The sequence below is a fragment of the Ricinus communis genome, chromosome 5, assembly GCF_019578655.1.
Source record: "Ricinus communis isolate WT05 ecotype wild-type chromosome 5, ASM1957865v1, whole genome shotgun sequence".
In the NCBI taxonomy this organism is placed as follows: domain Eukaryota; kingdom Viridiplantae; phylum Streptophyta; class Magnoliopsida; order Malpighiales; family Euphorbiaceae; genus Ricinus; species Ricinus communis.
This window is the reverse complement of record NC_063260.1, coordinates 4,971,683-5,043,771: the sequence shown is the minus strand read 5'-3', so window position 1 is coordinate 5,043,771 and position 72,089 is coordinate 4,971,683. Positions and strand designations below refer to the sequence as shown.

Below are 72,089 nucleotides of genomic sequence, written 5' to 3'. Positions count from 1 at the left end.
AGATATGATAACATTAAATGAATCCGTTATATCAAACCTTCAGATGCAGTTTGAAAAAGTTGCTGCGGAGGTTGGCTTGGATAAGAATGTTGAAAGTGCTTGTGATATTATAAATGTCACCGGAAATGGTGTTGTCACCAAGAAAAGGAAGAGATCAAAAAGTAAGGAGAGCCAGCAACCTGAAAATACAGAATTGACTGATGAGGTAAATGCTGATGGTGGTGCAACTGGAAAGAGTACTGAAAAGAGTGCAAAGAAAGTGAGGTTCTCCATGAAAAACAACTTGGTGTGGAAACCTCACAGTCCATTACCTCCACAAAGTTTGAGAATACCACCATCTGTGACTCCCCGAGGAAGTGCCCTAAAGAAAGGGATACCTCCAGGTCCCATTAGGGAGATGCCTGTTGCAACTAAAAAGGCAAAACATAAGACTAAATCTTTGAAGAAGGGTCGGAAAGTACTAAGTGGTTTGGTCCCTGTTATCAGACGGCCAAAGAAGTTAAAGACTGTTTCCACCTAGATTATTCTTGATCATCAAATCTGTTGCTTCTATTCTAATCATGCTTCTCTGTCGGTGACAAAGTCAGAAACCAGTTTTGATGTTTAATTTCTTTTGCTAAGTTAAGGACAGGTGATGCAAATGATCCATCAAGTTACTTCTAATTGTTCAATCCATGTTTGCAATTCACTAATGTTGGGAATTTTGATTATGTTATTTTTTTCAAATTAGTTCTTAACTACTCCCAAGACTCTCCCCTATCTTTGCTTTTGGCATGATTATGTGATTTGTGTCTGCTTAGTTGTATTCTTGGTATCTTCATTGGCACTTGTAATAGTTCACCTAGTTATAGCTTGTCCAGGTCATTTTTGCAGGAGCAGAATCTCCATTTGAGATCCTTTTGCTCCATCAAATATATTGTTTTCCAGTGTTAGCAGCTCCTGTAGGAGCTCTAATTGCTGATCTTTGTGTTTGCATTGGTATGGGTGATGCAAATATATTTATGATTGAAGGGGATCATAAGCAGTGGAGAAAAGATGAAAGGGGCTCCTGCAGCTCCTGAGAGAATGTGGCCTGCATTTCGGCGGAGGCTGGTTAGGCTTTACATAGCAAGGTGAATGTGAATATCTGAAATTTTCTTTGATATTTCCTTGGAGCTAAAAGCTGCTGTTTCTCGTATTTTATGGTCTTGTTTCTCTAGTTTTGTATGTGTATTTATATGTATTATAGATTTGGTGACGGGCATCTTGAAAAGAGAACTTAGTTGAAGTTGTTACTATCTGTCTGCAGCTTGCTTTTGAACTTGTTAAGTGACTGAATCCTTTGTTGTAAAAGATAAGCTGTCGTTTTCTTTAAAGCTGTGGATTCTGTATTGCAGCAAGCTCTCAACCCTCTAGTTTTTAAGTAGGGGAACTGGTTCCTTCTTCTTTATGTGTTTCTTGGGTTAGAGCGTCAATTCTGTCTGCTGTTTGAAATTTTATAATGTGTGAAGTTGGCTTCCATGGATTTGGCTTAGAATGCAATCCATGAATTGTATAGTCATGATTCATGGATCCAATTTCGTCATGAATGAGCTTTTTATATATTAATGCGGAATTGTTAATTAAGAATTGTTCTTGTGTGCTATTTATTTTAAAGTGTATAATTTTTATAATAAAGAGCATTTTAAGTAATATTCATATTTAAAGAGTAAAATATTTTATTAAGTCCAATAGACTTTTTATAGATTTTGTTTTTATTTCCATAAGCATTAAGATTTGGACTAGTTACCAATTAATTTATGACCTTTCACTCTTTTAATAAAATTATTAATTTTTTTTTAGAATTTGCAAAATCATATAATTTTTTCACTTTTTTAATAAAAACACCTTCGGGTGAGATTTTTTGAGTTTTTATAGTGAGGATGCTTATGTGGCATTCATATGTGTCAATCATAGTTAATAGTCAAACAAAAAAGCTTAGGTAGCAAGAAATATTTGGTGACACGCCACTTTATCAAAAAACATCTCGCGCTAATTTCCATTGCACTTTCTCAAACCCGCAGCCATAGATGGCTCTATAGTCTCACTGGCACTGCTCGTTCCTATCATTGCGTGGCTATCTTTTGTATTTTTCGGAACCACAACCCGTTGCCGGTTCAAAAAATGGGAAGGCAACTTCAACACCTCTCTTGGCATTAGGGCACTCTACTAGATCCGATAGTTTATTTCTCAAATTCTCATCATTGCCTATTGCCATTTAAAGATTTTCATTTGGGATTAAATTTGATACCAAGTATTCAAAAGCTTTATACCCATAAGCAATCATAGCCCTGTTTTCATCATTCCATGTTGCACCTCCTCCTCTACCTATCTTAATCTTCATTTTCTATAAACTTGTCCAAATTATTTAAAAAGTCAAAGTTATAACTTTATAACTAAATTTTCAAATTACTGAGAAAGAAAAACATGAATAACAGAATTTGCATTCAAAGAAAATAAAATTATACATATGTTTGCCTTGCATAACATAATTCATTTTATAAAATTTTAGATCTTGAGAATACTAGAACTAAGTTACAAAGAAATCCTAAAGAAAGAGTAAAGTAAAATTAATGCAAAGAGAAAATGATTGAAAGACTAATTGTATACACTGCTTAAAAGCAAGCAAAGTAATATCATGAGACAAGACAGCAGTTGGATTAAGAAGAAGGTAGCAGAATGATAGATGAACTTTGGCAGCTAGAAAAAATTTCTCAAGAAAGTGACAGTTTAATTTGAGGAATAATATCTTTTTTTTTTTTTTTTTTGAAAAAACAATCGGTTTAACTTCACAAACAATAAGGGATGGAAAAAAAACAAGCAAATGAATCCCTTTTTCCCCCTCTTTTTGTAGTATAACGAGATCCTTACAGCTCTAAAAACAACGTAAGGAGTTCATGCCGCTATGATGGCGGCCTAACAACATGAGATGGCACGTATGGCTTAAGAAGAGGTGTCTAAAAGATGATGGATTTCAGATTTCGTCCTTTTACAACTTGCAAATGAAGGATGAGAGTTTTGTGTTCTTCTTATGCTATCAAACTATAAATCCAATTAGATTCTAGAAACTTTAGTAATTTAATTTAAAATCAAAATTCATAGGTTTACAAAATTATACTGGAGCCAATATATAATAACAAAAGATAAATTAAACAATGTTAAAAAAAAACGTGATGCTATACGTTTAGAAGTTTATTTATTTATTTTGTAAGAAAGTATAAAAGTATTTAAAGATATATTCACAAATCAGAACAGAATTACATCTAGTATTATTAGTCTATACTTTACAATATTAAGTAATTTAGTTATCATTTGAAAATTTGGAACCGATGATGCTTCTCAATAGAAAAACCAAAACTAAATTAAAAATTAAAAATTAAAAACTAAAATTGACCCAAATGATTCTATTAACTCTTTTTAGATTCAATTTTAAATGGCTTTTCAGTTGGTGCAGTTTTCTTTTTCTTTTTTTTTTTGTTGCTCATCTCTACTTTATATATTTTAAATATATTATCTATAGACTTAGATTCTTACAACATGTGATTTTATTTCATAATTTATATATTTTTATCATTTTCAATTTTTTTAATAATAGTTAATAATTATAAAATGTGATAGAATTCTAAAATTTTAACAGAACACCTGATATTAAGGTCCAAAGAAATTTAAGATTAAATAATTTAAATAAAATATTTTAATTATATAAGTATTGAAAATAGGCCAATTTGCAAAAAAAGATCACCACCTTTCATGTACGTTGCATTTTAATAACATCTTTTGATATTAGTTATGAACTTATTAAATTTTATAAATTGATATATCAAATGAAATTTAGTGAAATAGAGCATACGCGTATATCGGAGCTCAAGTTACCTATCCAGCTAGGATACCACCTTAAAATACTCCAAAACACATCATTTTGAAGCTAGAATTAAAATTCCCAATTGTTAGGAGCAAATCGCTTCCATTTTCCTTGAAATCTTTGAAAACCCTAAAATGGAAGCTAAGAAAGCAACAATGTCGACTAACTCCTCAAGTATGTTTCAGTCTCACATCATTCAAATGCAATAAGATGTTGCAAGAAGCTATTAGAAAGTATAAATATTTTTCATTAGTGTTGCTCATGTTTATGCTTGGTGCATTAGGAAATAGACTGACTAGTGGCGGGAAGGGTGACAAGTCCTTTAATTTGTTGCCTTAAGATGAAGATATTTTGTTATAATGTAGTATGTTATTAATAGCATTAAGTTTAGTATTTCAATGTTGGATGTAGCATTGTTGTTAGTTACTTAATGTATGACTTGGTTTGGTACTTATTGAAGGCTGTGGTTAATATCATCTGAAATGTTAAATATGTATGTATATAAGGTAAAAACATTGAATACGACAATGCTTAAATAAACAATTTCATAAAATAACCATGAGTACTAGCGTTAACATATATAAGGAAGCACTTGATAAGTACCTAATCATGTAGAAGAAAAAAAACAACCTAAGAATTTAGAGTCAATTACATAAAAAAATGTTAATGCTTATAGATGGATTGATAAAATAACAAGACCTAGTACATAATGTAGCTAAAATTTGGTCTTTAATGATCACAATTAGCTTGTAATGCTCTCTTGAATAGCAAGTGCATTGGAAGTAGATCCTCTACCACCTTTCCGCTAGTCCTTCTAGCTCTCCCACCCTTGCCAGTCCTCCCACCTTGGAACCTCTTGAATTCGAAACTGTTTGTCTTTAGTAATTAGGGACTTCAGCAGTTGATGTAGATGCTAATGCTTCACCCCTACCTTTAGACTTCCTTTGAACAAGTAATTTGTGACCTAGTTAAAAATTTGACCCTAAGTTAGGCATTTGCATTACCACAACAATCCACAAACATCAACACCAATATATCAATATTAAATACTAATAAAAAAGAATAGATCTCATACCCTCATATAAATGTTCCCAGTGCCTTTAATTATCCTAACTTATATCCTTGCCTCACCTGTATAAATAAAGAATAGACCACCAACAATAGATAAATGCTTAGATTCTTAACCCTAAGAATACATTTAGTTTATTTTTCTTCCTTGTAGTATTCAGAGTATTTTTTTTATTGTCACTTCATTAATATCAATTTATTATGAGTTTGAAGTTGTAGCACCATATTGATCTTTTGGTTTGGGTGGCCTGTCCCTTTTAACCTGTAGTAAATCTAAGTGAACATTAGTATAACAATAACAATTGTCAAATATAACATTTAACAACTAAAAAAAATTGAGAATACTTACATGCAACTTGGTTGATCTCTAGATTATTGTATCATACTTCATTTTGCATGTTCTTTTATTATGCTCAACTTGGTTGCATATTCTACAGGTCATTTGTATCCCACTCTTGTTAGTTTGGTTAAATTTCTAAAATCTTCCTTAATTCCTCTTTGCCTTAGTTTCTTTGGCCTCATAAGCAATTTTCTTGAATAGAGGTGGTTTAATTAGGTTTCCCTTAGCTTTGGGTTGTATCTTTCTCCTATATAAAGCACTAAGGCATATCAACAAGGCTTCATTTCTCTACTGCATTGATGTTGTGGTACCAAGAACTTAATTGCAAATGTCTTATCCTTTCATATCACACTCACATACAGCTTCTAAGGGTAGCTACTGACACATCTCATCTCTAGTTGACTCTTACTGCTTCTCATTATCTAGATATTTTTCTCATTCATGATTGCCCACCTTTGGAAAACCTTCTTATATTGATGTGCATCCTTAAATCTCATCTATAAGAAAATGTCCATAGTTTTATGGTCACACATAGGACCATATACAACTTTCTTCCTATTCCTATACAATTCTACCTTATCCATGGCTTCCTCCTTACTTATATGCATTGAGTTCACATCACCATCAGAGTCTTCATGCACATTATGAAATCTAGCATCTTCACTCTCATCTCCATTTTTACTTATACTTTTTTCTTCAAAATTTATACTCCATATTTACTTTATAATTTTACTACAAAGTCATCAACAGCTCTATAGTTCTTAAAGTTAGCCTTTTTCTTTCTTGCTTCAATATATTCCTCATCATTTGACAATTCATCATCTTCGAGACCATTGTTTTTATCACTTTCTTCAACAAGATTATAATATGGTCCTCATTGTTACTTAATACTAAACCTTCACTTTCCCTTTCAACTTGGTATTCTTACCCAATAGGAGCATCCACATTGTAATTATCATCATGGTCATTGTCATCAAACTCCATAGTAGCATCATATGCATTAACTATATCTGGATTATCAACTGAAGCTTCAAACACATCATTCACTGTACCTAAATTCTCATTACAAACAGCTGGTTCATTTTCCTTAGTCTTGGTTATATCCCTTTGTACATAAACTTCAATCATCCTATTATTTTTATGTACATGCTCAATTATCTCAAGCACTTTAACATCATATTTCATCTCTCTCAATGTCTCAATAAAGTTCACCCATGAGTTCTGTAACACATTTTCTTCCACTCGTATCCCACTTTTTCCACTTCGTCAATTAAATCTAAGTATCCTAGTCTATCTGAATCAAACCCATATTTTGGTAGTAACTCTCCACCACTATAAACCAAATGTCAACCCATCTCAATGAAATTACCACCATTATGGAAATATATAGAGATCGAGTATTCATCTAACAAAAATAACAAATAGCTTCATTTTAGTTTTTTAAAACCCTAATATAAATAACTCTTTGCAGTTAACTAATGTGGACTTCTAAAAATCCTAATATGTATATTATAGTAATTAGGTTTAACTTATAAAAATCCTTTGAATGACTAAAATAACAAATTTAAATAATCATGTGCTATCTATCGCAAGAAGACAAGAATGTCATTTTCTAGGACCATAAACAAAAAGATACCTTTTTTACAGTACAACACCAATAAGTCTCACAAATGCTAGGAACCACAATGCACTTGATTCTTCCTTTCACTTAGACCACACATCTTTTAAAGCAATTTCTTCAATACTTCTATTCTTTTAGGTTATTTTAATGGGGAAGATTAATAAGTCAGTGTTTTAGGGTTAGATATATCTAGGGATTCTAATGGAACGACATTTGCTTCTAACAATTGGGTGTTTTAATTCTAGCTTCAAAATGATGTGTTTTGGTGTATTTTGAGGTGGCATCCTAGCTGGACAGATCACATAAGCTCTGATGTGCACGTATGCTTTATTTCGCCTCAATTTCGTTTGGTGTGTCAATTTATAAAATTTAATAAGTTCATAACTCACATTGCTAAAATTTAAAAAAAAAAGTGATCAAATTACAAAATATGCGAAAGGTGGTGATTTTGTTTTTACAAATAGCCCTTAAAAGTAGTAATTTAGTAATTTTAACTTAAATAAAGCAAAAGAAATGGACATGACAATTGTAAAAAGGAAAGAGAAAGAGAAAGAGATAGACATAATAACTCTTGAAAAGAGAAAAAGTTGGAGAATATAAAAAAGAAAAAAAAAGAAAAAGATAGTATTTGACACGCAAGACTAAATTCAAGGTAGTATAGATATTCAACATACTGAGGGCAAAGCAAGAATGCCATGTTTATCCATCATTATATTAATAACAACCTTAAAGTAAGGACCTCCGAAGATATAAAAGATTAAGATTAGTGTTCTAATTCTAAAGCATGTAAGACCCATTACATTTAACTATAAACGGAAATTTAGATCGAGCTAGAAAACTTCCATGTCAAATAAAGAAACGATTAAGCTCGAAGATAGGGAGTTCAAATCTTGGGGGCAATAAGTTCACAAGTCAATCTGAAAGGACTAGTTGATAGATAGGGACTTCGCCTGCTTAAGTTGAGGACTTCGCCTGCTTAGGCTGAGAGCTGAATCTTATGAAGCTTCATCATCTTCAGATGGTAAGAGCTTTTCAATCTCTATAGCTTCAAAGTTTTTCATGCTCCAACCAGCTTTAGCATTTTCAATACTTGTAAGCCATCATTATATAAGCTCGCGAAGGTCTTGAGATTTATTATTTGTGACTTTTCCACCCAAGATCGGATATCATTTCGAACTATCATCCGAACTTGATCCTTTTCAAAAGGCTTGTTCTTCATTAGAACTGCTTTATTCCTCCATCTAGCCAAGAAGTCAAAAAAAGACACATGGGGCTTTTGCTTTGTCGATTCCAAATCCTTTACAAAGACTTCTATGTAAGCGTTGTAGTCATATTATTTTAAAAGGCATCACAAAGCCTTTTCTAATCAGACTTGATGCGCCTTTCTAACCCATGGTACCAATTCACAGCTAGCCCTTCTAAAGAAAGTACAAACAACTTGATTATTTGGGTCTTAGCCAAATGAGTAATACTCATGATAGTAGTATATTGCTTCAAGTGCACCTTTAGATCTCTAGTTCCATTGAACTTATGCATTTCAGGCATATAAAATTTGGAAAGTAACTTGTCTTCTCCAGTCAACATCAATTCATCAAAATCAAAGGTTGAATCTAAACCTTGATCTTTCAATATATCTTGCATCTTGTCCAGTCTTTTAGTTAGAATATGTAGAATCTCAGATTTCATAACAAATTTTGCAGTAAGAGTAAACTTTTTCCTAGCTTGTTCTAGCATGTAGTCATCTAAGTTCCAAAAGTGCTCACCACGTGCTTCCACATCATGAGTAGTAGCAACAGTAGTTGCAGGGGCAGTAGCAGTCTTTTAAATAGTCTATTTCCCAAAAATCTCAACCAAAGCTTGTTGGAGTTCCTCTCGAATCATAATCTTTATTTCAGCCAAGATTGCAGTCCTGATAGCATCAATGTCTTGCTTGTGGCCTATCTTTGTTTTAACTTCTGAAGTGCTACTTCTTGGGCTCTTGTTTTGATTGCTGGTGAAATGGGCCCTTTTAATATCCATTCTAGCTTGCCACCCTCTTGTCTCTTCCAAACTAAAGGTAAAAGACAAGGTGTTAGTATGATGCATGTGATGCATGAAATGCATGATGCATGTGCAATGCACAAGGATAAAGAAAAGAGGTTAGCACATATAATAGTATTCAATCCATCCTTCCAACCTTATTACTCCAGCACACGGTTCATGGTGAATCTTTCTTTTTTAAGATTTTAGGTTTGGGCTTTCTATCAACAAAGGATAGTAGGCCTGGCGCGCATGCCATAAGCTCTTAAAGTAGATTAAACAAATAAGGCAATGTTTCTTAGTGTAAGCATAAAAGGCTACATATTTTAAGGCTGAGGCCCGGTTCCACACTTTTGGGCCAAGGACTTTCAATACTTGAGCTTAAGATACTTACAAGAAAAAACATCTCATATAACAAGCAAAAGGGTTCCTAGGGGAAATTATTACGGTCATTACCATGAACTGAGTCTTAGGTAAGAATAAAACGCTCCCATAAGCAAAAAGTGTTCTTTCTTGGCTCATCTCCCCACTCAAGGATCCATGCAACAAAGAAAATTCACTCATTACTTATGAGTGATGGTAGCCAGTGTGGCAATTCTAGGATTCGAGTAAAACCAAAGAATCGCTAACCGACGCCATCGGGGCTATAGAAACCAAAGTGTACAGTGTATGAAAGTGTAGTGATGCAAGAATAATCTATTAAATAATAAAATTAAAGACAAATATACATTGGAATCAGCTTCTCTTATCCCTATGGAGTCTCCACTCTTGGCAGTTTCGGGCGCGCGCTCAAATATGTTTAGCAACTACGACACTATAAGGTTTTTCAACCTAATTGGAAACATGCTAACTAATTACTGAGAATAGCATGGAGATGGGAGTCGCCACTAGGGTAATCACTCGGACAATTTTACTAATAAATGGCATTTCTCAGATTCTATAAGGAAGCTTATGCCACAAACCTAGGGATGGATCCAGGAGCCAACTTCCTTATTTGTGTATATTAGTCTTTAATTTTATTGTTTAACAAATTATTCCTTATAAATGCAAGTTATTTATACACAGGCATGCCAAAACAACACACATAATTCACCTAAGTCTAGCCAATTTTTATTCAACCCAGCCCATATTAGAGTCGTTAGTCTAATTTGCTAGTTACTTATATACATGTAGCCCATCTAGTCTAGCCCAATTACATATTATGCTTTTGATTTTCAATCTTTAGACCTAATGGACTATTTATTATGACAAAGCTCATTATATATGAAGCTAATTCTAATGAAGCCCATGTTCTAACTAAAGCATCCAAAGTCCGCTAAGTCTACTTAGATTTTAGGATTTTAGGTCTAGTTAATGTTGATTAGTCTATTGGACTACAAGATTCATGTTGGATCCAATTTTAAACCTAAGCCTATGTGGGCCATTTTAATTAATCATTCACATAATACATATTTAATTAGCCATACAATAAGCATTAATAAATAAATAAAAGCAGAAAGTAAACCTAATTATTACAACCCGGCCTACAACTACAATTACGAAAAAGAAGACATAAAAACTATACAAAAGCTTAAATATATTAAAAAATCATCCAAAAAACAAAAAAAAAATGGAGGTTGGGCTTGAACAATTGATCGACTCAACACAGAGCCAATTGGCTCTGCACTGAGCCGATCGGCTCTAAGGTTTCAAGTTAGTTTTTGTCGATTCGTCAGTACATTTTTGCATCCTTAGAGCCGAATTTCACATGCACAGACAGTAAAATTAATTAGAATATGAAATAAAACAAAATAAATAACCAAGTAAAACAACAGGAATTAATTAAATGATCGAGAACCCTAAAACTGATAAAAACCCTAAAATTGAAAGTACAGTAATCAAACAGATAGCAAATCAATCATGAGATCATATTCAACATATTTGATTACCTAATCATAATGAAAATAAAAATGTATCTAAACATTAATCCTATGACATGTTCCTAATCAGATCCAGAACCCTAATTGGTAAAATATCATATTTCAAAACCTTAAGAGTTCTTATTATCAGATTCAAAATCCAATAATCATGCATATTCACAAAAAGCATAATCTAATCATATTGATCATAAATCATGATTCTAATCATGTTTCTAGAAAAACAATAAAAATAAAATAAAAAAGGAACAAAGGAACCAATTTCTAGGATGATGATGGATGCATGCATGATTGAAGGAACCCTCAAGTTGTCACCGTCGTTGATAGATCTGTGAGTCCCAAGTGATGAGGATGTAATTGAGTTAAAGACTTGGTAGGAATCTAGTGTTGGATCTACTATAGAGAAATCTTCTATCAATTTAGAAACAAGTTTCCAAAAATGATTCTTTCTTAGTGGCTTATTTCCAAAAAAAAAAAATTATTTCTTGAGTGGCTTCTTTCTTAGTGGCTTGAGTCTTCTGCCTAAATAAGAACGACAATTTTTTCTTTTTTTTTTCTCTCCAGTTTTTTTCTTTGTGTTTTCTTTCTCGGTGTTTTTCAAGTGTCATTATTACTTGTTGCCAAATTCTAATTCTTGATTGTTCTCCCTAATCCTAATCACCTAAATCTATTTGTAGAGGTAGAGTTTCAAGGGAAACCCTAAGGAAAATGATAGATTTCAAAATAATATTGGTAAATATCCAATTTAAAATTAAATAATTATCATTAAGAATCATGATTATCATCAAAAACCTTATAGAATCTGTATCTGGGTGTAAAATAATCAAAAAAAATGATGTCAGATTACAAAAAATCCAATTGGCTCTATGTAGAAAACTTAAAAATATTTTCAATTAGGTCCTTGAATTTTTAAAAACTACTCTTTTGATCCTCAAACTTTATTTTTATTGACAATTGAGTCCAAATTGATTTTAAAAAGGTAATTCCAACTGGATTAACCTCAATCCTAGCTTCGGATTCACCTGTCCTTCATCTCTCGAGATCCGAGAAGGCAATAACTTTCATCATAAAATTTTTCTTATTTCTCTTGATATTTAGATTCGGAAAAGTTGTGCTGACAGCATATTAATTGGATTTTAAATTTGATAATAAGAACTCTAGAGTTTTGAATCTAATAATTTAGCCAATTAGAATTTTAAATTTAATTAGATACATGCAATAGGACTGATGATTAGATTTATATATTCATTATGATTTAGTAATTGGATATATTTAATAGGATTGCATGATTGATTTGCTATCTTTTTTTTTTACTATGCTTTTTAGTTTTTAGGGTTTTATCAGTTTTAGGGTTTTATAATCGTTCGATTGATTTCTGTTGCTTTTATTTTTATTTTCATTTTATTTTCTGTCATATCTAATTAATTTTATTCAATGTGCATGTGAAATTTGGCTCTAGGGATGCAAGAATATGCTAACGAATTGACAAAAGCCTGGCAGGAACCTTAGAGTCGATCAGTTGTGCAAGACTCAATCTCAATTTTTTTGTCTTTTGGACGATTTTGATGTATTCTATACTAGTTTCTAGGTTTTTTTTCCTTCGCAATCGTAGTTGTAGGCCGGGTTGTAATAATTAGGTTTATTTCATGTATTTTATTTTATTTATCTCTTGCTTACTGTGTGATTATTAAATATGTGTTTATGTGATTGATTAATTAAAATGGGCAACATAGACTTAGGGTTAAAACTAGATCCAACATGAATATTATACTCTAATAAGCTAACCAACATTAACCGGGTCTAAAACCCTAAATCTAAATAGACTTAGCAAGCCTTGACATGCTTTAGTTAGGATTGGACTTCATTAGAATTAAAATCACAATAAATGAGCCTTATTATAATAAGTAATCCATTAAGTCTAAAGGCTGGAAATTAAAAGCATAATATGTAATTGGGTTAAACTAGGTGGACTACATACACAATTAACTAGTAAATTAGGCTAACAACTCCAATATGGGCTAGGTTGAATAAAAATGGGCTAGACTTAGGTAAATTACGTGTGTTATTTGATATGCATGTGTATAAATTGATTGCATTTATAGAGAATGATTTGTTAAATAATAAAATTAAAGACTAATATACACAAATAAGGAAGTTGGCTTCCATATTCATTTCTGGATTTTGTGGCATAAGCTTCCTTATGGAATTTGAGAAACACTACTCATTAGTAAAAGTGTCCCAGTGATTACCCGGGTGGCGACTCCCATCTGCGTGCTAGTCTCCATGACTAGTTAGCATGTTCCCGATTAGGTTGAAAAGCCTTGCATGCTGTAGTCCCTAAAGACACTTGGGTGCGCGCTTGCAACCGCCGCCCCATAAAAACCTAAAAAGTAATATAAACCTTAGAAATCATAAGAGACAGTAGGCAAATGTAATAATTTAAGACATATTCTAGATTTCAATCATATAACCCTAAAATCTAACTCAATTAAATAGAAATATAAATCAATTATACTTACCTACTTACTAACTAATCAAATTTAAAACCCAATAAGATCATATAATCATATTCAAAACCCAGGAAGTTCATATTATCATATTCAAAACTTATTGAATTATAACATGTTAATCTAAAATTGGCAAAGGATCCAGTTCTGCTTGAGATCTAAAAAGAATTACTGTCATTTTAAAAAAAGTTTTCTAAGCTAGGGTGTTGTCGTAGTGGCTTACTAAAAGAAAACTCTTTGTGTTTTGAACGTCAAGTTCTCTCTCTAACTTAAGGTCTCTCTTAATTTCTAAAAAAAACCTCTGATTATTGAAAGATTATTCTTGATGCTTAATGATCGTAGCTAGCCCTAGACCTAGGACATAATGATGCTTATGCTAGGGTTTTGAAACTCTAAAAGCATAGGACGATAAACATTAAGCTTTTTCTTTTTTATCGGTCAGTAATATCTAATAAAAATCTTTAAAAAATCTTAATGATTATCAAAAAAACTTTCTAGAAACTTATTTTTATACTTTTGGGTAATTTAAAGTCAAAATACACGTAAAACAGCGTCGAATCATAAAAAGAGCCAATTGGCACTATGCAAAACCGACCGGCTCTAAACAATACCAAGCCAATCGACTCTGTTTACAGCCAATTCGGTTGTGCATAGAGCCGATTGGCTTTATGGGCAATTTTTTTATAAAATTTGGCAATTTGGTCGTTGAATTTGGAAAAACTATCGTTTTACCCCTCAAAGTTAATTTTTTTAACAATTAAATTTAAATTGATTCTAGAAAAGTGATTTTGATTCAATTATTCTCAACCCTAACTTGGATTCACTCATCTTTAGTCTCCCGAAACTCGAGAAATGCATTAACTTTTATCATAAGATTTTCTATAATTCCCTCGATATCTGGATTTGGAAAATAGGTGCTAACAGTAATAACTAAGGTTCTGCAACCTACCTAAGAATCCTCTAGTTTTCATATGTGTCTTTAATGCTAGCATTTCCTAGATATTCTTAAAATTATGAGGATTAATTCTAATTCCATGTAGACTTATAGTGCACACTAACAACTTTTTAGATGTAACTCCAAACACACTCTTCTTGGGGTTCAACCTTGGATTATACCTATCAACTTGTTCAAGAAACTTATCCACAGTTTGAAAGTGCCTTTCATTGTTTCTTACTTAAGCATCATGTCATCTATATAGATTTTTACCTCTTTATACATCATATCATAGAACAAGATTGTGGCTACTTTCTAATAAGTTGCACCTACATTTTTCAAACTGAAAAAATATTAACTTATAGTAATAAGTATCTTAATTTATGTTGAATGTTGTTTTGAGCTTGTTTACAACAACCATCATAATTTGGTTATAACAAAGTACGTTGCATAGGAGGTTGCATTATCAACTACTATATTGATGTAAGGCGGTGGAAATTCACCCTTAAACGAATTGGATGTAATTACACCAGTTTCATCATAAAAAGACATCAATTATAGGGTTTTCAATTAAAGTAGCTAAGCCTTGTGAAGTTTTAGCATCTTCAAATGGCAGGACTAATACTTTTTCAACCCCATATCTTGTATCTTGGTAGCTACCTCATCTATCATAACCTCTTTATTGTTTTTTACTAAATCCTCAGGGATTGGGTCTTTAAAGATTTCAAATCTAGGTACTTGAACTCTAGAAACATTAACTAGCTCAAGAGTATCAGAGTATGTCTTGTATTCTTTGATAAAAGTCTCTTTCAAAGTCTTGCCTTATGATTTTTCTTTAGCCTCATCTTCTTTAAACCCAAAAGCTTTTCTCATGTGTTATTCCTTAAAATCTGATAGCTCCACTATTCCCTGCTAGTTCTTCCCAAGACCAAGTCTAGGTATAAAGCCATCTTTCTAAAAATTCCTACTACTTTTTTATCCATATAATCCTCATTAATTCCTGCCACCTGAAAACCAGATGGAGACTTGAGTTCCTTAGGAGCTTCTTGAAATGTGGTCAACTCCTCTGCCATTCTCTAATGATTTTCCTTTTTCACTTTTTCATGTATTGTCAAAGGCACTCCTCCAAAAATATGAAACCATAGTCTTCATGACAGTAAGGCATAAATTATTGAGATATCCACGGCTGTGAATTTTGCCCACGACTCTATAGGATTAGTTTTTACCAAAGTTGTAAAAGTTCCCTCCACATCTATATTATATATAGATCTTGAGAGAATTTTTTTTTTTTGATATGTGTCTTTAGTTTGACATATATAATTTTTCTTTTGACAATGTGTAATTATTGTTGATGTATGGAATTCAACCGATGTGTAAATTTTTAAGGTTTTTTTAATTAATTTATTAAATAATGTATTACTTTTCTAATTAAATAATAATTCTAATCATGTAAAATATTATTTAATAATATTTAAATACTATATTAACTAATAATATAGTTTTCTAATTATACAATAATTTCTAATTATAAAAATTAGCATACTAGTTACATATATAATTATTGAGTCAGACATACAATTCTTTTACACATCTATTTATTTTGATATAAAGAGATTTTATTTTATACACTCATTTTATATTAGTATTTATAATTTAAATAATTACAACAATTGCATAGTACACATTATATACAACTAATTTCTTTTAATATCATTGTATGTCTTTATAACATTTGTCGTCATGTAAATACACAAAGAAGATAAAAAAAGCTTTCTCTACATAAACTAATAGACAAAGTCCAAGTGAGTTACATTCTTTCTCAAACATTAAGGAGAATGTATTCAATTAAAACTTTTAAAGGTATTTATATATTCTTTTAAATGTAAGAATAATTACAAAAATAGTGTGTGAACTTATTAAGGTTTGAAAGTTAAGTGTTTAAAATTTTAAGGGTTATAATTTGGTTTATGGATCTGGTAAATATTTATGATTGAATGTATATAGCAGATCAACAACATGTTTAGGTTTTTAACAACAGCTTCTTTTAAAGATAAATACAAATAGCGTATCAAGTTATTAAAATTTAATAATTAAGTGTTTAAACTTTTAAAAATTATAATTTAATACATAAAATTAAAAATTAGTAATGTTTGAATATTTGAAACCAATCATTATATAAAATAGACTATGAATAAATCACACCCTATTATATTTTCATAGTGAAAAATAATATTTACATTTATGAGGATAAATCTTTCATTTAAATAATAAAAATTACAAAAATAACAATATAAATAAAATAATATTGATAGTGAAGGTGGTCTATTACTCTAGTGGATATTTTTTTAAGATTTTTTCATCATTTTATTAATCTACTAAACTAATAATATGTGTTTAAGATTTACAGGTCCGTGATTGCTATTGACTTGCTATATACACTCAATTGTAAATATTTATTAGGTTCACAAGTCAAATTGTAACTTTTAAAAGCTTAAACACTTAATTCTCAAATTTAGATAAGTAAACATATCATTTTTGTAATTATCCAGTTTCTTTTATAAAGGTGACTGGTTTCAGATACTTAAATGTTAGTAATTTCCGGTTTCATATACCAAACTATAATTTTTAAAAGTTTAACATTTGATTATCAAATCATAATAAGTTTATACGCTATTTTTGTAATTATTCCTTAAATGTATTACTTTTAAAAAATTTATGAATTTATGAATAATTTTCATAGATTTTATTTAAAAATCTTTTGTAGACATTAATAGACTTTTATTAATATTTATTAATTTTTTTAACTATTATTTTTATATTATCCAATCATTTACAAATGAAATTTACCATTATATTTTAACTATTTTCTTCCATTTTTTTCTTTTCTACATTTACTTTAAGCATTATTCAATATAATGTTATCTGCAATTCCAAGTACTAGATTTGAGGGAAAGTGAAAGATAATTTTTGAAATTTTGTATGTATAGTAGTACTATATAAAAAGTCATCCAAATTATATATAACTCTCTATATATAAAAGTTAATTACTTTTTTAAATATCAATCTAATTTTATAAATTTTACAAAAATTGTAATAAGATATTCTAATATTTATAAATTTTTGAAATTTTTAAAAGTTAATATTGAATATCCATATAATTTTTATGAAATTTCTTAAGATTATCATTCAACACTCTATTTTTTGATTGTATCAAATTCTTTAATGCTCTTTATCCAATTCAACCCTATTTATATATATGTTAATTTATGAGATTTAAAATTTTGTTGACATGCGTATTTAATCTTTAACATATAAATTTTTTATTTTGATATGTGTACTTATTTTGACACATAGGATTCAAGCTTATATATAATTTTATGATTTTTTCTATTAATTTATTAATTAATAAGTTACATTCTTAATTAAACATTGATTCTAATAATAAAAAATAACATATTAATAATAAATTAATTTTCTAATTAGATAATGATTAATTTTCTAATGAGATAATAGTTATTTTAAAAAATAATATATTAATTATATTTTAATATTATATTAATTAATAAATTAATTAGATAATAATTTTAATTATAGAAAATAATATTTTTAAATATTATATTTACTAATAAATTAATTTTTTAATTATATAATAATTTCTAATTTAAAAAAATAATAATATCAATTATATTGATAGTAATAATTTATATAATATTAGAATTAATTAATATATATATTTTTAAAATAATTTTTATATTATGCAATAATAAAATTCTAAAATCTTAAAAATAAATTAAAAATATTTAAAAATAGTTAGTTTATTATTATTTTTTAAAATATTATGAATTAATATTAAATATTAAAAAATGTATTAGATTGTGTTTATAAATTTAATTTTTTATAATTAAAATAATAATAACTGTCGTGCATTACACACACACACACACATATATATATATATATATATATGTTAATTTATGATATTTAAAATTTTTTGACATATGTGTTTAATTTTTGACACGTAAAATTTTTATTTTGACATTGTACTATTCTTGCTACATAAAATTTAAGCTTATGTGTAATTTTATGGTTTCTTCTATTAATTCATTGATTAATTTATTGCATTCCTAATTAAACACTCATTCTAATTATAAGAAATAATATATTACTAATAAATTAATTTTTTTAGATAATAATTATTTTTATAATTAAATAATACTTATTCTAAAAGATAGTATATTAATACATTTTAATATTATTTTGATTAATAAATTAATTTTTAATTAGATAATAATTTTAATTGTAAAAATAATATTTAAAAATATTTTATTCACTAATAAATCAAATTTTAACTATATAATAATTTCTAATTTTAAAAATAATAATATCAATTATAATAATAGTATTAATTTAAAAATAATATTAATTAATAAATAATTAATGTAATAATATAAATAAAATCTTTAAAAAATAAAAATATTTGAAAATAGTTAATTTATTTTTTTTAAATTATTATAAATTAATATTAAATATTAAATAATTGATTAAATTATATCTAAATTTGATTTATAATCAAAGATAAACACTAGTTAAATTAACTCAAAAAGAAAGTGGTGAAGAAGATAAACGAAGAATCATTTGGAAAAAAGAAGAAAAAGAAGAGTAAAATAACGCCTCAAAAACCAGCGAAAACATCCGGCGCCGTTTTATCTGAATATTGAATACAAAATTTATAACCCTAGCGCAGGTACTGCACCCGTCGGTATATCATTTTTACCATTCGCCGCTTATCGTTTCTCTAATAGGTTCATTCTAGAAAATTATTGTCAGGATAAAGATAGGGTTTTGTTTAGCTCCGATCTTTTCGATTGCAATATGTTAGTTATCTTTTCTGGGGTATAGTTTCTTTTTTGTTGCTTCATGTTAAAATTTGGATTTTCTGCGATCTTTCTGAAAAGGAAATTTGGCAGTTAGTTCTTATATGTGAAATCAATTCTAGATGTTTTGGATCTTTCAATATCATTAGAACATTTGTTCATTTTTTTTCCGTGAAAACTAAACTAATTTCTTTCATATTTTGTTACATTTGTTATCTGCAGGTTCTTTGATTAATCCTCATATAAAACCCTAAAAGGAAGGAACGAAATCAATGTTACTGACACCAATTTTGCCTCTTCCGGCTCCGGATTCTAATGGGGATGGCTCATCTTCTCCTCCTTCTCATGAACAGCAGCCTCATCTGCCTGGGGAGGTGGAAGATAAAATGATAACCGAGGAGCAGAATAAAGCGGCTCCAGTTGCCACCCACACGAGAACTATTGGAATTATTCATCCTCCTCCGGATATTAGGAATATTGTTGATAAAACTTCGCAGTTTGTTGCTAAAAATGGACCTGAGTTTGAGAAAAGGATTATTGCTAATAATGCTAACAATGCTAAGTTTAATTTTTTGCATGCTTCAGATCCTTATCACGCATATTACCAACATCGTTTGAGTGAGTTCCGTGCACAGAATTTATCTTCTGCTCAGCAGGGTTTGTCTCAGAATGATGATAAAGCAGCTGCCGAATCTGCTCAGTCTGCTCCTGCTGCTGCTGATGGGAGTGATGCAGCGGCAGTGCCTGTGGCTCCCAAGCCTGATACGGCAGCACAGTTTAGACTACCTCGCAAGGTTCTTGAACCACCAGAAGATGAGCAGTATACTGTTAGTCTTCCTGAGGGGATTACTGGGGAAGAACTTGATATTATTAAGCTTACAGCACAGTTTGTGGCGCGAAATGGGCAAGCTTTCTTGACTGGATTGACAAATAGGGAGATGAATAATCCCCAATTTCATTTTTTGAAGCCAACTCACAGCATGTATAAGTTTTTTACCTTACTTGCTGATTCATATTCAAGGGTTTTGATGCCTCCGAAAGGGTTGACAGAGAAGCTGATAAAAAGTGTTGTTGATATGACAACTGTTCTTGAACGATGCTTGCATCGCTTGGAATGGGAACGCTCTCAAGAGCAGGCAAGGCAAAAAGCTGAGGATGAGATTGAGCAGGAGCGGATACAAATGGCCATGATTGATTGGCATGAATTTGTTGTGGTTGAGACAATAGATTTTGCAGATGATGAGGATGAGGACTTGCCTCCTCCTATGACACTTGAGGAGGTTGTGAGGAGGAGCAAGATAACTACTATGACTGAAGATGAAATTGTTGAACCTGGAAAGGAGGTGGAAATGGAAATGGATGAAGAAGAAGTACAACTTGTTGAAGAAGGAATGAGGGCTGCCAGTCTTGAAGAGAATGATAGTGAGAGGGACAGAAAGATGAATGAGGAGCCTGAAGAGCCAATGAGAATTGTTAAGAACTGGAAGAGGCCCGAGGAAAGGATTCCTGCTGAAAGAGACCCAACAAAGGTTGTTATTTCTCCTATTACTGGGGAGCTAATTCCCATTAATGAGATGTCTGAGCACATGAGAATTTCACTTATTGATCCCAAGTACAAGGAGCAAAAGGAAAGAATGTTTGCCAAGATTCGAGAAACAACTCTTGCTCAGGATGATGAGATCTCTAGAAATATTGTTGGACTTGCCCGAACTCGTCCTGATATATTTGGTACCACTGAGGAAGAAGTTTCTAATGCAGTTAAGGCAGAGATTGAGAAAAAGAAAGATGAGCAGCCAAAGCAGGTCATTTGGGATGGTCACACTGGAAGTATTGGACGTACTGCAAATCAAGCTATGTCTCAAAACATTAATGGAGAGGATCAAAGTGAAGCTGTTAATGTTGATGGAAGGACCCTTCCTGGTCCTGCAGCTCCTCCTCCTCTGCGACCTGGTTTACCTTCAGTTCGTCCTCTCCCTCCACCACCAGGACTAGCTTTGAATCTTCCCCGCGTGCCTCCAAATGCAGGCCAATACTCTAGTCCAGGTGCTGGTGCATTTGCTGTCCCTCCACCAAGGCCACCAGGCATGCCAATGATTTCATCAATTCGTCCACCTCAGCCTCCAATGCAGATGGCATCTGGACAGCAACACATTATGGTAAATCGACCACCCCCAATGCCTCCATCCATATCAGTGAATCCGCAGAGTATGCCTGTGCCACCTCCACCAGGATCTCAGTTTACTCCAATGCAAATTCCTCGATCTTTTGTCCCTCTTCCTGTGCCTCCTTCTATTTCCATGATGCCTCCACCACCACCTTTGCCTCATGGGATGCCTCCACCACCTCCTCCTGAGGATAATCCTCCACCACTTCCAGATGAACCGGAGCCAAAGAGACAGAGGCTTGACGATTCTATGCTTATCCCAGAAGATCAGTTTTTGGCGCAACATCCGGTATGTAGAATTCTCCTCCTGCTAAGTTGTACGCTAGTTTGATCTGAATGTATAATATGTGCTTATCACTGAACTTGGTCTGTGCTTTTCCTGCAGGGACCTGTACGGATCACTGTTTCTGTACCAAATGTTGATGAAGGAAATCTCAAAGGGCAAGTTTTGGAGATTACAGTACAATCATTGTCCGAAAATGTTGCCAGCCTGAAAGAGAAAATTGCTGGAGAGATCCAACTTCCAGCAAACAAGCAGAAATTAAGTGGAAAAGCTGGGTTTCTTAAGGACAATATGTCCCTTGCCTATTATAATGTTGGAGCAGGAGACGCGCTATCTCTTTCTTTGAGAGAGCGTGGTGGTAGAAAGAGATGAAGGGGTTCCTTGACATGGTCATTTGAGGTTTTTTATGGAACTACCTTATTACTGGATATGTTCACAGATATTGCTATTAATCTTCTATATTCTTCTTGTCTTTGATGTTTTGCTGGATATTATATTGGACTTGTATAGATTAGCTATATGACATCGTTATCTTTGACTGATGGTACATGGTGGTATCTAATACAGATTTGGCACCTTGGCGAGTTCCTCTTAAAGGGCAATGGGAAATTAGAGCACTTCCTTTATGCTTAGGCAGAGCAAGCCATCTGCTTACACTGACTACTTTCTCTTGCATTTCAGTTGTTTCTCTGGAAAATATGGTCATTTTTTTTGGACTCTTAAGGCTGATATAACTTGTGGATCTAATTTGTCTGCTCATTTTCACTTTTGTTGCTGCAAGTTCTTTTATTGGTATAAATGTAATGTAGTTAGCATCTTTCTGACAGGAGAGAGTTGAAGGTGCTGAATCTATTATCTTGCGCACTGCTTATGCCCCAATCGTTTGTGTTATGCCATGGTTTTTCTTTTTAATCTGTCTGGAGCAGCTGTGACTTGTGTGTTCTGATGCTGTTCTTTCATCTACTACAGAAATGCTACTTGTTTTGATGGATGGTGTCTGCAAACTACTAGATTCATGATACATGAAATAAATGAGGCAGGTTGGAATTTTGTTTACTTTATTATTTTTCTTTTTCTTTTTAAAATTCTTGTGGCAGCAACCTGAACCTGCCACTTTGTGTAATTTTTGCAGCATTGACTTGGAGTTGATTGGTGTCATGAGATGGGCAAGCAAATTAATCTTCATCTCTTATGAATGTTTAAGGATGCAGCATATTGATCCTTGTCTTTTAGGATAGGAGATTGGTTGATATGGGAGCAAACAGATAAAACAGGAAATTTAAGTTACGGAATCATGTGACTAGCCTCTCATGCTCTTTCCTGTTATTCTATTAGGGTATTTGCCTGTTATCTGAATTATACGTCTAAAAATGGTTTTAACAGATCTGAGTTGCTACTTGTAGCAAAAAAATGGTTAGTGACTTGCCTGTTTGCAGGACCAGTTTTGTCACAGGTTGGTCAAATTTATTTGAAGCCTCTTTATCGGCCTTGTACTAATAAAATAATGCTTTATTTCCACAGTATGGCATTTCTCTTCAGGTGCCGTCACTTTTAATTCATAACCCCCTTTTTTCTTTCAGCTCCCTTAATAACACCTTTTATCCTCATCGACAGGGTATTCAACTCACTAATGTAATCCCAGCCATGTTTTTGGTTGGTAATAATTCTTATTTTGAAGTCTAATATCACAATTTAAACCCCTTGTTTTTCTTTTGGGTCATTTAGCCTCATTTTTTATCAGGGCAACCAGGCTTAGCTTGTGCCAGTAATGTAATTAGCTCTTAAAAACGGCTGATTAGATGGTTGTTAACCCGTGTTAATGGATCATTTTATTATTTTTATAAACACCTACTCATAAGGTCCTTGTTCATTTTTCTTAGATTTGAAGAAGGGAATCACTGAATTGTCTAGGTTGAAAGAATTGCATAATTTACATAACCAGCAAAAACAATCTGGCTGCAGATTAATTACAGGCGGCCCGAAAAGATCTATTTTAACCACCTCCTTTTTTTTCTCTCATTTGTGGCAAAAGCTGTTGTTGCACAAAAGAAAAATAAGGCATGTTTTATATTCAATTAAAGTTGCTTCCTTCAACTGTTGTTCTGATCCAAAAAGTGCAAAAAGAAAATTAATTGGTAACTTATATGACAATGGAACTTTTTTGTTAACATTAAATAATTTATAATTATAATCCAATTAAATACACGAGTGATTCTTCTGTTTTTTTTAAAAAAAAAATTAACATTAGGACAATCTATGGCTTAATATAAAATTGGTTAATTTTAAACCGGTGAAATATTTGTAATAATAGTATTGGTTTGCTAATAACGATAAGTTCTTAAATCATACATATCTTTTGTTATATCATTTTTAATAGTATTTTTTATTTTTAAAAAATATTTTTTATTTAAAAAAGAGCATCTTTACTTGTAATGAGTTTGATTGAGCCAAAAAAAATTTAATTAGTTTTTTCTAATAAGTTTAAAGGGATTTTTGTATTTTTCACCTAAATATAAGAAATATTTTTTTTTTTTATCGAATGGCTACATAATAAAGACTTTAACTTATATAAAAATTCTTTTCTTTTCAAAATGCTTTAAAAGACTCCTTAGTTTATTCTCCTTTAAAATAGCTTAAAAATCACATTCTCTTTAAGTTCAAAGAGTAGTTTTTAAATATATTTTATTATTTTTTATCTTTACTTTTTTCCATATCTTTTTATCTTCAAAAATCATATTCTATCTCTTTAATCAATTCTCTTTTCTTTTCTTTTTATTAATAAAAAATTAATTAGAAAGTAAAATAAAAAAACATTATTAAAACACAAATTTCAAAATAAATAAAAATAAAAATGAATTAATTATAATTTAATAAAGATGCATATAGAAAGTAAATATCTCATAATTGTGATTAATTATTTGATTTGAAAAATAAAAATTGTGGTCCGGGCAAACCTCAGTTTAATTTTCCTGCCAAAAAGGCAAAGAAACCTGCTAATGGTCTCAAACCTGATTTCTTTGCTTCCAAAACACAATAGCAAAAGGGATTTGGTTAATCTCCAAATGCAAAGAAAACAGAATGCACTTGAGTTAGCAATTCCATTTAAAATCCCATTGTCAGTTGTAATGTATAACATCAATCAACTAAAACAACCATCAAAATTTTACTATGCATGATTTTCTTTTCTTTCTCCCATTTCATTCCAAAAACATTACATATTATGTAACAAAATAATTTACTCATCTATTTTCTGGTTCGCGGTGGCGTCTGTTGAGTTATAAGCAGCATCAGCGGATGAAGTATCAATATCATTCAGTCCCAACTCCTCGTTCTGCTCCCAGGACCTCTCATATTCCTCGACTGCAAGCAGCAAACACATCAGACCAATCACAGGGAACCTACGGAAGATTTTCTCAAATGCATGAATCTACCAGGATAGGAAAGGACAAAAACTTACAAAGTAACTGCTTGTCGTCTTTCATGTCATCAGTTGCTGGTGCAATAAATGAATTGGCTAATGCATCATCGAGAATTAAAATCCAGGGTTCCTCCAGACTCAAAAGCTGAAGAATGAAGATTAAGAAATAAATCATGCATAAATAAGTTGCCGGATAGAAAACAAAGAAACTTTCAATCCAAACCTTCCACAAGAAAGATGATTCTACAATCCCGCCTAGCATTAATCAAGTACTATTTGCTAGCAGTACTTGCATCCACAAAAGTCACTCCAGTTTGTCACACAAATCTCCCATCGCAAAGCTTATTGCAAAAGACATCAGAACTCTTTTTACCTCCAAACATTTTCTCCCCATTATGCCTCGATTTAGTACCTCCTAACCATTTTCCACTTGTGCAACATAAAAATATCCAAGTCCTTAACTGATTTAGTGCCTTATATTTCACAGCACTAATAAACATGAACCGATTGTGAACTCCGTAAACTATAAGAGAGATTACATTTTGATCTACAATAACAGTACCAGAAATGAACATCTCAAAGGCTCCCCCAAGATTTTACATCTTTGCTAGCATTTAGACCATCCCAACCTTATAACTTGCTTAGCTAAATTTTTTTCATGTCAATAACACAATTAACAACCAAAGTCGACCACACCCTTCCTCATACTTCATCACTGAAGCACTTTACAAACTGTGTTTGTACCTTATCCATTTCTACACTCACCTCACCCACTTAATAATGAGTTTCTATGCATAAATTTAACAGAGCTCTTGGTAAAAAAATCTCAGTAACCTATTCAGCAAATAAGAAGCACAGATGCAAGCCTTTAGTTAATTGAGCAAAGCTTTGTTTGTTAAGACGTGTTATGTTATAAGTTCGTGGTATTATTTTCATTTATTAGTCCTTCATATTGAATTTGAAATATACAAAAACAGCAGGCACTAAATTTTGGTATATAGCAAAATAATCTGTTCAGGGCTTTTAAGAAAGATGTACAAGGCTTTTGCAAAGGCAAGATGTTGACATCACCAATTTATGTTGTAAATGCTGTAATTTAGAGCATCAGCTCGACAGAAGTGTTCAGATCCTAATGAATTTCTTCTTTTCAATTGCCATAAAATCATATAATGTTGTTTGTATCTCTTCTTTCTTTCTTTTTTTCTTCGTTTGAATGCTTTTGCCATTTGAAGTTTTAAAGGAGCAACTTTAGCTGATATGCAGCATGACTGCAGGAGAAAAATTTTTAGTATTGTTTTTTTGATGCACATTTGTTTGGTTTTAGAGGATAATATCATCTTCCTTTTCATTTTTCGAAATGGAGTTGCCAAGTAGAGTAATAAATCCCCCAATCACATATAACCAAAACAAGAAGCAAGAGAAAGGGACGACCAAATTCAGATAGTGACCTTTATACATATTGCGTGATACTCGGATAAATTCCTATGGAGGTTCCAAAACAAGCTCTTATTGCTTTACAAGAAACAACCTTTTACTATTTATTCCCTGTAAGTTATAGGAGTTGCAACCTTGCAGGTCTCTCAACCTTCCTCTTTTTTCCTTTCAGCTGCGAGGAAAACACCCTATTCTCCAATTCTAAATTTTTCCTTTCTTGATTAATACGATGTATTTTCACCCAAAACAGAAAGGGTGTTTGGTTAACATGAAACTAAATCAAAGATGAGAAGTATGTGAGCAACAGCACAACATCTAACAAAAACCCATCATCCTCTCACACAAGGTAAAGGATAAGATATTATCCCTCAAAAGAGGTTAAAAGACAGGAAGAAAAGGAGAGCAAGAGGAAGGAGAAAAGCCACACCTTGTTTAACTTTGCTTTAAAGTCTTGCCATTTGCTTCTTTTATAGTTGTCGAGACTATCTCCAAAGGTGAATCCATGCACTCTCTCAAGGCCTGTACGTATGAGTTGTAGTATCAGGATTTGAAACCCTAATTCATGCTAAGCAGAGAAAAAAATCATATAAAATTTTCTAAAATGCCAATTCACTGTACAGAAAATTTTGTAAAAAACTTTGCCATAACTTCCAACAAGGAATAAAAAGGTTTTCTTTGGTTGATAGTATTTGGCATAATTAACAAGTGTCACATGCAATGATAGTTGTAAATATCATTGACATCTACTTCTGTATAGTTATGCGCTGTGGAGTTGGAACGAGCTTTTTGCAATACTTCGTGAACCTCTTTTACCCATAAACTTCATAGAGTTCTTGGTTTATCATAAATGTTTGGGAAGAGAAGAGGGAGAAACTTTCCATTATTTTCCTTATACTTTTTGAAGGTGATGTGTTTCAGAATGGTAGATAAGGAACACTAGTTTGAGCAAAATAGCCATAGCCATTGGCAGGGAAAAACTAATACTGACCAAATGTGCCTTGATTAGGATCTTCCAAACTATTTATTATCTAGTGAGCTTTATATTTGTCATTATACATCATATTTTCCATATTAGCAAATGATCAACGAGATTGGAAACTCTTTTTAAAAGTTATGCTTATTTTACCTTACACCTAAATTCCTTTTCATTTCTTCTTTTCTACTAGCAGCATCAATGCTGAATTCTATAGACAAACAACCAAGAACAGAGTGATTCTTTGGGTGCAATGCAATAAGCCATTATGCAAGATAACAGAATCATGATATCTTTGTTCTATTAGCACATATACATTTGTCCTGTTAAAAGTTATTTCCTTTCATAAACAAGTTTTTCTTATCGAGGTTGAGCAAAAAACTGACTTCTATCTCACCTTCAAAGTGGTGAAGACTAAAAACTGACTTACATGCACATTTGCAAAAGATGCACACATGATGGCTCAGCCAATAATATATACTCCAGAACACATTCTAGCCAGTAAAGGGGTGGGATGTGTCAATTTCAAAGTAACTTTTATATAATATATTTGAAAAAAAATCAATTGTAAAGTACATTAGGGACAGAATAATGCATGATTAAACAGCTGCCAACTGAAAAAGATGTGAGGCACCATACTCACTTTCACTTATTTTTGTAATTAAGCCTTCAACAGTGGTAACCACTCCACCCAGTGTGCCACTAGCCAGCTCCAACTCGAGCTCTGGAACTTTAACTCCTGCAGTATCTGACTGATGAATGACATGATTGTTAGGGGTTAATTAGCAACCACAACCAAACTGGAAGTATAAAACATGTAAATAACGAGGACAGAGCAAGTATACTTTTCTCTAGTCAGCATACCCAACTAAACTTTTATAGTGACCATCTGTCAACTAAAAATACTAGATACACCTAAGCCATGTCATCTTTTTACCATTTGTGACCATCCTTTGAACAAAAATATTAATTACACCTAAGCCGTGTCATTTCTTAACATTCAACCATCATAATATGATACCTTTATTTATAGCTGAAATGGATAAATAACAAAAGAAAATATAAAATAAAGTAAACTATAGTCATATATCATGGTCTTCATATTCCTGTTACGTTTGAGTTGTTCAGTTTCAATATCATTAATGGTGAAAACATACAAGTGCTGCAATCTACTCCTGAGTCCTGACGTTATGGTTTATTTTACCAATGTAATACTAAGACGTTCTAAAATTTTGCTTCCATCTGTGCTTTGCTCCTGTTATTAGAAGCTTCCATAGAATATCTTCAAATTCGGCTTGTCAAAGAGAAGGATCCAATTACCATGACACAATCTTATGCTGTAATAAGCCATGAAATGGAGATGGTTCTACATCACATAGGTAAAGACTTGTACGATTAGAAGTTCAACAACAAGAAGTGAATGGCTTTAATTTTAGGATGCTGTGTTGTACAATTAGACTGAAGACCATACCATAACATACAAGGATTAAAGGCTATATTTTATGTTTACTATCTTAAACATTTAATACCTAAAGAGGACTGGCAACAAGAGTAAACGTGCATTCAGATTCAGATATTTCCAAATATCCAGCTCAATGTCACCCCATTGAAAATAAAGGGCAATGACAGGGATGGCAGATGAAAGGACAGAGGAGATAATTCCCCTTTTTTCCCTTCTACCTCCGGATTACAGTATCACTGCTGTGATGGGTAATAACCCTCAATTTGAACTGTCAACTTAAAACTTATTCTCCTTAACTGTAAAGTTTACCTAAATTTATTCTTTCCCCCTCTTCTCTCGAATTCCTTCTCATCCCATCACCGAAGGGAAGGGTAAACGCTCTCTTCCCCTGTCCCTTCCAAACTGTTATACAACATAAATGACTCTAAACAATGTAAATGGATTTGATACCATCCATTGCTGTGACTACATTTTTAGTAAGAGATATTTCTGAATATAACTTCCTTCAACTACATATGAACTTTTCCAAACCACCCACACTATCAACCCTGTGCCCCTTCCTTCCACAAGCTCATTTTGATTATGACTTGCAGACAATTCAAATTGACAAAAATATCCAATGACAAAAATAATGAAGAAAAAGAGATGAGGATCACCAATATGCTGTATCATTTCATATATTCTGTCTAATCATAGAATTACCAATAATAAGGAGACTTTTATTATCTCACAAAACCTATGAACACCAAAAAAGATTAGAAAAGACCTTTATCACATCACGGCTTAAGTCCTTAATGTTTTCCACATGTAGAGTGATTCTTTTTCCCTTCTCAGGAATTCGCCCACCAGGTTTCAACTGTATGGAAAATAACACTTGAGGTTACACCATGGAAAGACAAATAGAAAGCATGAGTGAGTTTCTAAAAGTACGGACCTCAGAATTGCGGTAACCACATGAATCACAAGTGGATGCCATGACAATTACTTCTTGGAAGTATGGAATATCTGCATACTGTTAAGGCTAACAGTGTTCTCATGCACAATTTCAAAGGATCAATATTATCAATTTGAAAGATTTTAATCTAACCTTATCAAGAGAATCATTCAAATACAATAGGAGATTCATAGCTTCTCCCTAAAATCATTATCATTAAGTCCCAGGCCCTTAAAGTTTCTTGCTCTGAGATATAAAAACATGAAGTAGTGTCAATAAGAGTACCACAAATAGCAAATCTCTTCCTAGTCTTTCTTACTTGCAATAGTTACTTTCTCTAATTCATCAGAATAGAAGATTAACTTAAATGCTAGGAAGGCCAATCAAAGTATAGTAATAAATGATTGAGCAAACAGATAAGGAAAGAGAATGGGAAATAGAAGCAAAAAAAATATGAAACATCTATTCTACTATTTCACAAACTTCCTGAAAGCCCATAACAGAAGCCAGAAGTTGCCAAGGAGAAAATAAATTCCTCAAGACGACCAATCCAATCATCCACCACAGCCCCACCTGTTACCTTCAAAAGCTCTGGCATCTTTGCACCAAAAATTCAATGAAGCAAAAAACAAGAGCTTCAACCCGACCTTAGTGTATCCCAAACTTCCAGACAAGGTTCAGACTTACATTAGTGAGTTACATCACCTTGAGGTAATAATATATTTGGAGCTGATTAAAGAAGATAACAAATTCTATCTTCAAAGAATCATGTTCATGCCCAAATCTCAATGTTACATGTCCCAACAAAAGCAAAAGATGTTGAACACGTCAAGCCTACAAGTCCAACAGCCTTCTTCCTGCAAACACTTGCTTCAGGTCCCAAAAGTAACCTGGTAACTAAGAATCTTAAATTCCATCACCAGCAAAAGTTATGTGAGTTATCTGAATTCTGCACTTAAAAGCCACAGATCATCTCTTGAAAGGTCCTTGATGTTTCAAAATCATACATTTCACCTCGATAGAATTTATACAGCCAAACAAGTCTCCCCAAATAAATTAACTACACAGATACATGTATTTGATATCTTTTATGTTAGAAAGCAAGATGGAAGAAAATCTTAATATGATATAGAAAGTCGAAGTAATTAGATCCAAAAACACAAATTCAAAACAAGGGTATTTCAATGAACTAGAACAGCTGACTTTCTTAAATTTTTTATAGAAACTTAGCCCAAAGATAGAAATAAAAGGAACAATATCATGCAAGAAAAGAATCCATTCAGCAAGGTCAAGGATACTAGTGACAAACATTCGAGTTTCGCACCGGCTAGTACAAGCTCCACAGGTTGATGGGAAAGTCATGACCTGTGACAGAAAGCATGCATGAAGAAATATGATAACAAATACAAAGATATCGAGAAACTTGTAGATTATTTGACAAGTATAATTGCATTACCTCTTCTGGAGCAGAGTACCGGAATAAAGCTTCAGCAATTTCTGCACTATTACTCTGAGCAATCGTCCGATGACCAGCCACTGCTCCAACTGATCCATGGGGTTCTCTAATTTGCCCAGAAACAGTGCCTGTTGACTCTGAAGGTTGGCTCTCACCAGCTTCTCCTAACTGTGATGGGTCAGCTAAATAGCCCAATGCCACCTGCTGCTCTGGAGTTCGCTCATAGAACTTAATACTCAATGATGGATCCGAGGATGGAGCAAACCTACATATTATGTTATCCTCATTTAAAGCTTGGGAAAGAGAGAAGAATAAAAGTGAGCAGAAAATTCAGATAAATAAATGCAAAACAGCATATTTGTCCTAGAAGCACAATTTAGTTCATCTACTTCATCAGAAATAAATTGTAGAATATTGAGCTCAAAAATTCAGATAATGAGAAAATGAGCACTGTTGTGTCTTTTTCTGTGTGTGCAAAGAGGGAGGGATAATATATACCAAACCAAGGATGCATACATGCATAAGCAAGACACACATACGTGTGTGTGTGTGTATTAATTATAGACAAAATTCCAGTCCAAATCTCTTACGGGTTTTCAATGAAGCTGTTTCCAGCAGGATCATCCAAGATGAAGGTGAAAGATGAATCTCCTGTTGCACAAGATCTCAATCTCAATAAAAATTGATCTATTGCTTCAGCAGTCTTAGGATCAACTTTCTGCATAGCCAAAACTACAGTTGAGAAAATGATAAAAGCAAAGGGGGAAAGGAAAATGGACCAATCTACACAGTACCAAACTTGATATGCACCTTCCTTTCTTCTTGAAGTGCCTGCAATTCATCTGCAGCTCGTACCAGTGTCCCTTCCACCTAAAAGAATTTCCAAGTATGAGATGTTTAAATGATCCAAAGAGGCAGAATACTGTGGAAACAAAATACAAGTATTGAAACAATCTAAAAGATGAAGCAACTCCTACAGAAAAAGGCATTATCAAAGTCAAAGCCAATAAAACTTGTGTAACTTGAAAAATTACACCAGCAACCCAGATAAACATATTAAACACCATTGAGAATCTTAAACATCCTCCAAATCTCAACATTAAATTTACAAGAAAAGCTACTATAAATCTCAGCTGTCAGATTCCGTTCTATAGTTAGTACTTCACATTAGCACATTCATTATAAATGAGCTGCATGAGAACCAAGCTGCCTGTAATCTGCTTATAGTTCGGCTTGATAATAGCTCGCCTTGAGCTCATTCAATAAATGAGCCAAGCATGAGCTAGGCATTGCTAGAAGAGCTCATAGCACTCATTCATTTATGGCTATAAGAGCTCATTCTTAGCTAAATATATTGATAATCTGATTTTGCATTTAGAATTTTATAAAATTTTATCTAAAATCACACAGAAATACATTCAAATTTGTTTACTAGAATATAATTACATAACAAGCAATACTGTTTTTTTAAAATAGATGCTTATAACAAAATGCATAAGATAATCATATATGATGATTTAAATCATTAGGAAGCATAAACTTTGAAAAATATTATAATGTCGCATATATATTTAATGTCTTGACACACTGATGAAAAATTTTATTTGCAGCTTAAATTTCTTAAACAAAAATTGGCTCAATTTAGGCTCATGAGCCGTATATAAACAGTCGTACTTGGTTGGGGTCAGCTTGATGATAAATGTGCCAAGTCTAAGACAGGCTCAGCTCGGGTCTTTTTGCAGTCCTAATTGTTGAGAAGAATTAAGATATCAAATAAAAATATACTATCTCATTAGGAAAAAGAAATGGTGTTAGCAGACATAAGCTCCCTAAGAAAAAGATAACTTTTCATTGCAGGGTCCATTACAGTTTAATTTATAGTTTAGAGGGCATATCAATAAAACTGTGAAAGAGTATCTTATCCCTTGATACAGTAACTTTAAACACCATCAGACAATCGAGCAAGATGTTAGATAATCTCCTTGGTGTTCCCTCAATGATGTTGCTCAAAATGATAATAGATGCAATCGGGTACCAGTCATATATTGCCATTGCGTTGTTTCCACACCCAAGATATATTTTTCCTGTTTAACCACTATATTTCATTGGTTTAGGAACTTATTCGCTCTTAAAATTCCTGTGTTTCTTTTGAGTATATTCATTCAACGTATTATTATTTCTTTTCTTTTTCTTTTCCTGTTTAATTTTCAAATCTTTTATGGCATTGTTTTATTATTACTATGTAACATGTCTCTTAATACGTAAAAATCAACTCCTACAGTTATAGCATGTTGACAATACTCCCACAACAAATGACCCAGCCATGAAAAGGCGAAAAGAAAATCAATATCATAACAAAGGCATTGAGATCCCAGCTAGAGAAAATTTAGGAAAATAAAACAGAGTTAAAGGGGATACTGTTGACAAACTCCCACGCTGTGCCTCAGGAGGAATCTCAAAATCCAACTCAGGAATCTGCATATAAAGATAAAAAGAATATAAGTAATCATAAATTAACACATCATATTAAAACTGTAGAGAAGTAACAGTTTCCTGAAACTCTAAAGAAAGTAACTGAGCACCTTAGATAACCAAACCAATATATTTCAATTCAGTTCTTCAGTTAATTATAAGAAAATACAATTTGTAATTTGCAATTCATGTGTTTATACTTTTATAGAAATTAGTAATAAATATATTCTAAATACAATAAAGAAAGTCATTAACTTTATATTATTATAAAAAAAACGTAGGCAATTCTAGTAAAATTAATTCAGGAGTGAACTGATGACCAATAGCCGAAATCTCATTTCAGGAATAACCAGAACATTCTGTGACTAGAATCACTCGTGTAACCATATAATGATCACCCCTAATTCAAGAACCAAAAGCATATTTATCATCTACAAAGTAAGAAGTCTTAAATAAATTGATGTGTTATTACCACAGTAATAAATGTCACGAACAGGCACATCCATGCGTCAATGAATTGAGTTTAGAATGCTCAAATTTTAAATCAGACAAGATAAGACTGTCTGAAACATTGGATTCACAACTCACAAACTTAAACATTCAGGTGCAAAAGGATTTCTTGACTTGCTTACAAAGAATGCTAGCAAAGAATATAAGAGGAAAACAGTATGCAGAAGATAAATACTACAGTTAGGCCTTAAGTGCACAATTATCCAATTCAGCTTTCAGAAGATATTGCTAAGATTCTAATGCACAACTCTAACAGATTGTATGAGCACACCAAAAATATTTATAACATGAAATTTAGGATTTGCAAGCAAACACATAATATAGCACAGGGCAGAGCAAGTATATGATCAAGTAAACATACCTTTATGGTGGCAGACTCAGATTTCACTACTTGTCGATTAAGCATCTACAATTCAAAAAAAAAAAATGAATCTGTTACAGGTACAGTTCCCTTAAGTTTTGGTAATAGAACCCAAATGGATTTACATATTTCATATGCACACCAAGCAATGAAAAACAACTTCAAACGACAAGGACACATGTACATGTTTCATCAACAGAAGGAAAACTCTAAAAAGCAGAGAGAAGGGCATAAAAGAAATAACAGAATGATAGAGAAAGAAATATCAAAGATAGTAGAAGATGCATCAGTATAAATATTAGAATGTTAAAACAGTTTGGCACAAGAAAACTAGTAGATGAACAAAAACAAAATGCTGAGAAACATCCAATAATTAAATAAGGCACTCTCTAAGGCTCCAAGAAAACATTTTCCTCGTTTTAGTCTGTTTGGTACATCCAAGAAAATTGGTCTTTGAAAGGGAAAAACTAAGTCAATTTTTGAACTTTTACCCAGTTATGAAAATAAAGGAACTTATACAAAAAAACCTAACTAAACATATCCAATTAATATATCAGTTATTGGCAATCACCTCCAGGGACCTTTGGCCACCACTTGAAATCCGCTGTTCAGAGCCAGTCATTGGCTGGTTATCAGAAAAAAATCTAACTTTACTATTTTGGTGTATTTTTCTTTTACATTTAATTATAAAGTAGTTTTCTTTTACATTTAATTATAAAGTAGTTTTCTTTTACATTTAATTATAAAGTAGTTTTCTTTTACATTTAATTATAAAGTAGTTTTCTTTTACATTTAGTTATAAATTAGTTTTCTTTTACATTTAGTTATAAATTAGTTTTCTTTTACATTTAATTATAAATTAGTTTTCTTTTACATTTAATTATAATTTGAAAATATAAAATTATAGTAAGTTTTAATTATTTTAATAGTCCTTTTATGGAAAAGAAAGTAATATTTTCAGAAACCCAAACACCAAAAAGTAATTTTCCTATGATTTTCCATATACAGCGAAACAACAAAAGAACAATTATTTCCCAGAAGAATATTTTCCTCAGAAGTATATTTTCCAGAAACAAGTTATTTTCAGCGCCTAAGAGTGATCAATGCATCTATGGAAGAAATGTGAACCAATGACAAAAAGTAGGGAACAAGGACAGAAAACAAGATATTAGCAATAAAAAGGATACTTGAAAAAAATGGCATGCTTCATAGAAACTCCAAAGTAGGGAGAGGAAAACCTATAAATTTGAAACTTGAATCACACCAATTATCTGACAATTTCTGTCGGTGATACTGAAAATGTTATCAAGATTCAAGTGCTAATAATTACTTTAGAGGAAATATTTAGAGAGGCCAGTAAACAATGCCTTAAGCATCAACAAGATGTCCAAAATAACTTCAAAATAAATAGTAAACATTAAAACAGAAGTTATAAACAAATTAGTTTTCACTATTGCAAAAGCATACATGTAACACATCACAAATAAGCATTTTGTTAGTGTCAAGACAACCTTCTGATTGCCTGATGGGATCTCCAAATGATAAGAACATCCCCGTGGCTGGATTTCACCCGCAAACTGGACCTCATTGTTCCTAATGAAAAAGAAGCTTATATATAGATCAACTTAACTACATTCCATAACAAAATTAAAGCAGGAATGTAACGTTACCTCTCACCACAATGCGGACATTCGAAGGCTGATAACAAGATCTGCAGGCAGAGTATATTTTAGCATAATTTTCTTCTATCATGAAGGCAAATCTAAAACATATTGTGAATAAAAAATAAGAATTCTTCACAAAGCCATTGTTTGGAATAAATTACATGCAATAAGCGAAATCAAGTCATTTTCAGTACAATCTAATTTCTTTAAAATCCCTTTAAAACGTCTTCTTTTTGTTTTTTCCTTTAAGGTGAAAGAATTGAATTGCAGCAAGTATGTAATTTTCTAACATGAGAATTGAGTAACTAGACTCCGTGAATTTTTATACTTCCCAAACACTAAAAATATCAGGTCACACACTTGCTGGATGCTCTATCTATTAAAGCTAAAAGCTGAGGCTCATTTAAATCAGTCAGAAATGTAGCACAAGACAAGAAAGGAACGATAATTGCTCATCTCCTTCTTGCTGGTTGCCACTTGAAGCTTTAAACTTTCAAACAAAAAAAAAAAAAGAAGAAAAAGGCTAACAAGACATAACAAGACATAAAATTGTTAACATGTAAAAATCAAAATAGAGAAGGCATACCTTCCTAAAGTGTGGAATTAACGTCAATAAAAGCCTTGTTATCCCCTGTTCCACAAAATACATAACTTCAAAACCAATCAGATAAAAAAAATGAAATGAAAAAAAAATTGCTAATGATAATTTACATAACCAATTCTAAACTAAAACTTCATAAGAGAAAAAAAAAAAAAAAAAAAAAAAAAAAAGAGAAGAAGAAGAAGAAGAAAAAAGTACTTGAAATTAAGATGACAAATAGAAAGAAGAGTATTTACGTTTTCCCCGCAACGCATACAGAGGCTTTCGACTTGGTAAAGAGGAGCGTCATTGTCATTGTCGTCGTCGTTAGAAATAGCATCGACTACCGATCTTACATCCACTATTTGCTCTTTATTGCTGTTGTTTTCCATTTTTTTTTTATGAATTATTTGTGTTTCTTTTAATTTTTGTTATCTTTGTCGTCACTGAATGAATTAATTCTCTTCCTTATTGGCGGCGGCGGAGGAGGTCCCGGCGGCAAAACACGACGGGAAAGCAGGAGGCTCTCTGGTGTTTATTGTATTTGTATAATGTAATGGTCGAGAAGGCGCTAGAAGTTCCTCTGGTTCTTTACTTCGTAAATGTAAGCAAACAGCCAAGTCATTAGTAGCTGCTGGAAGGTTTTAGGTCAGGCGAAACGAAAATGTTGTCTGTCGTTTGGTTAACCGTTATATCTAGTGTTATTTTCGTTTTCAGCCCCTAATGTTTGAGGTATAATAAAGAGGGAACGAAAGATAAGGATGGAAAATAAGAAAGTATTTTAATTTATATTGTTTGAGAAATGAGAGAAAATAATAAAGGAAGGATGATATAATTTATTTTCTTTCATTTTTTTTTTTCTTCAATTGAAGGGAAATTTTTTATATTAAATTTACCATTTTACTTTTATTCTTCTCTAATGACAATTGTTCTATTTCATTCTTTTTTTCAATTATGGCATTAGGGTTAATATATATTTTTTATGACAATTTTTTCTAAGAAAAAAGATAAAATAAAAATTTTAAAATTTGTTTACTTATTTATTTAAATTTAAAACATATTGTTCTTTCATTAATTAACTCATTATAATAAGAGACTGGCTATCTTATTAAATAAAAGGTAAAATAGTAAATTTTTAAAATAATAATTTTTTTTTCCATGTTTTACTTTCTAAACAAGGAAAGTAAGATTTTGTTTTTCTCTTTTCTTTATCCAAGAAAAAGAAAAATAAAACTTAATTTCCTTCAAACTTCCCAAACTTGGGCTAAATCTATCCTACTATAAATAATGAATAATGATCCTTAAAAGATCAATTTGCCTTTTAAACGTGTATTAAGGGTTAAATAGGTCAAATTTGAACCTTTTAGCAAATAGTTCCATAATTTTTATTTCGAGCCATTTAAGTCTAAAGTTAACATTAACATTGTACATGTGTTATTCACGCAAAAAATATATATTAAAATAATTAGAATAAAATTTAAAAAAAAATCCCTTCCTACTGCTTCACATTATTATCCACCATCATTATTAAACCATTACCACTGCTTTTATTGTTATTTACCATCACTGGCGTCCTCTTCATCATCAGCTATCACCATTCTCTTCATCTTCCATCTTTATCTACATGCTTTTCAGCATCACCATCTCAGCATAGATAGAATCTCATAAAATATATTGTAAATTGACATGAAAATTGAGTTAGTAAGTCAAGATTTTTGAAAATTACAATAATTATCAGTTTACTTACATTAAGAAATTGACATGAAAACTAAGCTCCTGACAAATTTGTCACTTATAATAAACACAATAATTTCCACTTTACTACAACTCTACTATCACTAGTCAATATTGCTGTCAAAACTCACTGCCTCCATCAAAACCAATGTCAACAACATAAATACAGTAATCAACCAAGAAAATAATGCAAAGGAAAATGTGGCTTGATTACGCTGTCTATTGATAGAATGCATTCACACATCACCACCGATCTCAATTTCTTCCAAATTCTAAACGAAGCTATTCAATCTCTACTTTGTTTTCTATTCCCCTTGCTTTTCTTTTTCTTTTTCTCCAAAAACACTACTGTTTATGTGAGGCAAACACATCGCCACTGCTTTGGGAGATAAAAGAAGATCAAGAGAGCAAAAGAGGAAACTGGATTTTTAGTTTGAATATTCCGTTAGAGCAAATAAACTGTAATATCATTGTTGATTGTTATGGAAGATAAACAACTTGTAGGTTTGTGGATTTAAGTTTTTTTCTTTTTTCTTTTTTTTCTTTCAAGAAAAAGATGGTCATGGAGAGAAAGTGTATATATGATTTAATTAATTAAAATATTTGATCTACTTGCTTTAGTAGTGTTTGCATAACTTAGCTAAATTTTGGGTCATTTGGCCTATATCTTAGAAAAGAATGATCCATTTCAAATTTATTTTATAATTCATGGATACAAAATAAATTAAGTTGCTATAGTAAGGATTACGAATAAATAGAATTAATTACACAATATGTACACAAACTTTTATGTTGCATCTCACATTGGTTTTACCAGGTTTATATTTGAACCGAGTTGCAACTTTGAGTTTGACTTATTTGTGGAGACGAACAAAACCCAAATTTACTACTTTTTGGTCATGATTGCCCACGAGATAAAAAAAACTTAATAAATATAAATAATAAACAAAATTATCTAAGTTATAAAAATAAAAAAAGGTACATATACTAGAACTTATGATTTTAGTTTAGCAAATAAACTTAAATAGCTATTTTTAAATTTAACAAGTAAAACATCAAATTATTAATACTATATTTACGAACTAGTTCGTGGGCCTAACTACGGAGACAACTCTCGAGTCCAATGAGTCGAGTTTTACCAAGTTTAGGCTTTAAACAATTCGGTAATAGATAATCACAGCGTTAAAATTCATTTGTGTCTGATGCACGGTTAAAGTGAAATATTCAGAAAAGTAAAACGACAGCGTGTCGGCACTGTTATCACAACTTGGCAAGCCCCCACAGCATTTTCATGCTTTCACAAACCTGCAGAACCACAAGCTAATACCAAAACTAAGAGAAGCATAACACATAGGTTAAAATCTTTTCATATGTAAGTCTAACCACTTGAAAAGGTATATGTCTAAAGAAAAATTAATTCTACTTGCATGAAGCATTAATTTCAGTGTAAGACTTGGGCAAGGAAAGAGAACCTATTGTACATACATCCCTCTGACTCTGCACATGAATTACATGTGCTGGTATAAATATCATCCACCAACAATCTGTTACTATACCTACAGAGAGAATAAGAAGCTGATGAAATGCAATTGTTTCCTTGACTCGGACAAACAAGTTAGGCCACCTCACAACTCAAGTGATAGAGAATTTATGTGCGACTAGCACAACAATGCATTCTTTTAACTATTTCCAAGTAGAACCACCAAGCCGAATGATCTCTTCACTACTATCATCTCTTCGAGGAGCCCTTTCCACGCCACCATCCCCTCTCTGATCACTTAAGTCGCCATAAAGATCCTTGAGCTTCGCCAAATTGCTAGATGCAGATGTCCTCTTCTCCTTGCCCCCGTCCCTATATGGACTTGAATGACGATCAAATGGTGAAGCACCAGCTTGTATACTTCGACTTCTGCTCCTGCTTCGGCTACGACTCCTACTCCGGCTACGGCTTCTATGAGAACTACTTTCTCTATAATGCCTACTGTCATGACTGCTCCTTTCATAGTCCCTTCTGCCATCCCTCTCAGAATATCTTGATCTCCGATCGTAATCATACCTTCGTTCTCTGTCCCTATCTCGGCCCCTATCATGTTCTCTGTCCCGTTCTCTTTCTCTGTTCCTATCCTGATCCCTATCTCTGTCCCTGTCCCTGTCAGAATATTCTTTATCAGAATATTCACGACTCTGGCTGCGACGACTTCTAGGAGATCTTCTTGGATCATCACTATTCCTTTCATAAGAGGAGGGTGGGGGCGGTATCGTACGACGAACAGGTGATGAGTCCCTGGTTGATGCACGATGTGGAGCACGCTGACCAAAAGAGACTGAAAGTGCAGCCTTCACAGATGGTGGCCGGCGTGCAGTGTCATCGGAACCATGGCGAACTGCATCCCCTGTTGCACCAGAAGGTTTAGTGGGGAGCTTCATCTTCTCAAGATTAGACACAATCTGCCGCATTACAGGAACAGGAATTCGGGGGAAAAGAGTATCAAAGTAATACTGTAAGAGCCAAAAGAATGCAATTAATTAATATTGGCTATAAGATAAAAAAAATATAAAACCAGTGAAAAGCATCACAGGTTGATTGCAACTAACCTGCCCAAGAAGTAAATCACGCACATAAACACCCATTGTAGTGTTTCGTCCATTAGAACCAGGAGAGAATTCCTGAAATATAATTCATAATGCAAACAGATTATACTCTGTAGAGAAAACGCAGATGCTCTAAAATTATTTAAACATGCACAACTACTTTCAGGAAGTTTATGACAGGATTAGCTTTGACATGCGTGATCAATTAATAGATAGTTCTAGTGAACTGAATACACATTAAATTAGCAGCATAAACCAGCATGTGAAGGCAGTACTTGCACGATACATACCACCTACGTTTGTGCATAAGAAATGGATTCAATCAAGCATACAAACAAAAGCATTTTTTAGATCCAATTATACTAAATAAATAGATATGATAACACTCCTCCGGCAGAGAATAGGTCATGCCAACTAAATTAGATTGAGCTATAAAACCACAACCTGTAGGCATATTCGAGCTCAATCAAAGTCAAAATTTTCAAATGTAACCGTTTAATACAAATTTTATAATTATCATTCTTAAGCATCACAAATTGTGGAAACTAATCAGAAATTTGGTTTCCCCAGCCTAACTAGGATCCACAGTTAAAAGCACACCAAGGGCATAGCATCAACAGGAGAAAGGCAGGCACCTCTAGCAAGCGCATTCTCTAGGTGCAAGGCAAAGGAAAGGCATGCCTCCCTAAACTTTACCTTAGACATGCTGGAAATAGACAGAAATAGACATTGCCAAAATCTTATCGAACCACTCCACTAAAGTTGAAACTTCTGATCCATTAAAAATGTGGTTTCAGTGCACCAGAAAGTCCTCAAAAAGTACTGTTCCCTTCCATTTTCAGTCTTCACTCACCACAAAAACTCTTTATGAATGTTAGGACTTAGTTGTGAAAATTTCTTAAAGCATTATCCTTTTGCACATGACCTCATAGTATTGCTTCCATAACAGCTTCTGCTCACTCTCTAGTGCAGAATTCAACAAATTAACTTTGGAGTAAGACCTCTTGGCATATGAGAACGGTATGGTGAATTGGCACTTGGAAGCTGTTCTCTTTTAAGACTTCCTAAAACTAACAAGTTCTCTTTTAAGACTTCATAAAACTAACATGATTTCTATATACATATATATTTCCTTCAAGCTCCTTATCAAGCTGCTAATGGAGAAGGTAGAGATAGTGTAGGGAAAAAAGTCATTGATGGTAGATTTCAGCAAAAGCATTTAATGCAGACTTCCAAAAGAGGAAGGGGGATAAGGTCTTTACTTGGAATGAAGAATGAAAGAGAAACGAATCCTTAAGTCTTCCTGGATTATATTTTGAGTTTGACTAAATACATCTGGAAAAAAAAAGTTATCCTTTTGATCATTATGTCAGTTGTGTAACGTAGAATGGAAAAGAACCATTTTTTCCTCTTGAGTTTTTTTAGACATTGGTTATGTTGGAAGTGCATAATATTTTTAAAGACAAAGCTTGTAAAGCAATTATAAAGTAGAAGGCTATCTTGGATGGTCTGAGAATAGAAACCATTTGATATTCAATGCTTCCAAAAGCATTAGACTATGCTAGCAGCATATAGCTCTAAATCTAAGAACCAAAAGCATATTGACTAGGATCCTCAAAAACACAAGAACGTCGATGATTCACCGAACAATTCATAGAGAATTAGGTAAACTATAGAGTATAAAATGTTACAATAAAATACCTCATCATCTTTAATGTATGGTTCACACCAATTCCACAAAGTCTTTGCATCAGCGGCATATCTTAAGTAAAGGAATCCAATCTGCAATCAAAATTGAAGGGCATCAATCCGCAGCATCTCAAGCTTAAGAACACGTTTACACAAGTAAATCCCGCAAATCAAGCACCAGCATGGGTGCACACATAGAACAAAAGATATTGTACATGCAGGTAATGAATGTGAACCCCTTAAGACTTTGATGCCAAAGAAATACCAGATTCCTATCCTTAGATTAAAATAACTAAAACTGTGGCAACATGACTTTGGACATACATAAGGGATATAACCCTGGTTCTGTTGTTATATATTCCCTGAGACGTAACAGTATCAGATAAATTCTAGGAGTTAGAATCAAAAAAAATAAGACACCTCAAACCTTGGTTTTCCGTTTATCTGCTCGGCAAAGCAAGGCAGTATTATGTAGGAGTGAGAAAGTCTTAGCAACTCAAAGAAACAAGTACACCTCAACCTGAGTTTGTAGAAATCTGCTATGAAAAACAAGGGCATCATCATGTGTGCATATATGTACTACAGCATCAAATAAAATCTTGAAATGACCAAAATCAGATATGTTTTGTCCATTACCTCTTTAGCAACATGCTGTTTAATTTTTGGACAGTTCACGCTCCGGCAAAATCATCAATATGATAAAAATATAATTTCAAATCACGACCAATTCCGAAGAATGCACATAAAATTTTCAGTTGATAGAATAAATGAGACTCAGAAAACCCCATATGGGATTTTAAGTCCTGTTTAACTACTTGAAGGAAAGCGGAAATACTGGAACAAAACACAGAACGCAGATCAAGACCATACAATGAATCCCAAGTGTGGATGCAAGCACCATTAATAATATCAAATTATTATCTTGTCAACTTGGATAAGATACTAAAATGATTCTATATCTTTTCTTTCCACTATCACTAGAACTTTGGGAACCAAATTTAGACCCACAGATTTATATTTATGTCCATAAAATGCTTACAGAAGCAAACCCATCAAATAATTGAAAGAAGTTATGTACGAGAGTCTTCCAGCTTAAAAATGAGGTTATCCTTTCTCATGCACAGATATTTATAAAGGGTAAGCTAACATTAAAATGATATATATTCAGATGAACCTAGCAATAAGATACCAACAAAGCATCATACAAATTCACAGGCAAATACAAACAAATTTAAACACACACTCAAACTTAAGACAATGTCATCATGTAACATAAGAACTGCCGGTATAAGAGAGAAACAACTCAAGTTAACAACACTTTCCGATGCTCTTTTAAATGCATACACACATAAGACAAAATTGAAGTACAATATCACAAATAAAGAGAAGCTGAATTATTAAGGGACGGGCATAAGAGTTAGAAAAGAAAAAAAGAATTACCGCGCGAATATAAGGAGAATCCTTATGCTTTAAAAGACCATGCATTTGTTTGACAGTAAGTTTCATGGTGAAAAACTTGTATAGAAGACAAAAAGCAGTAGATGGGCCGCGGCAATTTCCGGTCATCCAAGGCTCAACATGGTCAACTTGATTGTAAATCTCATCAATAACTTCATGGTACGTTTTTAACCTATAAAGCTCCTTGAAATAATCTGATGATAATATGTTCATACATAGAACCTTCTCTAGTAATGAATCAATTGGCTTTCCACTTGTTTGTATCTCCATAATATCAATTATACTTGCATTTACTGCATCAGGGAATAAATAAAATTGGTATCAATAATCAATTATAAAAAGCACTACAAAAAAACCCTAAAAAAAAGGGTATAAAGGGAAATTTGAAATACCTTAGAAACAGATCGAGATCTGCTTGAAGATGGCGGTGGCGGTAGTTTCGGCTAGGCTAATGAAAATTGAAATTTGTCAATGGCTGAAGCAAAAGAGAAAAAAAAGAAAACGAAAGACCTAACGGCGAAACAGGAGAGAGAGAAAAAAGAAGATGTGGCGGATTGATCTTTGTTTTGCGGATGTGAAGTGGCCCAGTTTGCTAACTCAGGCCCAAAATAACGAGTATCGAGGAAAAAAAGATTGATTTGGTGGATTTTTGTTCTTTTTTTTTTTTTTAGAACATATTTGGTAAATGAATGTTTGATGGTTTTCTGGAACTCGGGGTAAATAGCTTCATTTGTAATAAAATCTAGCTATACACATTTAATTGATATTAAAATTTTAATTTCTTTTAATAATGACTCAAAGCTCAATCCCCTTCAAAAATAGCAACCAAGAAAGTTAAATTACAACCAAGATAAATAAATAGTGACCACAATTCAAAATTTTACTACCGTCAATTTGTTTAAAAAGTTTTGGATATTTTTTTATAGAAAAAATCACGACTAGAATTGTAAACATATCAGAGTACAAAAGGCATATAGCAATTACGATTTAGGTAATTATAATTTAGCCATCAACAAATCAATTGCCTAATAGCTGCTTTACGAGTGGGAAAGAGCCATGTGACACTAACCATTAGACCCATTAAAATTTTTCGATTGTAAAAAGTTATATACTAATTCAACAATCGCGACTATAATATAGAGTTCTTGACCACAATTGAACTCTGGCAATACATCTTAATATAGATTTTATAATTATTAGAAAAGACTTAGCCTAACAACTAGTTATAACGGCCATTATGGAGAGGAGACACTATAATTACCCTCCTTCCAAAGGCCAATTATGATGATTTGAACAACCACAAGTCAAACTCTTAAAAATTAATAGCTTAACTTTTTAATTCAATTTATGTGTACTTTATATAGTTGTAAAGCTTTGAATACTCTTTAAGGCTTGAATATGAATTGAAACACATATATTGAGTTTGAGAGAAGTATGAAAAAAAATCTCTCGTAATATTGTATGTGAGCCTCAGATACAATTTGTAAAGGGTTCACAATAAGCTAAAAATACTAAGTTTAGGAGTAAGCTTGAAAAAACTCCTTATAAGTAGAATTGAGTTAGTAAAAACTCAATTAGATATTAGGCGATGGACGTAAAGTTTGTTAACATACGAACCGCTATAAATATTTTACGTATTAATTTCTCTCTTTTTATTCTTTTTTATTTCTCAGAAATCGAAATTTTTAATTCTTCACTAATTCAACCCCACTTTTCTTAATTTATTAGGGACAATAAAGTCATGAGAAATCATAAATGCATCAAACCTCTTAGTTTATTACATTGGCGACTTTTTCAAGTTAAGCAGTTTTTATATCAAGTTATTCTAACTTAAAGTCAAATGCACTTACTATAGTTAAAAATCCAAATGTTCTTATGTTTTCACAAGTGGTAAGAACACTTCATGATAATTAATTCCCTCATTTTATGAGAAGCATATGCCACAAGTTGTTCCTTGAACCTAACTGATTCAGCCCCAAGACATCTTATTTTTTTCTGAAGACCTATTTGCATTCCAGTGGCTTCACACCCTTTAGATATAGTATAAGTTCCTAAGTTTATTCTTGGAAAGAAACTGCATGTTCTCATTCATGGGAATTAACCATTATGTTGCTTCTTTACTCTTCACTATCTTTTTATATTGTCAAGGTCCATTGGAATTTATATACTCCTTATTACTATTAATGCATAAGCAATCATATTAGTACCTACAACATTAACATAATTAATATACTTACGAGACTTTCTAATTTCCCTTATTGCTCTCCTTATTGCTATACTTTGTAGTTTGTCCTACTACACATCTCTAGGTTGATTTACAGGATTTGCTAACATCATGTTTGAAGCTTCAATCTCAAACTCCACATTATGGTTAACACCAATGATCATTTTTACCTGTAAGATTACCAAGCTCCTTTCTCTAGCCAATTATAGCAGATTCATCATAGGTAAGATCTCTGCTAATAATAATTTTAGGGTTTTATCCTTCTAAGTACACCACATTCTATACCCTTTAATCCTAGCAGCAATACCCTATAAATATGCGTTTTATTACCCTAAGCTAAAGTTTACTATCATTGATAGGAGTACAAGCAAGAGAACAAATATATACATAAGCTAGAATAATTAGAGAAAGTATTGTACCATACATGTTCAGGTACAATTATAGTCGATAGAGACCTATTTACCAAATAATTAGCAATATTAGTTGCCTTGGCCTAAAATTCCTTAAGAAGTTCAATATTTATTTTATGGGTTGAGCAACATAAGTGTTTACTTCATATGTTTTGTAAATCTATTTTATTTTGGTATATGTTTTATTGTTCGGTTTATCATTATATATATTTTCTTGTAAAACTTATCAAATGATGTATTAATCATTTAATTTTAGTGTTTGACTTTTTTATCAATACGTTTTTAACCATGATTTTACACTTCTTGAATTACACATACATTTTATCTTCTAACTTCAGAGAGTGCACCTAGACCTTTGCAGAGTAATCATCAATGAAAATAACAAACCAGCTGCATATACCATTGGATTTAACCCAAAAGAACCCTAAACACTTGAATGAATATACTTATATAAGTTTCCTTACATGAATTGAACTTGACCCTGCTTTGCTTGCCTACAACACGAGCCCTTGCTCAATTATATTGACCCAATAAGTGAGCCACAACTCTGTAAAATCAATATCTTGATCTAAATAAGAAAAGATAGTTATTATTCCCACTATTGTATTTCCTATCAAAGTATAAATTTCATGTCAGATTTACTCTTCATCATAGTAATTACGCTCGTCAGAACTTTAATTTGCCTATTACCACGAGTAAACTTGTACCCTTAATTATCAAGAGTACCTAAACAAATCAAATTTTTGCCTAAATCAAAAACATACCAGGCATCAAATATTTTAAAAATTCCATCACTTAATCTGTGATAAACCATTATCCATAATAGGAAGCATCTCATTCTCATATAACTTGACATTGCCTTTCCATTCTTTAAAAGAGTGAAGCTAGTTCTTATTGAAAGTCATATGATAAGAAGCATCAATGTCCATCACTCATGTATATCTAAAACTGGAAGTGCTAATAGGCAAAACATCACTACTTTCAAGTTCATCTTCATCTTAACTCTTATGTACTACATTAGTACTTACCTTACCATTTAATTCCTTCTTCTCTTTACCATTCTTACATTTTGGACAATCCCTTCTAAAGTGCCCTTGCTCTTTATATTGATAGCATCGAGGTCCTTTAAACTTTGATTTTGAGCATTGACTTGGGCTTTTTTCTAGTATCCTTTTATCTACTCCTGCCCTATTAACAACCAAACCCAATTATAAACTACCTACTTATGAGCTAGAGATCTTTCTCTTTAATTCTTTAGATTGCATAATATATTTCATATCACCAATATAAATAGTCTCATCCACATAATACAATATCAATAAAGTTTTCATATAAATTAAGAAAGGAACACAAGAAAATTATGGTTTGATTCACATCCTCAATTTCGATCCCAACATTAAATCAAGGATGATTTTGTTACAATTATCAATATGATCTTTAACATGTGCATATTCTATCATCCTCAATTTATACAAATCTTATATTTTATATGAATGATTCATTAGGAATTTATTTTGGCATTTACTTTCATATTTTTTTTTTCATAATGAAGTCATATTTCATCAACCACCTCCTTTAAGACTTCATTACCTAAACTCAACAAAATCGCACTATGTGCTTTATACATAATTACATCCTTTTATGTTGTCTCTATTATTGTTAGCAATTTCTCTTTTTCTTCCAATGCTATTGTGCATCCATGCTAAACCAGTTTAACCTTCATCTTCACCTTTCATAAAGTAAAATAATTTATCCATAGAATTTTTTAATTTCGAATTTGTGAAGAGATATCTTTAATGATAATGCCTTAAATTTGAATACTCATAGGTTGTACACTACTTGTCAAGCAAACAACAATAATAAAAGAAATCAAGCAAAAAAACTAACATAAAGATTTACGTGGTTCAACTAATATGACCTACATCCATGGACAGGGGAGAAAATCTTTATTTTTGTGAGAACTAGTATAAAAGTATAATTAATAACCCTAACATAAAATATTTATATATAACTCAAACAAAGAATTGGATCGCTCCTAAATATACAACTTTTGAGTTATGGGCAAAGTTATAAACTCAAAACATATGCTAGAGCTAGATGTATAGATTAAATTGCAAGTTTTAACTTGAGCCCTATGCATACTGCTTATCTTTACCTTGTGGAAAATGTTACCGACTTGCATACTTTTTTACGGATGTCTTATAGAATAGTGGAAAAAGCTTTTATTTTATATTATTTATATTTAGTATTTTGAACAACATTTGAGTTGATTTAGCTATTTAGATGGGGTTTTCTTTTTTGATCGGCCTAAGAGTTTTTATTAGGCTGGTTTCTTTTCGCCATATCTTTATTAACATAATTTTATTTTGAGTCATTCAAAGACTATTCTAACATTTTAGTTTTGTTAATTTTGCTTAATTGGGTTTTAAATTGCTTGTTGGTATTGATAGTATAAATAGTTTTCAATGTATGAACAAGTACCATAACTACATTTAATAATTCATCGATTTAATTGGCGAAATCCACATGAATATGAAATCTTCAAGTTCTAGTAGTTTAATATGTAATAGTGTCACCTTAACTTGGCTTACAAAAATCTTCTTTGTCTTATTGATCATATTTGTAACATCTAAGTCTTTTAAAAGATAATTCTCTCTTTTTTTTCTTTATAGTATTTCATTTTAAAACTTTTCCATAGTCGTTGCAAGAAAAAAGAAAATGTGTGGTTGGAGCACAAATAAGGGTAATTACTATTTGCCTCATGCATTTTACTATGTTATACTAGTTACTCTTAACATTTAAAATTATATATTTTTATCATTCTAATTTGTAATTTTATACTAAGAAGTCATTTCGTTAGAATTTCTATTAAATAATCGTTAAATAGGTTTAGTTTTATATTATTTACCCATTTTTGGTGTAACACACAAATTATTCTTTATAGTTTATTTATTATACTAGTAACCTCTTGTCTTTTAATAAAACTAACTATTACCTTTTTCATACAAACTCAAGCCAGTTAAAAGACAAAATTGATAAAAAAATTCAACTTAATCAATAAATCTTTTATCTACTCTAACTTTAGCATAAATTAATTGTAATAAAACTTAATATTTTAAAAGAATTTATATTAAGTAAAATATTAAATTTTAATATTATTTAACTTTAAATCATCAAAATAAATAAATATTATTTTTATTATTAATTTTGTTATATTAGATCTGTAACTTTGATAAAAAGTTTAAGGATCAAATTATATCTTTTCATCAATTTATTTTTTAAATTATATTTGATTCAAAATGCAATGGGTTTACTGTGATGAACAAAATAGCTGTAAGGAACAAAATATAGTTGGTAATTTATATATTATATAAAAAATTAAGATACAAATAGTATAAAACTAAACCTAGTTAATGACTGTTCAACAAAAATTATGACGGATTGACTTTTTAATACAAAATAATAAAATAGAAGGATGAAAAAATATAATTGTTAAATGTTTAAGAAGTAACTAGTATATTATAACAAAATGTATGAGGCAAATAGTAATTACTCCCACAAATAATTTGTCTTTATTATCTAGATATCAAATTAAAAAAGTGAACATTTTATTTTAATGATTAGACAACTTTTAATAATATTGAGTTCTTTGTGCTTATAAGGGTGATGATGGTATTGAAAATATGGACTATTTCTTTAACAAATATTACTAAATTTCATCTCAAATTTCTTTACCAACCAGATTGCCCTTAAATTTATAAATTACTTAGAAAGAGATGCATGTGCAAAGATATAAAACCCATAACATATATTTCTAAGCACAAGTTTTTTTTTGTCTTTTAATGATTATTAATTTCTTGCTATCCTATTCTTGCATAGTTAATAAAATTATTCATAAATCTTATGAAATATTTTGTTAATGAAAACTATCATCTTAAACCAACAACAAAGTAAGTCTTTATTTTAATTTTTCTTTTGATTTGTTATGCATGCCAAATCAGAGAGCATAAATAAATCTATCGAATTAAAAGCACTATAATAACATGTCTGTTTGATATCATTTTCATTTTAAATTTTTGTTTCTCATTTTCTTTAAAAAATATATATATTAATAAGATATAAATTCTATATTATTCTATTTTCTAAGACAAAAAGCATATTTTCAAAACTCAGAAAGATTAGTAAGAAACTATATGAAGTGATTTTTTTTGTTTTTTCAATTTATTTTCTAGAAATAAATATTTTGTCTTTTAAAAATATAACTAAAAAGAGAAATTAAAAATAATAGCAACTAATTTGAATTTATTGGATTTGATAAATTTATAGATTCCGAAAATTTTATTCCAAATGGGGAGATGATGTGATATTTTTTTAATATTATATTGTATTTTAAAAAACTAATATTTTTGTGTAGCTATATGTTTGCTAATGAATCTTGTTATATTTTATTACATTCTCTTATTAATTTTGACTATGATAATTAATGATATTAAAAATTCATTACAACATCATCCAAGTGATTGGATATACAGAAAGCAACTAAAAGGTGAGAATTTTTTTTATAGAGGTTTCAATTGGTCATATTAAAGGATTCATAAATTTGTGGCTCGAGTAGTAAAATAGTTACATATGTAACTACAGTAACCAATCAACAGATTAATTGAAATATGAAGACTTAAGGGCCTATTTACCTTAGTTTTGGCGTGATTATTAACCATTGGCTCAACTCACTAAACATATCTAAAGAAAAATAACAAAAGTATCTATATTTTTTAATTTTTTATCAAAATTACGGTGTTGTTTGGTGGAAATTTGCTGAGCATGCCACGAGTACACCATAAGATTTGAATGAGTAGGAGTAAATGTTTGTAAATTAATGTTTGCAAAGGAATAAGCTGAATTGAACAACTTGTATTTAAATTGATGGAAATGGAAATGCAAATTTGCATAAACAAGTGAGTGTTTTGAAAATAAATACAAAGAAATAAATGAAAGAAATAGTTTGATGGAAACTGGAATGTTTGTGGAGAATTTGTGCTTAAGTATTTAAAATTTGCAGTGTAGTTATTGTGTTTGATTGTTGATATTTAGATCTCTTTTTCTTTGTTTGATGTCTGTTTTTTTATAGAGATCCCCAAGTTCCATTTTACTTGGGGATATGCTTTCGTATTTTATGAATGTAGAGCCCCATTAACTCCTTTATTTGGAAAATTAAAATATAAAAATGGTAGTGACTTTGACATAATCATTGAATAGTGCTAAGTCCTTTAAATGTTTGCTTTAATTATTAATTAATTAATTAATTAAATTAAATTAATTAATTAGATAAAATTATTATAGGCCAAACAATTGCCTCTTGCACTGTCACGGGCTTGGTGTTTGCTACCAACGAACCGTGCGGCACTAGCTACTTTCTCGCGGAAACAAGTCAGCTAGTCAGCCTACTCCTCCTTATGCTAGGCAAAATGCTAGCGAGAATGGCAAGAAGAACAAAAGGAAGCTTAAGAAAGCTTAGAGAGAGAATTTCTAGAGAGAGAAACTACTTGCTCTTCTATTAAGCTTGAATAGCTTGATTACAACTTGATGCTTGATTTGCTTGATGCTTACAAATGAATTCTCTAACCTATTTATAGGCCTCCACCTCCTCAATGGACGGTGAGGATACATTTCATCTAATGGCTAAGATTAAGCCTCTAGAATGTTCTACACACTTCCCTACTTATCTACACATTATACATGCATTCTAGATTATTCTAAAATGTTCCAGATGTTTCCAGATGATTCTAGAATGTTCTAGAATCCTCCCTTGCTTTGTAGCGAACTCTGGAGGCTTCCTGGGCCACTGAACCTTCGTGCGAGAAGGGGAAATATTCGGGCTGTGACAGCGTGTATTGGCCATTATTGTAAAACTTAGAGAAGAAAAAGATAATTGGAGTTACTAGTCTTAGAATCTAGTTGTACAAAAAATAAATAAAAGAAAGATTTTCCTTTTTGGATTACACATGTAATTTAGCTCCATTAATTCTCCTGCATTTTAACACCTGCAGCTATGAATAAGCCACATATTGATTTTCTTTTTGTTTCTTTCTTTTTACCGTCTTTCTTCTCTGCTTTGCTTCACCACCAACAACCTCTTCAGTGCTCAATATCACTGCTTTCTTCTACAACGTCATCTGATCAAGCATTTCAACCCGTCCAAGACTGCTCTTTCTCGGCTTTTGGTGTGATATCAACTTGGTTGAGTTCAAACCATACCCTCAACTACCTTATACTTGAGTTATTACTAGAAACTATATCCACCTGCAAAAGAAAAGATTTTTTCAACTTTATCAGAGAAAAATGCCAAAAAGAAAATTTTTTATCTAAAATATTTAATTTTTGTGTGTTTATTTATTAGATAATTGTGTATAATTATATTTAAATTGATAGAAAAAGTTTTAGAATGTAGCCTGATATATATAAAAAATTAATTTTTCTTTTTATTGGATCCCCAAGAACATTTCCAATTTAGGGCTCTCCAACTGAAATATTTTAAAATATTATATAGATCCTCAATAACATTTTTAACTTGGGGTTCCTAAATTAAAATGTTATCAGTTAACTTGGAAAACTCGATAGACAAAATTAGAGGTTTAAGAACCAGTTTTACTTAAGGATCTCATATTAAAATATTATCGGTTAATTTTGATAACCCGATAGAAAAAATTAGAGCGCCAAGTATTAGTTTTACTTGGAGATCTCATATTAAAATACTATCAATTCTTCAAGAACATTTTTAACTTGGGGAACTACTTGAGGTTCCTAACTTAAAATATTTGAAAGTATTAGTGGATTTCAAGAACAATTCTAATTTAGAAAACTATTTGGGGTTCTCGACTTAAAATATTTTAAAATATTATTGGGTCTCCAAGAACATATCTAATTTGGAAAACTACTTGGGGTTCCACTTTAAATATTTTATTAGTCTTCTATATATTTATCCCTTGAAAAACCATATATTTCAAGAACCAATAAAACATTTAAATCACAACATGCTTACTCCCATATACCTATACAATCAGATATTTATCCTTAAGAATTTCTAATAATTCAAATAATTAAGACATGTGCACCTGTTTAGTTTTGCAGCTGTGAATCAATGCCCAATTTACCATTACGATTGTTTTAAGACCACCAACATTCTCTTGGTTATGAAGATAGAGCTCATTTTGATTTACAAAGGTAGTTTTATTTTTTTCTTTTTCACTTAACTTTGATTTGTACCTACTACTTTCTCATATTATCTTCAGTATAAAACATGTTTCTACTGGGATCCTCCTTTGTGCTTTGTCTCATCTTATATCATCTTTGTCATTTTTATTCACTTATCACACATTGTAAATAAAACATCAAAAAATAAAAGTAGCCATGAGGCCTTTTTTATTTGATTTCTAAATAGTGATTTTAGAACTTTACAATAGAATAAAAAAAAATAACTAAAAGAAAAATTGGCCATTTATTTTCGGTTTACATAGATCCTACTCTTAGAAGATTTTATTCCAAGATCTTCTTCTTAGCTGTAGGTTGGCCTTATGGCTCATTGTTTACCTTTTTTGATAGATATGTTATACCTTTTGTGTAGTTCTTTCTGTAATCTTACTAGCTAATAAGAATCTTTATTTTCACATAAAAAGAAAAATCAAACAAGCTAAGTAATGTATAAAAGTTTGCACAAAGGTACAAACTTTCCAATAAGATACAATAATTGATAATAAAATTAAGAAAAATAAGTAAAAATAGTTTAATGCCAATTGTGATTTCAACGGATGAAATCCATAAATTTTAGTTACCTCCTTGATACATGTTGACATATGCTCCTTTACGGATGTGAGATGTTCTTCTGGTTTGTCAAATACCACCCTCTTTAGATCACCATATTGCCTTTGAAGTCTTTCATTTTGTATTCTTATGAGTGGTTGATGTCATTATTTACTAGTTTTTTTATGATGCTTCAGGCCACAACTCATCCGCTGATTCTTCAATATCAGTCGGTTCGAACTTCCACTTAGTTTCACCCAAGCTTCTTTTTTATGCAATCCCATAGGTAACAAAGGAGTTGGATTCCTACAAAAGTAAGTATTATTTCTCTGTTTTTACTTGTCTTTTACCAAGAACTGCTTAGGAATCCATATCTTATGGAACGCTTTCTTATTTTGAATCTCTAAAGATTTATCCTCTTTAACCAAGTATTTCTTAGGAATCTATAATTTCCGTAATTATTTTCCATCTAAAAATCTCCCTTTTGCTTTCCTCTTTTTATCAAGGGTGACAATGGAACCTGTTATTGAGGCGGCTGTGTCTTGATAGATTTCTTGGAGAATTGGTTGGTTTCTTCTTAATTTTTTCCTATTGATGTTGCTTATCTTTTTCTTTACAAACACTCTTAGGGACATCGACATGAACTCTTGAGGAATGCCCCCCAAGTTCTTTGACAGTAAAAGCTTGATTTAGCAACATAGGCCTACCATTGAAATGACCATGTAGTGTGCCTATCATTGAAGTGACCATGTAGTGTTTTTATACGATTATTGTTTTCTTCTTTCTTTTATAGTGGAAGATAACTTTCCTCTGCATATATTTGAGTAGGTTGAGGCATTTGATGGTTGTTCTCCTCTGGATAACTTATGAATGAATGTCCCCTGGGCTCTTTCATATCATTGTGCCTTAAAGGCTTTGACAAAACATCCCGGCCCTTTGGCCAGATTTTTTAGAGCTAAACTCGAAGTAACTTCCTCTACAGTATTAGTTATTATTGAACTAAACTATTGCCATAGTTTTTCAGTTGTTTCATTTTGACTTTTCATAATCTCCTCCATATATTTGCAGGCTAATATTGCTTGAATTTTAAAATTATTGGCCAACGAAGGAGTGTTAATATCAGAAATATTCACTGAAGATAAAAATTTATTCTGCCCATCCACAATATGTGTATTGAGGTGCTAATATGATAATGATTCTCTTTATGAGAAACGAGATTGTATTCTTCATATGTATCATAATATGGATCATAGTATGGAGTGAAACCCCCTTCATAAGAAACATTCAGATTATACCCTATTGTTACAGGAGCAAATTCCAAGTCTTGAGATATGGAAATATAGTTTTTTTAAAGAATATCTCTGGATATTGATGAAATTCTTTAGGACGAGTCCCATAAGGCATGGTAAAAGATATGTTCGGTGAAAATTTATTAAGTGTACCACATGCGTAGATACACGAACTGTAACTAATGCGCCTTGACTTCTAAATCAGATTCTTTATAAATTTCTAAGCTCTCTTGCTGGTTTGCTTAGATCCTCAAGAAACACCATAAGATTTGAATGAGCAGCAGTAAATATTTGTAAAGGAATAAACTGAATTCAACAACTTGTATTTAAATTAATGGAAATGAAATTTTTCATAAATAACAGAGTATTTTAAAATAAATACAAAAAAATAAATGAAAGAAATAGTTTGCTAGATACTGAAATATTTGTAGAGAATTTGTGCTTGAGTATTTGAATATTGCAGTATAGTTGTTGTATTTGATTGTTGATGTCTGGATCCCTTTTCCTTTGCTTGATGTCTGCTTTTTACAGGGATCCCCAAATTCCACTTTACTTGGGTATATGCTTCAATGTTTTGTGTATGTAAAGTGATGTGTGCTACTTGTGTTAGCTACAATCTAAGGCAGTGTACCTATCGATGCAGTCTAGCACTAATGGCGAGTATCAAGGTCGTATTCCTCAGGAAAGTGAAAGCCCAGAGTTACTCCTTTGTTCTTTGTTATATTAACCTCAAATGAGTGATGAATAATTTCTAAACTAACTAATAGCTACAAGCTAAGTTCTAAGGGAGATGCATGAGTAATTGATAACTAAAATTACCAAGACAAGAAAGCAAACCCAAAGGGAACCTAACCTAGTTGGCAATCAAACAAATGATAAAGGATTGGTGAGTCTAATTATGCTACCCGTGGACGAATTCTTAACCGAATTCGGTTTCTCTCTCGAGATAACCGAATTCTTAAACCTAATAACCTAAAGTTGGAATCTCTTCCTAACGATTGATTCTTAAATTAGCATTAAGCTTTAATCCACTTATATTAAACTTTGTTAATTCTTAATCCGGCTAGTTAATTATCCTTATCTCTGAGCGATTATTAACCAGTTCTTGCTATTCAAATTTCAATTGCCAAATGGACTTCTCAATCACACAAAGCAATCTAAACACACAATTCACAACGTCTCATGAATAATGCATTATTTTATTAATATTGAAAGCAAGAAGAATACAAAACTAACCCAAACAATCCAACAATATAATACTAAGCCAACATAGTAAAGAAATCCCAATGGATTTGATCAATCTAGCTAATCATGTTCATTATCAAAATCTACAAGAATTCAATTACAACAATGAGTAAAGGTAGAGAAACTCGATTACACCCTTGGATGAGAGTAAACAGCCCTAATTCCTCTCGCTCGAATTGAATCGATTCTTGTTTCTTTTACTCGATTTGAAAACCAATCAACAAACCTCGCCCGATCTTCAATCTTTGAAGGGAATCCGATTGAAACCCTGATCCAAGTCTCATTTTTTCTTGGTTTCAGCTTAGAAAACCTTTAGAGAGAGAAAAATTAGAGTTTTGGACGTTCTCCCCCGCTCTCCTTTTTTTTCCTTCCTCTCTTCTTTGTTTTAATTAATTCCCCATGTCACTGCCAACACGGCCGTATTGATGCATGTGTTCCCAACACGGGCTGGTGTTTATGCCCGTGTTACTCTCTGTGGTCGTGCTCCCTAAAAACTTCTTTTTCCTTGATGTTTGATGCATCTAACACGACTGTGTTGGTGCCTGTGTTGGGAACACGGCTAGTGTTGAAACCAACACGGCCCTGTTCAGCTTCCTCATGCGCATACTTAGCTTGTTTCGGCAGTTTTGACGTCCAATTATACTCCAATTCTTCTCTTTATCATTCTTTGACTTCTTTTGGACATAATACACACAAACAGACGCATAGGGTGAGTGTTGGGACCAATTCACATCCAAATGTCCATAAAATCAATTTTAAAAACCCTATTTAGATATGTGTATTTTACGCACATCATAAAGTCTCATTATCTCATTTACTTGGAGAGTTGAAGTACAAAAGTGATGTTGACGTGGATATAGCCACTGTATAGTGCTAAATCCTTTAATCGTTTGCTTTTATTATTAACTAATTAATTAATTAAATTAATTAGATAAAATAATTATAGGCCAAACGGTGTTAATTTTTTTCATTTTTACTATGTTAAAATATTAAAAATATAGTTTTTAACTTTTTTAAACAAAATAAAGTTTTGGTTGTTTTTTGATAAAACAACTAAAAAATAACTAAAAACAACCACACTATTGTTTATCAAACTTTTCATCGCCTAGCTCGAACTGAACGCAATGTAATCAAACTTATGGTTGACACCATAGATAATATAAAGCCCATATGCAAAGTGGAAAAAGTAGGAGTAGCAGGTACTATTTATAATGTCCCTGGGATAGTAGCCAGGGATCGTCAAAAAATCTTAGTTATTCGTTGAATCCTTGAAGCAGCTTGCAAACGACGTATAAGGAAAGTAGATTTCAATCCAAGAACTATACATAAAATCCGAAGCACTTAGTAAGCAAGCTACCTTTAGTTCATCCTTAGTAGCTGATGGACATGAGCGAGAATATACTCACAGTCAATATTTTTGGGCTATAAGACAGATGGAAGCAAGCAAAGCTATCACTTGAGAATCGATTAAGATTCACAAAATTTTTGTTAAAAAAAATAGTATTTTTTTTAATTTATACAGTAAAAATAATATTTTTTAATCAATTTTAGAGTATTTCTGAAAAGTCTTCTATATTTAATATTATGTATAATGCTATAGCAATATATCCTTTAATTATTTATTATTGGACAAAGTCATGAGTTAATAGAGCAGTTATTCTTTTGCTCTTATTACAAAGGTATTAATTTTCACTAGTGCTAGTAAATGATAGATGAAAATGCTTGAATTTAATTTTTTTTTAATTTTTATAAAGACTTAATCATTAATTAAATCTTAAATTTTATACTTTTTAATAATTTTATTTATTTATTTTAAAATTTTAAAATAAATACCCATGCTTTTAGTTCGTTTTTAAAAATACTTTATAATAACAATTTTTAAAATTTCACTGTAAAAAAAATATGAAAAGTCGACTATGTTCACAAAAGGATAATAATTATGAATCAGCAAAAATGGTTTATCCTAGACTTAATAATATGGTCATTAAAAGTCTAACATATGTGCATATATTTACATATTTTACATCTAAATAAAATAATTTTTTTATTAATTCACTAATTTTTATATTAGTAAGTAGAATTGACTTGCCAAATTATCTTTATTATTGTAAAATCTCAAGAAATGTTGGCAAAAAGTGTTTTTGAACTAAATTAAAAGCATATGTTAAAACAATTAGATAAGATTGTTAAAAAATGTAAATTTAAGATTTAATTAGTAATTAGTCCTCTTATAAATAAGAAATAGCAATAAGAACCACTATGCTAGGGAAAGTAGGATTCTTTCTTCTCCTAATTAATGGAATGACTTTGATAAAATACTACTAAATGCTTAGTTTAATAGTAGAATAAGAAGGGTATGGTGTGAGGATATAACTATTCACTTTAATGACACAAAAATTAGGTACAAAATACAGTACAGATTATTGGTATGTGAAAATCAAGTACACTAATCGTAACCCATTGAAAGGGGGGGTTTGATCTGGCTATATGACAGCCAACTAAGAGATCTACATACCATGTAGCTACACTATATATCAACACACTCAAAGGGGAAAAAAAAAAAAGAAACAGAAAAAAAGGGGAAAATTTTTATCTGACTAGATATGTTGTACAAAGAGGGAAACAGCACCAAGAATTTCAGCTAATTGCTCCAAGCTTGAGCATGTTGAAAATGGTAAAGTTCATGGCCAGCAGATTGGCAGCTCCAACACTTGCTGTTCAACATGTGGAAACTTGGCTCTCTTGGTATTGTCAAAGGCCTGTTTGATCTGCAATGCAATCAACAGGATGGAAGAAAAATATATAACATATTTATATAAAATTATTGTAATATTAAAAAAATTCCAAGCATGATCTCTATCATCAATATATATTACACGTCAAATTTTGAATACGATATTAAATTTATATTTTTGAATATTGTAAAAACTTACAGTTTATTGTAACTAGAAAATGGTTAAGAGACTCTTTTTTGCCTGATTCAAAAGTTGAATATGAGAAATTAAAAAGTAAAAGTTGATTTTGAAAAGCTATGCTATAACTAGTGAGTAGTAACTTTCTTTGGAAAAAATAAAGTAGCAGTCTTTGTTAAATCCCCAGCTAAACTTGATTTGGAATTTCACATAATGTCTATTTTTATACCAAAATATGAAAAAACTTAGCTTCCAAATCATTTGCCAAAGAAATTTTGTTATTATTATACCTTTGTGGAAAGAAAGGTCTATCAAAGAAAGGCATCAACTGAGCTCTTGGAATCATTTCCTTCCTAAGCATGCGAACCTCTTCCTCTTCTATGATCTGCTCCAAATATTTCTTACATATTGTCATCATTACTACCAAAGCTACCAAACCCACTATTCCATATAAATAGAGAAACACACTAATGATGTACACCACACCTTTTGGATCTTCTCTATTTGTTTCTTTTGTAGCTCATTCAGATACAGCTTAGTTGCAACCTGCATGTATTTATATGTATATATCAATTCTTCTTTTTTTTCTTCCTTTCGAGGTATGGTTAGCATATGCTAGTTGTTAGTAGGATTAGAAATTTTTAAATGGACTACTATGAATTTCACATTTGTCTTATTTTATAAAAAATTAATTCCATAGTCAGATGGTGGAAAGAGGTCTTAAAACTGAGACCTGTACCTCTAAAGAAAAAGTTCTTATCAATCCAGTTAGGTCCGGGTTGATTTATATATATCAATTACTAGTATATTACATAGAGAAAAAGAATATAAAAATAACACAAAAGCTTGAAAACAAAATAAATTCAAGTCAGTGAGGTTACTTACAGAATAGTTGAACATTGCACGTTTGTAAGCTCTCTGAGAAGTATGGAGTTTGAATTCTTGTGGCTTTGTATTTTCCTTTGCAAGAGGCTTTGGAGCAGGCTGTGTGTTAATTTTGAAGCTTTTCAATTGAGAAGCAGAAATAGAACTAAATTTAAATAAAATGTATATAGTTTTAGTAGATATTTATACCTTGGATTTGTCATAGAGTCTATCCTTATTGAGTTCATCTTTTGCCTGTGACAGATATATTTAGCTTTATTAATTAATTTAAAGAATATTACTTTTTTCGTGTGGTAGCTAACATGATTTCAAGAATCCTGAGGAAACAAAGAAGATAAGGAATTTAGGGTCATATAATTCAAGGAATCAATGCTCCAACCTTCATGCTTCATGCCTTTTGTTTTCTTATTTAAACAGAAAGTTGAATTGTGAACTTGATTTTTTTTCCTTTTTTTTTTTTCTCTTTGTTCCCATGCATCTACAAAGATGATGAGACTCATCAAAGCCAACAGGTAAATGGTACTATAGTGAAAGAATCACTATTTTTCACACATGAACCTTTACATATGTAATTATCATAATAAAAGAAAAGGATAGATCCAAGATTACTTAGTAATATATGGTGCCTAGAAAAGGAAAACAAAATGACTCCAAGGAAAATATTTCTTACAGGGAACAAGAAGAGAACAAGATGGGACATAGCAACAACCATACATTTTCTTTTCTTCTTCTAGCAAAAAAAGGGGTAGCTTTCATCATGCATAAAGTTGTTAATAATTTTACCAACCAACCAAACTCTTCCATGCTAGCTGTGATTGTAAAGTGTTTGAAGTTTAACATAAAACAAAATTCAATTGGCACTTTCAATGAATCCAATAATTAGGAGGGATGACCATACCCAGTAGTCCAGTTAATACTTTGTGCATATTGGTTGCTTTATTATGCCTGTTTTCAAAACCCTATTCTGTTTTAATGGCTAAATAGTAATTCTTTTATCTGATGCCTTAGTCTATTTGTAAGATAAAACCAAATTAGCAACTTCCTTAATCTTTGAAAAATGAAAAATGGTTTTTCATGATATGATATCCAGTTGAGTTGTGATGACATTATCTCACCATTCCTCTAGCAGTATTGCTCCATTGAACAGCAGACTGTGAGCTGGCCTTAACAAGCTTTGAAGAAACAAAACACCAAAGGAAAACACATTTAATATATAATGTTATTGCCTAAGGATGGGTTAAATTTGAAATAATAATAAAAAGAAAAAGGAAAAGAGAAAAGGCAAAGCTACCTTGAGTGCAGACTTTGTGTGAGCTTTCTCCATGTCGAGTAACTAATTAGCTCAAGCCAGATGCAACAGATTATATGGGTTGAAGCATGCAGTAAAGTGATTACAAATGGAACTGAATTTATAGAGTGAGAAAAATTATTAAAAAAATAAAAACAAAGGTTTGGAGATTTGTTATTGTCTAAATTCCTTCTGTTGCAACATCACCAACATTCTCAAGCATTTCCATGCTCTCTTGCACCAAACTTTCTGATTAAACCTCCCTCTCATGCACACTTATTTGTCATACCAGACCCGGTTCCATGTTCCTTCAATTCTCCTCTTGCTATTAATCAATCAATGAAAAAGCAAATTAAGTTCTCAATTTCTCTATGAACTAATCAGAACGCTGACTTAAGTATATTTCATCCTTTTGCATTTGTTCTTAGCCCACTAAGTTCTATGATAATTAACTCCATTTCTCATCAACTTATTAGCTTAATTCTAAAACAGATTGAGCTAATCTTATATCAGCTATTCAATGTTCACTATTTGCACTACATGATATAATGCCAACACTATAATACATTGCCAAATTTTTGTCTTCCATTTTGTTTCTCGCTAATATCTGGGTCAATTTAAGACCACTACTCCTTTCTTTTTTCTTGGAACATGATAGATACATATTGATATTTTTTTCTAATATCTAAAGTTAGTCTAACTAATTTAGAACGTGTCATACAAAATTCTAGAAAATGATAAGATATTATCTCAAGAGTTTTAGCGCAGCTGCATACTAAAATCTCGAACTCTAGACCTTAGTTAAACTAAAAGAGATTAACACGTTCTTGAATAAGACATATTTACACTTTATAATAGAAAACTGAGTCCGATCCTGAATTAATGTGCTAATTTATTACACAACAAGCAACACCAAATTGCTCTAATCTGTTATTTGAAACGATGTATGATCGAATTCCTGAAAATCTTTCTAGTCACCAATAGTGACTACTTACACATGGGAATTGTTAGTGATTGCATTTGGTCATTCATTATATATCAATGGCGTATCTATCTTGGGGCAAGTGGAGGCAAGTGCTACTTTGATATCAATTAGATTATTCCTATTTTACTATATTATTCTTGCTTGCTCACTAAAATAGTCATGTTCTTATTAAAGTAGTCACTATTGCCCTCACTTAATTTTGAGCCAATAATATATTTTTTAAAATTTATATTTGGATGCATTGTGTATTGTCTTCACTGATAGTTTTCTGAATTCCCCACTAGTACACATGAAAAATTGAATTATAGAAAGCCCTAGCCTTTTAAGTTCTTTTATATACATAGTCTTTAGGTTTAGAGTAACAATTTCTTGTATTTATTTCTTATTCCTTTAAGCATTCTTGTTAGAGATTCCAAATAACTAAGGAATTAGACATTCAAATAAATTATAAGTCCTAAGATCTAACCAATCAAACATTTAGTTCTTTAGAGAAAAGAAAATTATTTCTAATTATTTTAGTATTAGTTAGACCGAAACCCAATCTTACTGCCCATTCACTTATTTGCCACACCTAAATCAATTAATTTAATGTACAAGGTATAAGAGAGAAGTATTTTAAGAGAAAAAAAAAAAAACAATAACATTAGAGACAAAATCTTAGTCTGTTTAGTGAAAAACTAATGATTGAAGCAACTCGGTTGAGTAGTCCTAAGTGACTGAAAACATTGCATTGTTCCTGTCACTTTCCCTACAGGTAATGACTGTAAAAGAGAACAAGTGAATAGAAAAAAGAAGTGTCAACCAGGTAGTTAACCACCCACTTTCAATTCTTTCTTGTTAAAGCCGTTATCTAACCAAGAAAGAAAATAAACTAAATGTTCTTATTAATAAAGAGGACAAAAGCAAAAGCAAAATAAACCCAAGATTTATTTGGCTCATTCTGGGTAAGAGGCAAGTCATATGGTTAGTTAGGTCATGAATGGATAATTGACCTACTAATATATTTGTATCATGTGCAAATGCTTTTAACATAAGTTTTTCTTAGAAAATAAAACTGATATGATAGTTATTTTTTTCATATTCATTTTCTATACATCAATGTGGACTCTCTTTTTAACTAAACAAAGAGAAAGGGGGGTATGGATAAAGATCTGAGGACAATATTTATTAAGTTGTCTTGCATTTGAAGAAGCTTTGTTTAGGGTCATGGTGCTTGATGTTATAGTTTTCAGAGTTTGTTAGAGATTCATAGGTTGCTTCTTGATTGGGAAAATCTTTAGTGCTATGCATATAGTCAACATACTTTAATTGATTTTTAATTTGTAATAATATCATTTTTTTCTCTTATTTTTATTAAACGTCTATTTTATAGCCAGTAGGGTGAATACTATTATTCGGTTCATATTATGTATATATATTTCGGATATTTTAGTGCTTTAATAATATATTATATATATATATATATATATATATATATATATATAGTATGTGGAAAATATATATTTTACCTCACTTAAACTTAATTGTTTATTTTCAGATAATATTAATAAAAAAAAATATAAAGAAAAATATGGACAAAAAAAAAGAATAATTGAACATATTCATATCAAGGTCTAAGATTAAGACGCATGAGCTGCTATTTATTGTGCTAGTCTAATTCTACTATTTACTTAAGGAATATTTTAGTCATTTTTTTTATTATTATTAGAATTTATATTAAAAGTTATTTGTGGGATAATATTTGGTAGAAATAATGATACCTATAGTTTTATCCATTAAATAGATTTATTTTTAGGGAGACTTATTTAGAGGAGGGCTCTATCTTATTTGCTCTATATTACATCTCTCATATTTATCTGTCCACCATTATTTTCTTTACAATTCTCTACTTTTCAGCTTCCATAAATACTTTAAATTTAGTTTTTATTATTTTTTTAAAGATTTAAGGAGTTTTTCAATAAGTGGAGGATGAAGACCAATTATCTTTCTATTTGAAGAGTTTTGGATTTCAATGAAGCTTTTATTTTTTGTTTTGTTTTATATTTTTCTATTTAATATCACGATCATTGGATTAAATATGTTAGGCTAATTATTTTATAAATATTTAGTTTAACCTTTTTACTTATATGTGAATCTTATTATTTATTTATTTGGTGAATGATTTTTTTACTTTCGTATTTTTATTAATTTTAGTTATTATTAGTAATTAACCATCATATTAATTTAACAATAATAGCTGTTATAAAAATATTTAGATTAAATGTATTAGAGACACCATCTTTGCTTCAATCTATATTGGTAGAAGAAATTTTATTTGCATCATTAACTTTAGTAATTAAAAGAAAAAACATATTACCATCTCATTCATTGGATATATACTTAAAATAGAATAAGGAAATTTCTAAGTAACTGGCTAGGCTAAATATTGTCTTTAACATATAGTTTTAAATCATAAGTATTTGCATTGCATATTTATTTATTGTTTAATCCTTTACTTTATGAATATGATTTTACTTTCTCAAAATATTAGTTTAGAGTATTTAGATTTATTTTTATTATTTTAGATTGATGATCATAATTCTTTGAGAGATCGACCTCATGGTGAATTTACTATTTTATTATAGAAATGGTTCATGCACTTATAAGTACTAACTTAGACACATCAACTATTTGTAGTAACCACTGAACGAGAATCTAACTCACATTCAATAAGTAGCAATTCCATTGGTGCGTTCTGGAGTGATAAACTTAATTTTAAAAGCTAAGATTATATCAAATAAGTATATGTTAAATAAAATTCTATATATTTTGAAAACTCTAATGTCAATATAAATATATTAAAACTATTATTACTAATCAATAATTACTTTTAAACAAATGATTAAATAAATTATTTATTAAAAACTATTATGGCATGATTTTTAGTAAGTCATAATATATTTTAAAGTATATTAATATTTATTTGTACTTGAAAAAATGATTATACATATATTAAATTGAATTATATTAAATTAGTTTGGTAAGACATTAATTCTCATATCGTGTCATGGAATATTAGTTTCAGTAATAAGTAATATTAATTTTATAACTCTTAAAAATATTTTTATAATATTTGATTTTTTATTTCTTATTTGAATACATTTATTCTCATCATATTATTTTTCTCAAGAATATTTTTATATTTTAATATAAGTTAAATAATTAATTAAAATTTTTTATTTTTCTTTTTATAATTAATGTATAAATATCATAGCATGTTTTAAAGTAGAAGCAAGTTAATAACCATATGATCTCAAAACTTATTGTCAAACCTTTTAAAGATAATACTTTCAATCCTAGATGCTACAGCAAATGGATAATAGTATCTAAATTGATTTTTCTTAATGAATTTACGTTGATGACCTCACCTAGCAGCTTCCCAGATAAGAGAAATGACGACGTTTCCTATCATCGCCTAGCAGCTTCCACATAAGGAAAACGATACAGTTTGATTAGAAAAAAAGAAGAAGGCATGCAACGATTTTACTTCTATGCCCTTCACTAACTGCTACTCCATTCAAAAAAATGTTGTCGTTTTGCTCGTAATTAAATATTGTATAACATTATAAAAATTCCGTATTATCAAATTGGAAACTAAGGAATAGATAGTCTAAGAATGTTATAGATTCTACTAATGAAATATGAGCTAAAGGAGAATAAATAAAATTATTTATTAAATATTTAAAGGAATAAGATATGAAAAATAAGTAAAGAGAGTACAACCTTTTCTTTCTAAAATAATCATCTAATCTTGCAGCATTAACAATTGGAAAACCAAATGTCATATTTTGTTTGGTAATTAAATATAAATAAATTATCAAGAAAAAAATACTTAATTGACAGATTCAAAGCTTCTAATTTAAAATTATAAAGAAAAAATTAGGGATACCATAATAAAATTTAAAAAATAATTTCTTATCATTTAGTAAAGATTAGAACTTTAGAACCAAAGAAATTATTGATAGCTTGAATTAAAGAAAAAAGTTGAACCTGAACAAAATGAAAATCTTTTTTCTTTTTTACATGGATATAAGTATTTTTCTTCATTTCTTTTTAAATTAAAATTGATAATATAAATATTGGGTATTAAAAATTAAATAATACATAAACATCGGATATTAAGAATTATAATTACCAAGTATAGACATTCCTTAATTTTTCAACTTTTCAATTTCTTAATTTTTAATTTTTCTATTTATTGTTTGTTAAATTTTGTTAACAAGGGTTTTATTAATTAATTGTTTTAAACTAATAAATGAGATGAAAGAAAAATAAATTAAATTATTAGAATTTATAAATAATATGACAAGGTGATAGTGAAATTCATTAGTTAAATGATAAATAATAGATGGAAACATTAACTTCAAAAATCAATTTACAACTGTAAAATGAATTAATTATTAAAATAATTGTGTCATATACTTAAAAAGTCATAATGTATTTAAAAAGTACATTCATTTATACTTGGAGAAAATGGTTGTTGTTTTTAGCTTTGAAAAATGATAATAAATTATATATTAATATTTGTATGATTTAATTTTTAATTTTGAAGTCATTACGCATTAGAAAAGTCTATAAAAATTTATTCATATTTAAAGGAAATGATAATTTTTATTAAGTAAGATAAATAAATAAATAATATATATATTATTAAATTGGATTAGTTTAGATTAGACTAGTTTGGCGAGACGATAATTCTCACATTGTCTCATGAAATATTAATTACAATAGTAAATATTATTAATTTTCATGATTTTTAGATATTTTAATTTTTAATATATTTATTCTAATCACATTATTTTTCAAAAAATATTCTTATATTTTAAATATAAGTCAGATAATTAAATAAGGCAATTTTTTTTATTTTTTTTCTTCTTTTGCAACTATTGCATAAATATTTATAGCATATTTAAAAATAAAATTAAATTAATAACTATATATGATTATCATCAAGATTTATTATTGAATAATTAAATAATGTATAACAATATTAAAATTTTATATTATAAAATTAGAAATAAGTGGTAGATAGTTTAAGAATCATAATAGTTATACTAATAAGAGTTAAAGGAGAAAAAAGTAAAATTTAAGCAAGTCTTTTTTATAATTTAGTAAAGTTTAAAGCTTTAAAATTAATACTCTTCAAAAAAATTTAAATTTAATTCAGTCATTTATAGCTTCATTTCTTTTCATTTAAAATTTGATAATATATAAAAGTATAGAGTATCAAAAATTAAATAATATATAAACATTGGAAATTGGTAATTAAAGTATGAAGTATCTACGTTCTCTGATTTAAATTTCTTTTTTTTTTTTTTGGATTTCTTTCTACTTTACGTACACCTAATTCACGTGGGCGGAAGGAAGTCCAACAGCTACTGAGCTTTTTTATAAGTGCAATAAAGATGGTTTAATTATAAAATGTTTTTTTATTTTAGAAATAGAGAAATTCTTAACTGGTATATATATTACAACAAGTACGAGAGTGATATATATTTATGATATTTTATATTTTAATATTAGATGGTTGACATATATTTTATTACTTAAAAATAATGAGTACGTGTCAATTATTTAACGATTTGGTATATAGGTGAGAACGTACATCAATTTTATATAAAACAATTTTACAAGAACATAGAATAAAGTAACTTTTTAAAAATATTTGATACGTATATACAATACTTCTGTATCTCGCTTCATTTAGAAGAAGAGAAAAACAAAAAGCATAGAGTAGAAAATAAATGTAATTGATAATTAGTCAATGAACTAGCTATCAACCGAGATTTTCTTATTTAACTTAAGCTTCAGAATATCTACAAAAGATGTTAGAAAGCGTCGAATGAAGTTGTCTGACCACTCACTTTGATGGCTAAGTCAGTAAAGAGTATGAAGGTTGTAAAGAGTATCTTAGTTGTAGAAGATTGTGTGTACCTATTAGGCTACGCTAAAGTCCTTTTTGTAGGATTTGGAGGTCTTCTAGTCCCACTAGGAGTAGAGCTGCATAAGCATAAGGTCCTTTGATCCTACTAAAATTAGTCTTCTTAGTTGTATAACAGTATCCTAAATTGGATCGATCTTGTTAATTAGAGTCTGATTATGACTTGGTCTTTAAAACTTCTAGTTATTCTTAGACTTAATCAGTTTCATGTTTCTTGGAAATTCTTACTCTATATAATATAACGTTATTAGCTTAGTTTCAAATTCATTTACTATTATTCATTTGATTGAGATTTTTTATTTGTTTCATTTGTATCTTGATTATTAAGCAAGAGAAAGGAGAGTTTTATAACAAAGAGTTTTTGCATAGCTCGTAGGAATAAAAAGGAAGGACCTTTGGCGTATAATCACACCACTGCTCGTGCCATTTTTGTTCATGTGTTAATCCCATATAATATGTTTTCTTGTGTTGCCTTTTAAGAATTTTATTTTATTTTTTTTGTGATCACTCTTCAATTTACACTTGCAAGTGCTTTGATTGGAAAATTCTCTCTATCATTTCTAGGTTTTCTAGTTGACCTAGGATTTGAGTGGAAGTTAGCTTCTTCAAGCCGGATTTGAGTCCTTCTTTGCCTACCTGATTAGACGTATGTGGCTGGCTTCTCGTGTTGTTGGTGTCTCTGCTTTTAATTATTTTTTGTTGCTTGTTTCATGACCTATCTTACTTTGCCCATTTTTTTTCTTATTTTTGGTTTCTTATGCAATAGTTGTTCTTTTGCTAGGCTTTGATGTTTTGCTTTTGTTACTTTATTACCTTTTATTATTTATCATTTTTTTTTTACTTTTATCCTTTATTGCTTTTTTCTTTTATTTGTTAATGTTTCTTTTTCTTTTCATTCTCTTTTTATTTTTGTTTACTGCTTACTAGTTTTTTTAGTGCCTTCTTTTGTTTCTTGGTTTGTTGTGCCATGGATGTCGATTCTTTGGCCAAAATGTGCAAAACTCAACCCCCAAGAGAGTGATGACAGTCCACCCATTGGTTTAAAAATAAATCTCATCTAGATGCAAAGTAAAGAGTACCAATGAGTTTGGTGTGTAAGGTCCTCTCTAATCACCTTGTTAATAGAGAGGTTTTCAAGACTGCTCTTCCTAATATGTTATTTATTGTGTATGGTACTCACATAGAGGTTGTTGGAGATAATATTTTTGTGTTAACTTTTAAGTCTTGTGATGAAAGGAATCATGTCATGATGGAGGGACCATGGAGTTTCAAAAAATGCTTAATCATTTTTTTTTTGAAATAAAGAAGGCTCAATATACTGTAGATATGCCCTTTGATCAGGTTAGTTTTTGGACCCAAATTCATAATGTGCCTATTGCTTACATGTCTGCTATAGTTGCTAAACAACTTGGATCCAATATATGGCGGGTTATGGAAGTTAATTGTGATGCTGCGGGTGGTTGCATGGGTAGGTATCTTAAAGTTCGCGTGTTGATCAATGTGCTTAGACCTCTTAATTATGGTCTCCTTCTTAATATGGGCAATGGAGAACTAGAAAGAACTATTATTATATCCTATGAATGTCTTCCTAATTTTTGCTATGCTTAGTAACACTTATCATGAATGTTGTTTAAAGGCTTTGATTAAATCAGAGGGCTGTACTTTTGGTATTTGGATGAAGGTTACGGTTGTAGGGACGGGTGAAAGAAGATAGGACATAGGAAAAAATTATGTTAAGCAAAACCATATACACATGACTAAACCTAATTTAAGAAATAATAAAGTAATAATTAACGAAAATGGGATTGGTACGATGTCTCAAGTTTTGGCCAATTAAGGATATGACACTATTCTTGCTCCCTAATATTATCATAAAGCATAGTAGCTGCAACAAATCCATTCAAGCCTGACTGAGAAGGTTATAGGTATACACTCTAATGCCCTTGCTATTATTTCGAATGTTACTAATGAGGTTGTGTAGGTTGTTCTTCTTTTCCATATTGGTATGAGTCCTATTGAAGAAGAAAGTAAATCACCAAGGGAAAAAAGGTAGAGCTGTAAAAAAGAAGGTAGATCCAATCCTTACAATTTTGGTGAGTGACAAGCAAGGTGATGAGAAGTCGCAAAAAGGTACTTGAAAGAGACATGATAGACCTCCAAAAAAGCTTTCTTGCAATGAAGTCCCTATGGCCGAGTCCTTAAAGAACATTATTAGGAAATTAAGAGATTTTTAAGTAGTAGAGGTAAGGATAGAGGTAATCGAATTTTAGTTGACAGTTGTATACATGATGATGCCTAGGATGGTCCTATTTTTAAGTCTCGCAAGACTATTATTTAGGATGAGTCTTATGATTATGATATGTCTATTATTCTAGCGGAGGTTGCTAAGCAACCCTGCTATACCTCATGAGTTGCATTTGCTGGAATTCCCGTGGGCTTGGAAACCCACGAGCATTTAAGGAACTTCAATGGTTAGTCCGTGATTAAAAGCCCAAACTTTTATTATTATGCGAAACTAAACTAGGAAATCTTATGCTTCTTACTTTCGTTCTATTCTTAATTTGATGTTTGTTTTGTTGTTGATTGCAATGGGAATAATGGTGGTCTTATGTTGTTTTATAATAAAGGCATTTCAATCTGCAAAATCTTTCTCCATGGGCCATATTAATTCTATTATTAGGCGTGATAATATTCCTTGGAGATTTATAGGTTTCTATAGCTACCCGACATT

General features: G+C 31.0%; 5 protein-coding genes across 14 annotated transcripts in view; 2 read left to right on the top strand and 3 right to left on the bottom strand.

Annotated features, from left to right (window-relative positions):
- LOC8258736 (ribosomal RNA processing protein 1 homolog) overlaps positions 1 to 740 on the top strand; it is a 2,030-nt gene extending 1,290 nt beyond the window's left edge. Inside the window, exon 1 of the mRNA XM_002528463.4 lies at positions 1 to 740. This exon is cut by the window's left edge and continues 1,290 nt beyond it. Within this exon, the coding sequence (XP_002528509.2) occupies positions 1 to 520 (520 nt within the window). The 3' untranslated portion in view covers positions 521 to 740.
- An 18,140-nt stretch (positions 741 to 18,880) lies between these two features.
- LOC8258733 (probable splicing factor 3A subunit 1) lies at positions 18,881 to 23,129 on the top strand. 6 transcript variants are annotated; one of them, XM_048373817.1, is made up of 5 exons: positions 19,038 to 19,178; positions 19,382 to 21,612; positions 21,709 to 22,005; positions 22,576 to 22,642; positions 22,739 to 23,129. In XM_048373817.1, exons 2-3 carry the CDS (start codon positions 19,432 to 19,434, stop codon positions 21,976 to 21,978), a joined length of 2,451 nt encoding a protein of 816 aa, XP_048229774.1. In that variant the 5' UTR covers positions 19,038 to 19,178; positions 19,382 to 19,431; the 3' UTR covers positions 21,979 to 22,005; positions 22,576 to 22,642; positions 22,739 to 23,129. The 6 variants fall into 6 exon arrangements, with proteins under 6 accessions (XP_015580436.1, XP_015580438.1, XP_015580437.1 ...); XM_015724949.3 differs by having other exon boundaries at positions 22,576 to 22,646; XM_015724950.3 differs by lacking the exon at positions 19,038 to 19,178 and adding an exon at positions 18,881 to 19,029 and having other exon boundaries at positions 21,709 to 22,646.
- Positions 23,130 to 24,669: 1,540 nt separating this feature from the next.
- On the bottom strand, positions 24,670 to 37,560 carry LOC8258732 (zinc finger protein ZPR1). The gene is made up of 16 exons (XM_002528459.4): positions 37,128 to 37,560; positions 36,877 to 36,921; positions 36,297 to 36,337; positions 36,138 to 36,219; positions 34,627 to 34,671; positions 33,702 to 33,758; positions 32,094 to 32,153; positions 31,874 to 32,001; positions 31,284 to 31,548; positions 31,126 to 31,192; positions 29,828 to 29,898; positions 29,660 to 29,749; positions 28,075 to 28,183; positions 26,886 to 26,977; positions 25,064 to 25,169; positions 24,670 to 24,966 (listed from the first exon to the last, which is right to left on the bottom strand). Exons 1-16 carry the CDS (start codon positions 37,260 to 37,262, stop codon positions 24,842 to 24,844), a joined length of 1,518 nt encoding a protein of 505 aa, XP_002528505.1. The 5' UTR covers positions 37,263 to 37,560; the 3' UTR covers positions 24,670 to 24,841.
- A 2,443-nt stretch (positions 37,561 to 40,003) lies between these two features.
- Positions 40,004 to 44,954, bottom strand: LOC8258731 (pre-mRNA splicing factor SR-like 1). 4 transcript variants are annotated; one of them, XM_002528458.3, is made up of 5 exons: positions 44,736 to 44,947; positions 44,326 to 44,636; positions 42,898 to 42,978; positions 41,200 to 41,271; positions 40,004 to 41,103 (listed from the first exon to the last, which is right to left on the bottom strand). In XM_002528458.3, exons 2-5 carry the CDS (start codon positions 44,611 to 44,613, stop codon positions 40,288 to 40,290), a joined length of 1,257 nt encoding a protein of 418 aa, XP_002528504.1. In that variant the 5' UTR covers positions 44,614 to 44,636; positions 44,736 to 44,947; the 3' UTR covers positions 40,004 to 40,287. The 4 variants fall into 4 exon arrangements, 2 of the variants coding, with proteins under 2 accessions (XP_002528504.1, XP_048230150.1); XM_048374193.1 differs by lacking the exons at positions 44,326 to 44,636; positions 44,736 to 44,947 and adding an exon at positions 43,313 to 44,309; XR_007215912.1 differs by lacking the exons at positions 40,004 to 41,103; positions 41,200 to 41,271 and adding an exon at positions 43,313 to 43,405 and having other exon boundaries at positions 42,892 to 42,978; positions 44,736 to 44,954.
- Positions 44,955 to 59,663: 14,709 nt separating this feature from the next.
- Positions 59,664 to 62,493, bottom strand: LOC8258730 (protein TPX2). 2 transcript variants are annotated; one of them, XM_002528457.3, is made up of 7 exons: positions 62,397 to 62,493; positions 62,221 to 62,277; positions 61,295 to 61,339; positions 61,106 to 61,204; positions 60,707 to 60,766; positions 60,511 to 60,605; positions 59,664 to 60,076 (listed from the first exon to the last, which is right to left on the bottom strand). In XM_002528457.3, exons 1-7 carry the CDS (start codon positions 62,427 to 62,429, stop codon positions 59,950 to 59,952), a joined length of 516 nt encoding a protein of 171 aa, XP_002528503.1. In that variant the 5' UTR covers positions 62,430 to 62,493; the 3' UTR covers positions 59,664 to 59,949. The 2 variants fall into 2 exon arrangements, with proteins under 2 accessions (XP_002528503.1, XP_015580432.1); XM_015724946.2 differs by having other exon boundaries at positions 61,106 to 61,192; positions 62,397 to 62,478.
- Positions 62,494 to 72,089: the final 9,596 nt, after the last annotated feature.

What these genes read in the sequence shown, in the direction of transcription:
- LOC8258733 (XM_015724950.3), top strand. Translation starts at nt 19,432, where the DNA reads ATGTTACTGACACCAATTTTGCCTCTTCCGGCTCCGGATTCTAATGGG. An exon ending in AGTTTTTGGCGCAACATCCG is followed by an intron (nt 21,613 to 21,708) that starts GTATGTAGAATT and finishes CTTTTCCTGCAG; the next exon opens with GGACCTGTACGGATCACTGT.
- LOC8258731 (XM_002528458.3), bottom strand. Translation starts at nt 44,613, where the DNA reads ATGGAGATACAAACAAGTGGAAAGCCAATTGATTCATTACTAGAGAAG. An exon ending in CATACATTAAAGATGATGAG is followed by an intron (nt 41,272 to 42,897) that starts GTATTTTATTGT and finishes ATTATATTTCAG; the next exon opens with GAATTCTCTCCTGGTTCTAA. An exon ending in GTGATTTACTTCTTGGGCAG is followed by an intron (nt 41,104 to 41,199) that starts GTTAGTTGCAAT and finishes TGGCTCTTACAG; the next exon opens with TATTACTTTGATACTCTTTT.
- LOC8258730 (XM_002528457.3), bottom strand. Translation starts at nt 62,429, where the DNA reads ATGGAGAAAGCTCACACAAAGTCTGCACTCAAG. An exon ending in GTGCAATGTTCAACTATTCT is followed by an intron (nt 60,767 to 61,105) that starts GTAAGTAACCTC and finishes AAATACATGCAG; the next exon opens with GTTGCAACTAAGCTGTATCT. An exon ending in AAATAGAGAAGATCCAAAAG is followed by an intron (nt 60,606 to 60,706) that starts GTGTGGTGTACA and finishes TATTTGGAGCAG; the next exon opens with ATCATAGAAGAGGAAGAGGT.
- LOC8258732 (XM_002528459.4), bottom strand. Translation starts at nt 37,262, where the DNA reads ATGGAAAACAACAGCAATAAAGAGCAAATAGTGGATGTAAGATCGGTA. An exon ending in CTGAGTCTGCCACCATAAAG is followed by an intron (nt 33,759 to 34,626) that starts GTATGTTTACTT and finishes CTTTATATGCAG; the next exon opens with ATTCCTGAGTTGGATTTTGA. An exon ending in TAAGCCGTGATGTGATAAAG is followed by an intron (nt 28,184 to 29,659) that starts GTCTTTTCTAAT and finishes GTCATTCATCAG; the next exon opens with TCAGATACTGCAGGAGTTAA.